Below are 72,089 nucleotides of genomic sequence, written 5' to 3' on the forward strand. Positions count from 1 at the left end.
TTGTTATGCTAGATGATAAATTCTAGAAATGTGCTGTACAACATAGTGCTTATAGTTAGCCAAGTGGTATTGTGCACTTCAAAATGTGTTAGGAGGTTAGATCTTATGTTAATTGTTCTCTACACACACACGCACACGCACACACACACACATACACACAAAGGGACAAAGGAAACTTTGGGATCTGTTAGATATATCTATTACCTTGATTGTGGTGATAATACCACTGGTGTTTGTGTATGTCAAAACTCATCAGATTGTACACCTTACATATTTGCAATTCACTGCATATCAATTTTACCTCAATAAAGCTGTTAAAACTAGTGAGAATGGAGGGAAAAAGGGAATTTGAAGAATTTAAAGATAATGGGAAGCAAAAGCACCTATTTAATTTAATGAAATGTGACTATTTTTGTGTACTTCTGGAGTGTTTACAATTGTTCCTCATACAGGTTCTGTGTATTTCTTGTTAAATTTATGGCTACTAATTTTATGTTTTTGTTAGAATTATGAACAGCTTATTCATTTCATTGTTTCACTCACTTCAAACGTTCATTAAATATTTCATGTTTATTCTACTGGCTATTTTTGCATATATAAAATTCTACTCATATTTAAATTTAAATTATATATCTTGCTATTATCCTATACTCTCTTATATGTTGTACTAGTTTTCCAAATATATATTTATATAAACTGCAACTAAAAATAGATTATCTCTTCCTTTCCAATCTTTTTTAACTGGTTATATTTTCTTGTTTAATTTTATTGTCTGTATCTCCAAACACATGTTTCATAGCAGTGGAGATATGGCCTTCATATTTTCTTTTTAAATATAGTGGAGTACCACAATGTTCACTGCAGCTTTATTTACAATAGCCAGGACATGGAAGCAACCTAAGTGTCCATCAACAGATGAATGGATAAAGAAGATGTGGCACATATATACAATGGAATATTACTCAGCCATAAAAAGAAATGAAATTGAGTTATTTGTAGTGAGGTGGATGGACCTAGAGACTGTCATAGAGAGTGAAGTAAGTCAGAAAGATAAAAACAAATACCATATGCTAACACATATATATGGAATCTAAAAAAAATAAAAAGGTTATGAAGAAGCTAGGGACAGGACAGGAATAATGATGAATGATGCAGATGTAGAGAATGGACTTGAGGACACGGGGAGGGGCAAGGGTAAGCAGGGATGAAGTGAGAGAGTAGCATGGACTACTATATACTACCAAATGTAAATCAGAGAGCTCTTGGGAAGCAGCCGCATAGCACAGGGAGATCAGCTTGGTGCCTTGTGACCACCTAGAGGGGTGGGATAGGGAGGGTGGGAGGGAGATGCAAGAGGGAGGAGATATGAGGATATATGTATATGTATAGCTGATTCACTTTGTTATACAGCAGAAACTAACACACCATTTTAAAGCAGTTATACTCCAATAAAGATGTTTTAAAAGAAAATATTAATTGATTTCTCTTTTATTAAATGCACTCTTCGTAAGTTAGAATTGAGTGCCATATTTCATCAACTGCTTTTTTTCATAGAGAGGTAATTATATAAATTTCTCTTAGTTCTATTAATATATAAATTATATTAATGGATTTCATTTTAGTGAATCATTTCTGCAGCAAACCCCACTTAAGTGTGATGTATTATTTTTACAATGTTTTTGGAATGTATTTCTAACATTTTACTTGAGATATATTTATGAGCAGTTTACGCTTCTGTTATTTATCAGCAACAGATAGATGTCATCTCATTCTGTCAATAAGAACAATATTTGTTGCTGCATTCACAATTCACAGGGCATAAAAAGGACAAAAAGCCTATGCTTTTTAAAAAGCTCCCTTTAATCGTATTATGGTTAAGCACTTGGTCAGCCTCTGTAGTCAGATAGCCTACATTCAAATTGTGGCTGTGTCATTAAATCTCTGAATGACATGAGTAAGTTACATACTTTTCTATGCCTTGGATTTTTCCTCTGAAAATAGAGATAATAACATTACCTTCCTCAAAGGGTTGTAAGAATTAAATGAGTTAAGGTACGTGAAGTACTTAGAATAGCACATGGCATATTGGAAATGCTCAATAGATGTTAACTTACAGAAAATTGAAAATGCAATAAGGGATAAAAACTCGTATAGAAATTACTAAATTGTAAAATTGATCACATGAAAAGAGACTCATTCACGAGGATGTTAAATTTGAGAATCTCTTCAAGGATGTACCCTGTGGTATACTGTTTGCAATATGGACACCATGGACACACTCTCTTTCTCGCTCTAGGCTTGGCCAGATAACTTGTTTGACCTTCAGAACTCTGCAGAAGTAAAACACGGCTTTATAGCATAGGCCTTGAGAAGCACTGCAGGTATTGCCTTCACTCTCTTGGAACAGTACTCTGAAACTGTCATTCCAGTATGCCCTATCTGGCTGGATCCTGGAACCAAACAGTCAACAACCAGAACCAACCACTAGACATACAAGTGAGGCTATCTTACATAATCTAGCTAAAGTGGAGAATATTGGGGTTCTCCAGAGAAACAGAACTAACAGGAAGTATAGATAGATAGATAGATAGATAATAGATAGATAGACAGATATAGAGTTATATGTAGAGAGAAAGATTTACTTTAAGGACTTGGCTCATGCAATTGTGGTAGTTTGGTAGGTACAAAATCTTTAGGGTAGAACAGAAGGCTGGAAAGCCAGGCAGAGTTGTAGTTCAAGTCCAAAGGCAGTCTGTTGGCAGAATTCTTTCTTACTTAGGCAAGATCAGTCTCTGTTCTAATAAGGTTTTCAACTGATTGGATGAGGCCCACACATATTATGGAGGATAATCTGCTTTACTCAAAGTCCACCAGTTTAAATGTTGATCTCATCCAAAATACCCCTTTACAGAAACAACCAGAATAATATTTGATCAAATATGTGGGCACTGTGGCCTAGTCAAGTTGACACATAAAATTAGCCATCACATAGAGTCACTAGATGACCTTAACAGAAGGAGGGATATCTAGTGAGATCAGCAGAACTGCCCAGCACAAATTGCTGACCCACAAAATTGGTAGAAAATAAAATGATTGTCATTTACTACATTTTGGAGTAATGTTTTTCACAGCAATACATAAGTGATACACATAGGAAAACAATAACTCAGGTAAGAAAATGTTCAATACAAGTTTTACAATACTGAGATCCAATCGGAATAAGAAAGCATTTTTTTTTAAATCAAAGTTATCAAAGAAAAATTTTTGAGTTAAAAAGAATACACATATATTGAATGAGTTCATTACTGATGGAAGAAATTTTTACATATTAAAGTATGGAGAAGTCATTCTGGCTTACACATGATTTAACTTGAACTTTAGGCTAATCAAAACAGCCTGTTTGCAACCTGATTAAAAAGTGGACAGAAGAACTGAATAGATATTTTTCCAAAGAGGAAATGCAGATGACCAACAGGCACATGAAAGTATGCTCAACATCACTAATCATCAGAGAAATGCAGATCAAAACCACAATGAGATATCACCTTACACCTGTTAGAATGGCTATCATCAAAAAGAACACAAATAACAAATGTTGGTGAGGATGTGGAGAAAAGGGAACCCTTATACACTGTTGGTGGGGATGTAAATTAGTGCAGCAACTGGGGAAAACAGTATGGAAGTTTCTCAAAAAACTAAAAATAGAACTACCATATAACCCAGCAATTCCACTCCATGGTATACAGCCCAGAAAACAAAAACACTGATTTGAAATGATACATGCACCCCAAAGTTCAAGCAGCATTACTTGCAATGGCCAAGATATGGAAGCAACCTAAGTGTCCATCAACAGAAGAATAGATAACGAAGATGTGGTATATATAGGCAATGGAATACTATTCAGCCATAAAAAATAATGAAGTTTTGCCATTTGCAGCAACATAGATGGACTTGGAAGGCATTATGCTAAGTGAAATAAGTCAGAAAAAGACAAGTACTGTATAATATCATTTATATGTAGAATCTAAAAAATACTACAAACTTGTGAATATAACAAAAAAGAAGTAGACTCACAAATACAGAGAACAAAATAGTGGTTACCAGTGGGGAGAGGAAAGCAGGGAGGGGAATTATAAGGGTAGGGGAGTAAGAGATACAGACTATTAAGTATAAAATAAGCTACAAGGATATATTGTATGACACAGGGAATATAGCCAATATTTTATAATAACTATAAATGAAATATAACTTTAAAAATTGTGAATCGCTATATTATACACCTGTAACTTACTTAATATTGTACAGCAACTATACTTCAAAAAAACCCAAAAAAAACAAAACCAATAAACAACCTGTTTGTACCCAATTAAGCATGCATTGTACATCTGCTTTAACCATTAAAGAAAAGAATGCATTTAAAAAATCAAAATGTTATAAATATGGTTCAGGAATTCAAAATGGAGCTGCATGGCCATTGTGGACATGGGTTCAGACAATGTACCTGTGTCACTGAGAACTTACTTGAATTCTCTGAACTGTATTAGGCTCAAGGACATCACGAGTCATTCTCAAAATAATATCTGCCGGAAGTTGCCAACTGCAACCTTCTAGTCTCAAGGTCTCCCCTTGTAACTATGCAATCATTTCAGACCACAACCAATCTTTGCTTAACAAGCACTCTTCTTGCCAGGTCTGGTTATAATCCTTGACAAACAACTTATGTAATTTTGCACTTTTTACTTTTATAAGACTTCTCCATTTTGTAGTCTGACAGGACACAATTCAAGTCCTTCTTCAATCTGTGTCTCCTAGGCGATAGTACTCAGTTTGGCTCAAATAAAACTCTTTTCTATTCCTATTATGGATTTTTTATTGATTGTTCCCATCAACATTACCTAGACAAATTATGACAAAATAATTTATAGGAATAATGTAACTCAAACACACACACACCAACAACTGCACACACATTGGCATTTTGGCAGAAAAAGTTGTCGACTTCATTGTTGTCTTTTGTAACAAGAGTTGGAAGAGGACAATACAATATGATCTACTAGATATTTAGTGAAAAATGTCAGGGTCAAAGAAATCAGTTATCACCCATGCTGTCATACAGGTGTGAAGGTGAAAAATATATTACTAGATGTGGAAAGATTCAGAAAAGTTTTTACCTATAGACTTATCTTGAAATATTTACTTAGACTTATTTTATTTAGTTGATAGGTAAATTATATTAGCAATTCAAAGATGGAGAATTATTCTATAAAACATGTACAGTACTGATTTTCTTTTATCTAGATTGAACTTGAACTCCACAAATTGAGAAAGAATACCGGCAGTCACGTGTATGCAATCTAAGGGAAGTAAACTTGAAATGCTTTGTGGCACCTCCACTGTTCTCCTTATTTCCCCTCCATTGCCCTCACATAAAATGCATCTCTGTGAGACTAATCCCTATTTACAATCCGTTTGAAATTTATTGCCACATCTGTTTATCAATTACAACAATAAATGGTCCAACAATAAATGGTCATGTTCTATTCCAGTACTTATTTACTAAATGACATATTTGGGACACTGCTAAAAGACATACTCAGTTATTATTTTTTCCCCTTCAAAATGGTTGCACAAAGAATTGTAATTTTCACTCTCAAGGATATTGCATAATGAAAGTGTGCAGCTTTAAAACCCTTATTTAATGGTCTAAATTAGTACCTTTATTAAATATATAAATGCAAAGATAAGTAAAACCACCAGGATTTTCCAGAGATGGTTCTTCATTCTACAGAGCAATTCAGCTCTGCCGTGGTTCCTGTATTTGAATTAACATAAACTATTATCACCATTACAGGACTCAGCAGAAAAGAAGAAAGACACTTCAAATTTAAAAAATTATTCTCTTTATAAATAATAATAATAATTTTATGTTGCATGAACTTGAGAGATATTAATTTTATCTACTTCTTATAATAACCCAATTATTAATCATTACTAGTAATTATTTCAGATACATCCAGAAATACTTGGTTGATGTGGAGGTGGGAGGCCGCAGAGACCGTGATAGCAAAGGCAATATTCAATTCAAATAGTTTCCAGGGAACCAGTACAAGGATACACCTTTAACAAAATGTTAATCTGCTTTATAATGTAATGGGGGGGAATGCAAGGAGTAAAATCTGTATAATCTTTTCTCCACTTAAGATCATATTTCTCATCATTTATACTTACACAACTAGCATTTATCTAAGTTCAACTTCTTCCTGGCGGCAAATGAGCACTATTAAAGTTCTGGCTGGAAACTTCAGGTAAGAAATTTTTAAATCTCATGACAAGCAATACATATGCAATGTGTAATGTACATGTAGACTTTATATTTTCTTCTAAAAGAAATATCAATCATTACAAGTTTGATGGTTAACTTCTGGTTTGTTTCATTGCTTCCCTTTGAAAAAGTTTTCAGGTTTCTGGAAATAACTTGAGGGTCCCTCCCCAACTCCAGTTATACAATTCACAATAATTTTATAGATATTGAGGGAATTGTATTATAGAGCAGTAAATTGAGAGTTTTATCTAAACGTGAGCCCAAAGGCCTCTTTAAAACTTCACTTACCTCAGGTCCAACCAGTGGAAAACATTTCTTCCTGCATTAGCCAACACATAAAGTAACAAGTAAGATTTATACCGATGTATGGTGAAGGCAAAGATGACTCTCACAAGTGACCACTATGGTCTTTATGATAGAACATGTATAAAGATCAAGATGACATCCTTTGATAGGTATTTTATTTTCTTAATATTGTGCAGTGGATTTTTTATAACTACATATTTTAAATATACATATATCTCAAATAAATCTCAAATAAGTTTATGCAAAGTCAAATTTATTTATTAACAAAAGAAAATTTAAAGGTTCTCTAAACAAAATCCTGTTGTGCAACCAATTTTGTTATTGTAAATACTGTGCTTGCTTCCTTTGTGCAATTAGGTAAAGCACATTTTTTATTATCATCATCTATGATAAAAATATTCATATATACTAGCTTCTTTTCAAATATGTTAGCTTTTTCTTTGAATTCAATTGATTTCACAAATATATTAATCATGTTTTTAGCTGTAGTCTCTCAAAAATTTTCTGGAAAGAGTATATTAGCTTTTCAGTGCTCTTAAGGTCAGAATAATTAAAATCACATTTTCAGACCCTCACATTTCAAAAAATCCTTTTTTTACAACCTCTTTAAATGTCTATGGTCAATATAATTTCTTCATTTGGTTTTCTATTAAATTTAAGAACACAAACAAATCTAAAATTTAACCTCAATAGTTTGACAAATTTCTTAACACTTGTCATATTACTAAGATATTTTTTTAAATCAAAAAGTTTATGATATAACTCTGGTTTCTTTTGTGCACATTACTCATCACTAATGTCCAGATACTTCAGACTCCAAGATGAGTGTCATATACCACATCTCTCATAAAGACTCTTGTATCCTTATGCCCCACAAAAAGAAACCTGAAAGCAATCTCTACTCTGTAGAGCTCTGAAACAGTTTTTTTAACCGTGTCATTTCATCTGATGGCACTTAGCATTTTCTCTAATTAAGAGAAGGAGAAGGAATTAAAAGAGAGAGAGAATAGATTTTAAACATGTCTTTTACTCCAGGTACTATACTTGTTGCTTAATCAATATTATTTTATTTATTTAAATATATATTTATCTTATATATTGTATATATAATTACATAATTTATAGTATTTATTGTAAGTTATTCATTTATTATATATTAATAAATATTTTATTATCTATTTTGTTGTATTATTTTATACTCACAGAAGCATCCTAAGTTGTTTTTAATTTTCATTTTCCAGATGAAAAACCTAAGCTTCGTAAATATTAAGCAGCATAATGTTAAGCTAGGACTTCTTGGCCTGATTCTAAAAACTAAATTCTTTTTATAATATCATGCTGACTTATTAATATAATGCTGACATATTAAATATGCTATGCCGATTTTTGTTACATTTATGTATGCAATTTTCTTATCTTCCTCTGATAGACTGTAAGATGAATATTAGTATCTCTTTGATTCATCTTTTGCCTAGTAGGGAGTTCTGTGCCTAGTAGGTACCCAGTCAACACATATAACCTGAATAAAGACTATATTTTAGTTGTTTAAACTGGATCTGATTCCCTGCTAGTAAATAAAATGAATAAAATAGTAGTACACTGTGACCAGTTGTTCATCCTAGTGTATCAACTATTTGAAAGTCTCCTGGCAAGTAACTGTAGACCAGGGTGACACCAGCAGACAGAAGTTTTGTGCATACCATAAAATCCTACTGCACAGAGCCTTGAATTGAAATCCACCCCATGAACGGTCTGATTACTCTGCTAAGCTTTGAATAGTACTTTGTAAAAGGTAGTAACTGTTTTAATGAAGCAGTTAATGTTTCACTACAGGTTATCTTTGGTGATGGGGAGCTCAGAAGAGACATCACTAAAAAAAAAAAAAATAAGATTTCTGATTTCAACAGACATTAAAACAAAAAGATTCATCTCTGCTTACTCATAGACATATGCATGCACATACACAGTTTTCATAGAGATTATGTTACTGGGATGACTTGATCCTACATTATTCAGTGTGACTTACACAAATTTATATTGTGTCTTTTATATTGTCTCAGCATGTTTGGGGCAGTTTATGGTTCATATACATAGGTGTCTTATAGTTGATAAGCGGACATGATATACTCTCATGGGCTAATCTATCCTACTGTTTGACACAGTAGGCTATGGGAGGCAAGGAACCTTAATTCTGTTAATACCAGTTCCTTCTTTATTTTGCTGTATGAACTTGTCAAGTTACTCAACTTCTCTGAGCAATGGTTCTTTCTTTATGTGGGAATAATTAGAGTAACTGCTTCACTGGATCTTTTCTTTAGTGAGAAGTAAATGACATTAATACCTGTAAAACACTTTGCACGATGTCTGACAAATAGTGAACACTTAAATGCTAGTAACAATTTTAAAAATCTGAGTCTAGATGTAAAATAGTTTATTCACATAGGCTTAGCTAGCTTTTGAGCAGCACTTTCAAAAGAAGGATGTTTGAATTAGCAATTCTCTTCAGATAGCTCCTATTCACATGTAACATTACCCATCATCTCTTGTATATATTACTTGCACATAGTTTATTTATTTACTTGTAATTTTTTCTCAGTAATTCATTAACATAAAATATTTTCCTAAACATATTATTAAAGTAGTAATAAATATTGCACTCACTATATTTCTTTGTACTTTGCATTTTGTAAGTATTCTCTTTGCAATAATCTTATCTATTAACAACTAAGAACTACTTACAAAGTTTAATTGTTACTAATGACATTATATAAAATGTATTAAATCTTGGAAAATCTATAGCATTAGCAACTCTACATTTCTGAGTAAGTTCTAGCCCTGTCTAAGGTTTTGGTACCTAGGCCTGAGCGTAGAGTTGAGATACACAGTGGCTTTAAGCAGCTTAGTAGTAATAATTTAACAATTATAAGATGCGAAGGAAGGGTTGAAGGATCAACTTCAAGAAAAGGATCAGAGAGCCAGAATCATCGCCAAAGCTAAAGCAACAGGTTGAGAGACAAGACACATGATACCCCTAAATCTCCAATTATCACAAAACTATGATTGTAGAGCTACCATGACTAATATCATTTTGTAGAGAGAAGGCTCTTAAGAATATCAGTGGTTTGAATCAAAACTTAGAAATAATCTGTCTCTCCTTTTTTGCTTAAAAATCAGAGAAATTCATTTGCACCACACCTCATTGAATCTTCTACATCAAGCGACATTATGTTGAACAAGAACATTCTGCTGTTGGCTCTTCAGATAAGTCTCTTAGGAGCCACTCTTGGTGGGAATGTTTTGATTTGGCCAATAGAAGGTAGTCATTGGCTAAATGTTAAGACAATTATAGATGATCTAATTAAAAAAGAGCATAATGTTACTGTCCTAGTTGCTTCTGGTGCACTTTTCATCACACCGACCTCTAACCCATCTCTGATATTTGAAATATCTAAAGTGCCCTTTGGCAAAGAAAGAATAGAAGGATTGACCAAGGACTTTGTTTTGACATGGATGGAAAATAGACCATCTCCTTTAACCATTTGGAGATTCTATCAGGAGATGGCCAAAGTCATCAAGGACTTCCATATGGTGGCTAGAGAAGTCTGTGATGGTGTTCTCAAAAACCAAAATCTAATGGAAAAGCTGAAGAAAAGCAAATTTGAGGCCTTGGTATCAGATCCAGTATTTCCTTGTGGTGATATAATAGCTTTAAAACTGGGAATTCCATTTATATACTCTTTGAGGTTTTCTCCAGCCTCAATAGTGGAAAAACACTGCGGGAAGGTACCATACCCTCCTTCCTATGTTCCTGCTATTTTATCAGAACTTACTGACCAGATGTCTTTCACCGACAGAATAAGAAATTTCATTTCCTACCATCTACAGGACTGCATGTTTAATATGCTTTGGAAATCATGGGATTCCTACTATAGTAAGGCTTTGGGTATGTTACATTTTTATTATTTAAGTTTGAACAAACAGAGCTTTGTATCACTTCTTCTCTATTTCCCTATGGCTATTCTTCTTCAATCCTACCTATTGATTACTGTCTATTACTATCATTTGACAGCAGGAAAGAACATAAAAGACACTATGCTTTGCAGCTACAGTGTGTTGTTTTCTAATTTTATGGACTTGAAAGTACCAAATAAGTTATTTTACGGATAACATTCTGGTGACAAATACCTAAGTTCAAAAATAGGACTAAATTCTCATTTAGATATTGCACTGAAAATAGAAATTGCCTAGAAACTTCAGTGGGGTATGCGAAAAGCTGGAAGAAATTATGCTTTCTACAAGCCCATTATTATAAACATTTGTGCATGTGTATTTAAAAACATACATGTTTATGGAAAATGTTTGATTATTGCACATAGATTTCCTACTGTTTACTAGGCTTTCCCTTAGATAGAGAGGTTACAACAAAGACTGAGACCAAGTTCTTGGATTCAAGGATTTCACAGTCAAGCAGAAGAGATGTCAGACATGAAAAGGAATACTTACAGTATGAATGAGGTGAGTAATGGAAATATGTATAAAGGACAGAGATAGTATAAAGGAGACGGGCAGTATGTGACGAGAGAGAGTGGTATTCTGAAAAACTTCAGAGTTGAGGTGTTGCACCTCAAAAGGAAATTTTTAAACAGTGAATATAAATTTTCCTGCAAATTAAGTGTGGGGAAGGAAACAGTGTGCCCAATATTGTGGAGTCTTAAAATAGCATGTGTGTGATGTGTATTACTGATGGTTCAGTATTTATGAAGGTCAAATTGATTTGCATTTCTTTGATGATTAGTGTTGTTGAACACCTTTTCATGTATCTGTTGGCCATCTGTATGTCTTTGGAAAAATGTCATTTCAGATCCTCTGCCCATTTTCAGTCATATTGTTTGTATTTTTGCTACTAAGTTGTATAAGTTTTCATATATTTTGGATATTAGCCCCTTATCAGATATATGATTTGCAGATATTTTCTCCCATATGATAGGCTGCCTTTTTATTTTGTTGATAGTTTCCTTTTTTGTGCAGAAGCTTTTAAGTTTGAGGTAGTCCTACTTGTTTATTTTTTCTTTTGTTGCTTTTTCTTTTGGTAGTAAATCTAAAAAACATCATCAAGACCTATGTCAAGGAGCTTAGCTCCTATGTTTTCTTCTAGGAGTTTTGTGGTTTCAGTTCAAACCACAAAAGTCTTTAAACCATTTCAAGTTAACTTTTGTACATGATGTAAGATAGGGGTCCAGTTTCATTGTTTCACATGTGGTTGTGCAGTTTTTACAACATGATTTATTGAAGAGTCTGTCTTCTCCACTGTATATTCTTGGCTCCTTTGTTATAAATTAATTGACAGTATATGAGTGGGTTTATGGGTGAGGAGTATTAAGGGGGATGTAAGTTACAACTGGCCGATCATATTCTCTGGATATATTAAATCGTTGCTCCCAAACTCAAAAACAGATATTTATCTCCTGGAATCCAAACAAAAGTCTACCTGTTCTGATTCTTAGAGAGAATAAGCTCAGTTACTATGACAATCGTGAACTACCCTACTAAGATAAAAGTGAATGGTCAACATCATAGGGCTAAAACTGGACCTTAAAAATTAAGAAAGAGGACAAAGAAATGGCAATTTTATAAGGCAACAAAGCTGTCAAGATTTTGAAAACTCTTTAATCTCCTCATGCATGTAGTAAACTAACAGTGACATCTGAACATGTGCAGAATCTCAGTTAATGAACTAGAGGAATGTACATGGAGAGTTCCTTGGTCACAGTATGTGTCTACATTTTCATCTCATCACTTGTTTTTATCAACTACTTGTTCTCAACTTGAGATAATAATTATCAGGGTTACGATGTTCTTTATTTATGTTGGTGAAATTATCCCTAGATAAACTTTCTCCATGCTGGCAATCTCAAAATCATATGTTTCATTGTATTTTGCTTGTAAGTTAATACTGGTAATAAAACCACACTATTTTCCCATCTTAAGATATTAGAATAATATTTCTTAACAATTTTTTCGTGGGAATGTAATAAAGATTTCTAGAAAGGTTCTTACTCTCTGATTTTGATAATCTCACGTTTCTAATCAAATTACACTCTTCCGACTTAGAATGGCTATTTAAACTTTGTTGTACTAAAACACAATATTCTTATTGATGTCCAGGGACTTGAGCACTCATATTCAAAAGGTCAGGTAAGAAATGAAAGTATTGACATGACAGAGTAATTTATTTTTTTGCAAGACTTTGTACATGTGGAATGATAAATGAAGATGATGAACGGAACTGACTTGGAAAAATAACTTATTTCCAATTTGAATTTACCTTTTAATTTATCTTGACTGCTCTAATCAAAGTCATTGCAACAAATCCATATCTACTCAGTTCTCAAATTGTCACACCTGAGTAAATAAATAGAGGACAACTTTCTTTCTATAACATTATTTTTCTGCAGTGGTATGCTATAAGACCTCAGAGTGAGTCCATCTCTGCTAATAGCTAGGAATTGGATATTATCATGTGAAAATTACTTCTTTTATTTCAGGTAACAGGTATTTGGTTGAAACTCCTGGATATCATTATAGTTAGAGCAGGCAATATTTGTTGATAAGTGCTTCACATGTAATATATACCTTAATCCTTGCAATGAACTTGTGAAGAAAAATCTACTATCACAAATGAGAATATTGAGGCTTAGAAATAGTGAACATGTTAAAATCAAATCATATAGCTATTAGGTTGAGAGAATTTTCAAACAATTCTTTCTGACACCAAAGCGTCTAGAACAATTTTTCTCTCCTTTAAAATCTTCAGGTACAAATTCATCAATTATTCAGAATATTTTAGGTTTAAACTTTCTTGGGTACTTTTCTTCTTCCTTTCAATATATTTAGTTTTTACAATCTACTATTCTATTTCTCACCTATTTAATTTGCTGAATTGAATTTAATTGGGCCATGTTATCACTAGGCACCTTGTTATTCCTTTAGGCATAGCAATTCTGTTGCCTGGGATAATTTGCCTGAGGATAGCTTTATGGTCTTAAGAGAGCTTCACTTTAACTGAAAGTTAGAAACGGCTTCTGCAGATTTCAAATATATTCGTCTAAAGTTGATCCAGGTAAATTTTATTTTTGTTTATATTAACAACAAAAAGGCTGCCACCAAAATTGGGGAAACATTTAGGGAAACGATAATGTAGCATTTTAATGCCAGTAAAAATATTTATAATCCATAAATATTACCTCTTGCTACCAACAGTTTTACCCTGTGGCCACTATAAAAACAAACATTTTTTTGTGAGTAACTTTTACATATTAGATTTATATAAATATACAATGTATTTTTATCTATGAATAATCTCTAAAAACGAATGCCATCTATAATAACAATAGATAATCATGCAAATATATTAAGTTCAATAGGGAAAACAGTAGACCTTCATAAAAGAAAAAACTTGACCACAGTATTCAGATCTTCACATGAACAAGGTACTCACTAAGTATAGGTAATTAATGTAAAATAAAGTGCTAGAAATTAGACATATTTGAGTGTGTGTATCTGCACAGTGCTTGATTTCCAGTTGTCATTTTAAAAGAGAAAAAGTATATTGGAATATACTCTTCTTTTCCCTGAAGAGTAATACATTTTGGTTTGGAACATTCTTTTTCTTTCTTTTATTCTCTTCCTGTCTTTCCTTTGCTTCCCTCTCTCCTTCCTTCCTTTCTTCTTCTATTTCAAAATTTAAGTTAATCTTGATTGGTTAGAATTTTTCAAATCACCACTGGTAGCATTCCCTTTTACACAATTACCCATCAGCCAGATGATAGCCATAGGCGGCATGACAACCAAGATGGAACTTGCTATGGGACATGCACAATTCCCAGAAAGAGCTTTCACTCTTTTTTGCTCCCACTCAATGAAAAGGAATGAAGGTTATAACCTTTGTAGGTATAATCTTGAGCTTTATATCTGTGTATTTCTTAAATCATTTTTGAACTTTGCAACTGAGTATATTGTTAGTGATAGAACATTTGTGATGTGCCTGGAGATTGAGCATGACTGACACTTGTGGAGAAAATTGCAAGTGTTTGGGAACATCTGCACTGAAGCTCAGGTGCCCCAGGGGGCCATTGTCTGAGTAGTGGAAGAGTGGAGGTGGGTCTAAGTGATGAGATCCAGGTGATCTGATCTGGTTAAATTGATCATTTTAAAGTCAGATTCTCTCCCTACAATATCAAATATAGCTAACATTTATTGAGTGCAAATGCTATTCTGAATAATTTACATGCATTGCTTCGTTTAGTCCTCATAACTACAGAAAATAGGCACCATCATTCTGCCCTAGTTTGTAATGAGGCTGAGTAACTTGCCTGAGGTTACAATCAAGGAAGTGGTGAAGGATTTAATGCCAGACCCAGGGCTAAAAAGAAAGCTTTAGACAATATTCAGTGCATACAGGGTAAAACAAAGGGAAAAAAGGAAAGTTCACCTAAGTTTAAAATTTCAAATTAGGTTTCTGTGCATTAATTTTATATCTGGCTACTTTACCAAATTCATTGATTAGCTCTAGTAGTTTTCTGGTAGAATTAATGCACAGAAATCTTTTGCATTCCTATACACTACAGCTGAAAAATATGAAAGAGAAATTAAGGAAACACTCCCATTTACCATTGCAACAAAAATAACAAAATACCTAGGAATAAACATACCTCAGGAGACAAAAGACCTGTATGCAGAAAATTATAAGACACTGATAAAAGAAATTAAAGATGATACAAACAGAGGGAGAGATATAACATGTTCTTGGATTGGAAGAATCAGCATTGTGAAAATGATTATACTACTCAAAGCCATCTACAGATTCAATGCAATCTCTACCAAACTTCCAATGGCACTTTTCACAGAACTAGAACAAAAAATTTCACAATTTGTATGGAAACACAAAAGACCTCGAATAGCCAAAGCAAAATTGAAAAAGAAAAATGGAGCTGGAGGAATCAGGCTCCCTGACTTCAGACTATACTACAAAGCTACAGTAATCAAGACAGTATGGTACTGGCCAAAAAAAAGAAATATAAATCAATGGAACAGAATAGAAAGCCCAGAGATAAACCCATGCACATATGGTCACCTTATCTTTGATAAAAGAGGCAATAATATACAATGGAGAAACGATAGCCTCTTCAATAAGTGGTACTGGGAAAACTGGACAGCTACATGTAAAATAATGAAATTACAACACTCCCTAACACCATACACAAAAATAAACTCAAAATGGATTTAAGACCTAAATATAAGGCCAGACACTATAAAACTCTTAGAGGAAAACATAGGCAGAACACTCTATGACATAAATCACAGCAAGATCCTTTTTGACCCACCTCCTAGAGAAATGGAAATAAAAACAAAAAAAACAAATGGGACCTAATGAAACTTAAAAACTTTTGCAGCAAAAGAAACCATAAACAAGACCAAAGGACAACCCTCAGAATGGGAGAAAATATTTGCAAATGAAGCAACTGACAAAGGATTAATCTCAAAATTTACAAGCAGCCCATGCAGCTCAATATCAAAACAACAAAGAGCCCAATCCAAAAATGGGCAGAAGACCTGAATAGACATTTCTCCAAAGAAGATGTACAGATTGCCAGCAAACACATGAAAGAATGCTCAACATCTCTAATCACTAGAGAAATGCAAGTTAAAGCTACAGTGAGGTATCACCTCACCCTGTCCATCCTCAAAAAATCTACAAACAATAAATTCTGGAAAGGGTGTGGAGAAAAGGGAACACTCTTGCATTGTTGGTGGGAATGTAAATTGATACAGCCACTATGGAGAACACTATGGAGGTTCCTTAAAAAACTAAAAATAGAACTGCCATACAACCCATCAATCCCACTATGGGGCATATAACCTGAAAAAGTGATAATTCAAAAAGAGTCATGTGCCACAATGGTCATTGAAGCTCTATTTACAATAGCCAGGACATGGAAGCAATCTAAGTGTCCATCGACAGATGAATGGATAAAGAAGATGTGGCACATATATACAATGGACTATTACTCAGCCATAAAAAGAAACAAAACTGTGTTATTTCTAGTGAGGTGGATGGACCTAGAGTCTGTCATACAGAGTGAAGGAAGTCAGAAAGAGAAAAGCAAATACTGTATGCTAACACATATATATGGAATCTAAAAATATTTAAAATGGTTCTGAAGAACCTAGGGGAAGGACAGGAATGAAGGGCAGACATAAAGAATGGACTTGAGGACATGGGGAGGGGGAAGGGTAAGCTGGGACAAAGTGAGAGAGTGGCATGGACATATATACACTACCAAATGTAAAATAGGTAGCTAGTGGGAAGGAGCTGCATAGCACAGGTAGATCAGTTCGGTGCTTTGTGTCCACCTAGAGGGGTGGGATAGGGAGAGTGGGAGGGAGACACAAGAGGGAGGAGATATGGGGATATTTGTATATGTATAGCTGATTCACTTTGTTATACAGCAGAAACTAACACACCATTATAAAGCAATTATACTCCAAAAAAGTTGTTAAAAAAAAAAGAGAGAATCCATCATATTAAAAATGTATAAATGAAGAAAATAAAAACAAATACAATTTCAAATGAATTAACTAAATGCCAATCAAGGAACTCAAATAAAATTGAAGTACTAATGTAAGGCTAAAACTTTAAAGTTACTAAAGAGTTGATTACTCAGGTTCCTAAAACAGTGTGAAGACAGGTTTGTAGGCTTTTGTGGCCTCTGGAGCCACCTCCAAATCTGAGTGACAATGAGAAATGATCAGCACAATTAAATCCTAGCATCCAGAGCAATGCACAGAAAGAGGAAAGCTTCAAGGCAGGGCATGTGTTTGGGGAAAAAATTTGTAAGAAAAGCTCCTGTACAAAAGTGTTGTTGTAAACATTCTCAATTCAAATTAATAGCATTATACATTTTAAGATACTTTAACTCTAATTTAGTTTTATACAGATGACTAACATTCTCCAACAAAACCTCATTAAATCTTATTCTGAAAAATTTATGTCTGTTTTATTATCCTTAGGAGTCCTCTCTTTCAAAATAGAGAATGAAAAGGAACAATTGATTCTGAGGGGAACAAAATCTTCCACCCTAAAATGTGTCTCTTTGGCTTGAGGATTATCTGAGGCTGATTGCTTTTAAGAGACAAAGACTCATGAAGTCTTTCTTTTTACCTTCCCTTTAACTGCTTAAAAGAATTTAGATACGAGGCCCTGTCCAGGAAGAGCCCTCTCACCAGAGAAATCTACAGAGAACAACACCTACTGTGGTAGGGAAACTCAACAGGGCCTGGAGACCAAAGTCCAATCTGTGTCCCATTGTCTCTATGGCACAGCAAATATTCATTTACCAAATATTTGTTTCTCCATCTCTATGTGAATTGCCTTCCTCCACGCTAAAGCCCCAAACCCTTACCCCATTCTCCTTCCCTCAGGTGGCATATAGGCCTCAGTTGCCTAACTTGTTCTTGGGCCTCATAGTCTTGAGGAGACCCTGCATGTCACTAAATTTGGTTTTTCTCCTGTTCATCTGTGTCACATCGATTTAATTTTTAGATGAGCCAAAATAACCTAGAAAAGGTAGAGGGAAAGTTTTTTTCCTCTCCAACAATTCAAAGTACAAGAACAATATCATAATTGGTGCAAATTTTCTATGACTAATCTATTTTTCACTCATGGTACTTATGTATTGTTTCACAGGCATATGTTTTTTAAATTATTTTCTGAGCTCTTTAGTTATGTTTAAGATGTCATCATCAAATATTCACCATTGTGAAATGTAATATTTTCTAATTTTTACTGTTATAAAATATATCTCAACTATTCAATTTAAAAAGTAGATTATAGAAGAAGGAACATTGGACTGGGAACCAGAATACTTATACATTTCCAGCATTGTGACTTTCAGATTATTTAAACCTCTCTTAGTCTATTTTCTTACATACAAAATGATGGAGATGGGCAAACTGGACTTATGTTGTCTATAGAATGACAATCCCACATGCTATTACTGAAACCGTATTCAGAAGAGCTATAAGTGAACTCATAAAGCAAACAAATATGTGACTGTTTTAAATTACAGAACTTCATTATTTCATGAAATTATGCATATTTAGCATATTATTTTTTCACTGATGGAAATTTAAATCTAAGCTTATACTGCATATGTCCCCAAACATAATTTATTTTTTAATCTCTTCATCATTTTTGAATTTGCAAATTATGAAGCATTTCAGGTATACAGGAAACCATAGAATAAATGGAGCAGAACTCTACATTGATGGTAGTGAGATTAAACATTTTAACATCCAAGAATAATTTTAAAACAAAAATAATATATATACATATATCAGCTACTAATTAATTCTATTATCTCTTATTGTCTTTATTAAATTATATAATTTTATTATTGTCCTGAAAAGACCACCTAACAGTGGAAAGTTAACTCCTTGAACGCTTGAATTTTTTTTTAAATGCAGGGTAATTTAGGGTTGCCTACCTGCATTTGATTCTTGGGTATATTTTGATAAGCTTTTAAATGTTATCATAGCTGTTGCTAGTGAGTAATGGCTAATTAATTATTATACTTACAAGGACTTCAATAACTGAACAAATCTCAGTATTTTATAAATAAACTTTCAGTTATCCTTTATATGTTGTTGTGTTTTGTCTCCTTTTTATAATAAGGTCATGACAGCAACAGATTTCTTTATGAAGCTATTTTAAATTCTCTTCATTAGGCCATTTTAATGGCCATCAAGATTAGTCATACTCTTCTCCTGCTGTTTTCTTTCAAAATGTAATTAATTTTAAAATTACTGCCCCTATAACCAAATTGAGGCTAGCTCTTGAAAGGACACAAATACAATCATTCTAAAAGCGTAACTTCTCTCTCTCCTCTTTCCCTTTCTCTGCCTTCCTGGTCCTTTTGTTCCTTAAGGTCCTGAAATGACAATCCAAGGGCAAAAGATTATAAAGAGAAAACCCAGCACTTAATTTCCAATCTCAGCTCCCGGTTTCTGTCCTTTTAATCACTTTATTTGTTCTTATTTTCTCTTTTTAATGGCATCCTTCAAAGATTTTAACTTTTAAAATAGCACCAGTATATAGTTGCCCTTGTTCAGTTTGGCATTCACTAAGAACCTCAACTAACATGTATCATTACATCCATGTCTAGCCAATAATTCTGTAGCTAACCCACTGATTTACTGGTCAATCTTTAGGCAAATTTATTAAACTGCTAACTTTACTAAACTCTTGCTCTGAACCAAGCAGTCTGCAAAGCAGCTTTGCAGATATTATTGCTAATTTACAACTTAATATAACAAATTAGCATCATCTCTCATTTACACGTGAGAAAACTAAGGCTGAGAGGGTCTAGGTAATTCATCAGGGTCACAAATCTTGTTAAAGGTCAGTTTTTGAATCCAGGGCTGTTGAAATCTAGAGTTCACCTAATTTAAGCTACTAAACGGCTCTGAGTAAAAAGCGTATGGTTTCTCACGGTGCTGGTTGCTATCTCCTTGATTGTGTATAAAGATATCATAGGGAAGAAAATTAAAATTTCCCTGTAACAAGGAGACAGTGATCAATTTGCTTTATCAGAGAAGAAAACAGTCCTCTATCAAATGTGTAGTAATTAACTCTATTACCCAATTAATCTAAAACTTCTTGAAGTGTTTGAGCAAACATCCTCTAAGGGAAGCTTGTTTTTAATATTTTCCTAAATATGAGCCATGGGGAAATGATAATAATGCTGGTCACTGGGCATTGCCAAAGTTCCTGAAACTTAACAAAGATGAGACATGACATTGTAAAAAGCCAGAAATGAGTGAAATAGTGTTATGATTGTTGTCCCAATTGTACTACTCTGTCAAATATGCTTCTGGATATGCAATTCAACATTAGTTTCATTATCCATGAAATGGAGTAAATCACTTCTGCTAAACAAGATTATGAAAAGGATTGAGTCAGACAATGCATGTAGAAATGGCTTATAATAAAGATATCCAGCTTGAAAGTTCTGCAAGTTTTGGCAAAGTGACTTTGGCAGTGAGAAGTATTATTTTTTATTTAACAATTTGGGGAAAGGTATACTAAATTGAAGGCACATTTTATAAATTATGGTTATTTTCACAGAGAACACAGATATCAGGCTTATAACCTGCCTGCTTCTTTTTCTTTAAAATAGGGCCAGATTTCATTTCTTTTGTTGGACTAATCATATTAATATATTCAAGAATTTGAGTTATATTGTTTTCCTTTTAATCTATAGATCAATTGACTTATGAATGAGTGTAGCCATCGCATTAAATATTATTTTGTTTGAAAAAATAATCTACCTAAATATACTTTGAAAGTTTCTTTTCGTCTTAAAAGATCTGTAGTAGGATGGTTTCCATAATGGATATCACCATGCCTAAGAAGTTTTCCTATCTTCTGATTTTTAATTTGACTCCAATTGAAATTTTTCTAAGTGGGAATGTGCTAATTTAGCCAACGGATGGTAGCCATCAGTTAAACATTAAGATCATTTTAGAAGAGTTGAATCAAAGAAATCACAATATGACTGTACAGGCTTCATCAGCGACTCTATTCGTCAACTCCAGTGATGATTCTTTTGTGAATTTTGAGGTGATATCTGTTTCCTACAAGAAAAGCAACATCGACTTCTTAATTGAACATCTGATAATGCTGTGGATAGAACTAGGAAAACTCCTACATACTTTTTTTCAGATTAATATACAAATCTGTGATTGAGTATTAAAGAACCCCAAGTTAATGGCAAGACTTCAGAAAGGAGGCTTTGATGTGCTGCTAGCCGACCCAGTAACAATCTGTGGAGATCTGGTTGCTCTGAAATCAGGAATTCCATTTATGTTCACGTTGAAGTTCTCTCCAGCCTCAGCAGTGGAGAGACACTGTGGAAAAATCCCAGCACCTGCCTCCTATGTACCTGCAGCACTTTCAGAGCTCACTTACCAGATGACCTTTGGCGAAGGGGTTAAAAATACCATATCTTATCCACTGCAAGATTATATATTTCAGTCCTACTGGGGACAATGGAATTCATACTATAGCAAAATCCTAGGTAAGTCTCTAAAATATTATCTTACTATTGATTCTAGATATCTTATTTATTCTTATTGTTAATACAGCAGAAGGTTTCCATACCACTGCCTATGCCAAGCTGAAGTAAATACACTTATTATACCTTTGTACACATCCTTGAACATTATTTCTGGATAAATTCCTAGAAAATAGAGTGGTGGTATTAATACGTATGTTGTTGTCTCAAAGCAAATAATGTTGTGCTTATTTAGGTAATAGCTTTTCAATCTGTAAATCAATCTTCAAATATAAATGAAAATACCTTTACTAGGATAAATTATGACACTGCTAAAAAATACCTTGACACACATTTTGAAGTGATACCTGATTTACTTTCCCTCTTCATTCTTCATTTTTTCTTTGTCTGAGGAAGCTTTAAAAAGCCTAGGGTTAGGCATTGGAAACTTGAATTTATACTCTTCTCTGCCTCTCACTATCTCTCCATCCTTAGCTTCCCCTGGGTGCTTGCGCCAGCACTGCCTCCAACTTAATTGCTCAGGGACCTTTGGCAAACCTCAAGGTTCCTTGTCTCACAGATTCCTTTATGAGCATCAAACAATATAAAACAAACTGTCAAGGCCAGTTCTGGTTCATTGTATATATTATTTCTTTTTCTCATCTTCATGAGTCTTCCTTTCTTTATTTTTCTGTTTCCTTTTCTAATTAATGCTTTTTTCTCTAGGTCTATTAGTAGTAGCAGGGATATTAATTAAAAGCAAAAATTAATAGTTGATGCTACCAATGGTACTTTCTTATAAAGGTAATATGCAAAATACTATTCTTTCACTCACCTTTTGGCTTTCCTCTATCCCTCCCTTTATTTCTTTTCTTCCTTCTTCCATCTCTCCCTATCTCCCTTCATTTATTTTACTTTCTTCCTTCCCTCTTCCTTCCTTCCCTCCTCTTTCCCTCCCTCCTTCCTTCCTTCCTTCCATCCATCTCGCTTTCTTTGTGTAGAAAAGTTACCAAATACCAGCCCAGTACCTACCTCTTTTCTAGGTACTGGGAATACAACAGTTAGCAAAACAGATCAAAATCTCTACTCTACCCTTATGGAGCTCACACTAGTAAAAGGAGACAGTCAACAAATAAAATGAATCTATAAAATATACAGGGTGTTAGACTGTGATATATGCTATGTAGTAAAACACGAAGACTAGACAGTTCTGCAAGTAGTGTTATACTTTTAAATAGGGTGGCAAAGGAAGGTCTGAAATGAAAAGATGACATTCAGACAAAGACCTCAGAGCAGTGAGAATGAGAACCAGTAGGATCCCTGGAGAAAAAGCATTTCAGGCATAGGTAAAAACAAGTGCAAAAACCCATGGCAGTCCATAGATGCAGGACTTACATAAGGATTTACAATAAAGATTTAATGTATCTTGACCTTAAATCTTACCTTTCACAAGTAGAATCTGTAAAATTTTTCTCTTTCCTTGATTTTGGAATACTCTATCCTGTTTTCCATCACTTTTAAACTTCTTTGTGGAATTAGTCTAGAAGAAAGATATTGAACATATCATACACATATAAATAAAACATATGCAAGGTAATTAAATTTTGCATATACTTTTGTAGATATGGTAGAATTTTGAAAGTAAAATTCTGTGTTTTTATATCTTTTATAATGTAACATAACTATATTTTCTTTTTTTCTGGGTTCCAAATTTCATATGTTTCAGAAACATTTCACTTTAAATTTAGATGTTATTCACATGATTATTTCTCAAGACATTTGAAATGTGTGCTGTAATAGTTATCACTGCGCATATATGTATCACATACCAACAACTACTGTGGGTTTTGAATAAGGTAACTGTCTATAAATAAGGAGATGTAAAAAGTAAAATGGTGAAGGGCCTTGCAAAGCACAGGAGATTCTGGGTTCAAGTTCCATTTGCTAAATGTGTGATCTCAGGCAGGTAAACTCGAGTCACAGCACATCCTTCTCTTTAAAATGGGGAAATTATTTCACAGTACTCTTTAGGATGATCATATGACACTTTATGGATGGAAATGTTATGTCAATTATGAAGGTTTATACTTATGCTGAATATTATTTACACCAAACTACACAAGAACTCTGTAATGACAATGCCCTAATTATACTATCATGGGGCTATGTACATAGAAAGTAGTCAGTAAATATTTGTAGAAAATAAACGGCCTCTGGGATATACTAAATCTCCCTTCTCAAAGGAAACCATGACAAATTATATAACGTGTGAAAAAGCCTTTGTGAAACAGAATGTTCCCAACTTCTCATTTGCACAGTATACTAATCTAGCTTCAGAAATCCCACATATTAAGAAATTAAATATTTTATTTACTTAAATCCTTTACGCTCCTCATGTTACTAAATGTAGTTGAACAACAAATAACTACCTTGAATATTTTATTTCAAATCAAGCTATATTTCCAAGAAGAACTGGTAAAATCTAATTTGTCTTTTGTTTTCAATTACATTCTTAAAGTATTAGAGACACCTGTTAACTGTAAACTGACACTGAAATAGGGCAGGTACCTTATATTTGATATTATCTTTGAACACGAGATTTCATAATGTCAAATTTCTGAGAAGTTTCCATTTCAATGACTGTTCTTCAGTTCTGTGAGAAAAATAGACTAGAAAAATAGCATGCTTAAATGTGGTTAGAAAACAAACAAAAACCCTCAAAAATCTATTTTGAAAGAAATAGAAGTAACAAGGAAATATCTAACTGCATTGGTTAAAAATCCTGTTTTATTTATCAGTGAAGAAATCTTTTGTGAATGAAGTAAATTAAAATGATCATCAATTCAATTTTGAATATGCTTCTAACACCTAATGGAACAGGCATATCTGGGAATATGCCGATATTGTTATTCATATTAAGGAGTGAATCTATTAATAAATCTTGCCCTGGCTAATTGTTCTGCAAGGCATCATCCAATTGCACTGAGCCTGATCTCTCCCCCAACCTCAGAGAGATTTGTTGTACATATAGTACATAGGTAGTTCTCATGTGGGAAGGATTTGAGACTAGCCTTTGCTACAGCTATAGGAAGGCCAAGGACTTGAATGTTGTAATGAAAATAGTTAAACCGGTAAAGAAACTGAATAGTCCCATTTTGCCTGTGTCTTTTGGTTTCCTGATCTGTCTCCATTTTTCCCAGCACACTGCAGACAGGAGAGAGGAAATCTCAGTACTAATCTATGTAACACTCAACCAGTGTAGCCTGCTTTTACCTCTAAGTACCATGTGGGTTCCATGTTGGTCCCTCTTTCCCTGCTGCTAAATTTTAGATGGATTCCCTAGAACTAACCCCACCTTTTCCCAGACGATTAAAATAAATTAATTAATTAATTAAATAAGCCTCATAACATTTCCCATCTACCCCGCTTGACTGAAACTGGGCTAGGTTACTCACTACATTTTTTACATTTGATTTCTGGCTCCCTTTCTGGGCCCAATATTTTTAATTTGTTTTTCTGTAACTCACTCCCATTCTAATCCTCATTGCCAACATCTCATCCTTTCCCTGGTGGATCTCTGTTAATCTGCTCTCACGTAGGCTTTTATTTATTTATTTTGCGGTACTCACTGCAAGCGAGCTTCTCACTGTTGTGGCCTCTCCCATTGCGGAGCACAGGCTCCGGACACGCAGGCTCAGCGGCCATGGCTCACGGGCCCAGGCGCTCCGCGGCATGTGGAATCTTCCCGGACCGGGGCACGAACCCGTGTCCCCTGCATCAGCAGGCGGACTCTCAACCACTGCGCCACCAGGGAAGCCCTCACGTTGGCTTTTAATTCCTTCTCACATACGGTTTTCCTGTGGCCAGTGCTGTGAGATTTTTAAAATTCTCTGTAACTTTTCTTTGGAGGTAAAACATAAATCATAAATTGTACAGCCCATTGCAGTTTTGCAATATAAAGCCACCGATGCAACCAGCACCCAAGCCAGTACGCAAAACATTATTATACCCATAACGTCTTATCCCTCCTCACATCAGTCCCTACAACTCCCATCTAAGGGTAACGACTTTCTTGACCTCGAACACCACAGATTAAATTTGCCTGATTTTAAACTGTATAACTGAACCACACATTATGGCTCTTTTGTATTTTGCTCCTTTTATTTAACATCATGTTTTTTGTTTTTTTGTTTCTTTGTCCAAGTCGTTGTACGTACAGTATGTTCATTCTCAAATCTGTCTAGTGAATTAATATACATTTTGCTTATCTATTCTACTGTTGATGGTCATGTAGGCTATCTTGGTTTTGGCTATGTATGATAAACATTGCTATGAACATTCGTGAACATGTCTTTTGGTGAATACATGTATGTCATAGTATGGGGTATATACATAAGAGTGGAATTGCTAAGTCATAGGTTATGCATCTGTTTAGGTTTAGAAGATACTGCTAAAGTCTAGATTCTCAAGCACTTGTACGGATTGATAATCTCATCAGCCATTTACTAGGATTCCGATTGTTCTCCTTTTTTTTTTTTTCTTTTCATTTTCATCTCACTGGGCATTTTCTTTTTTTCTTTTATTTTAATTGTAACCATATTGTTGATGTGCTCATTATTATTTTTTATTAATGGTTAATTTGCATGTTGTTTTTCAAAAAGTACATAAAGCATACAGTGCTTTATTTTATCAGATGTATATACCTTTGTAACCAACACGTCAATCTCTAAGATCCCTTTCTAACATGGCAGCTCTCCAGAACTTTTTAGACACTTATCAGACTGAATAACTCCTACCATTTAGTTCAGTTTTCTTATTTACTTCCATTTTTCTTTTTTTATTGAACTATAACTGATTTACTTTACAATATTATAACATATTTGTTTCAGGTGTATGACATAGTGATTCAATATTTTTATAGATGATACCCCATTTAAAGTTGTAAAACACTGGCTATATTCTCTGTGCTGTACAATATATCCTTATTGCTTATTTATTTTACATATAGTAGTTTGTATCTCTTAATCACTTCCACCTCCCCACTGGTAACCAGTGGTTTGTTCTCTATATCTGTGAGTCTGTTTCTGATTTGTTATGTACATTCATTTGTTTTATTTTTTAGATTTCAAATATAAGTGATAACAGAGCATTTGTCTTTCTCTGTCCAACTTATTTTACTAAGCATAATATCCTCTAGGTCCATCCACATTGTTGCAAATGGCAGATTTCACTCTTTTTTATGGCTCAGTAATATTCCATTGTGTGTATTATGTATATATATATATATATATATATATATACACACACATCACATCTTCTTTATCCATTCTTCTGTTGGTGAACACTTAGATTACTTCCATAACTTGACTATTGTAAATAATGCTGCTATGAACATTGGGGTGCATATATCTTTTTGAATTAGTGTTTTTGTTTTCTTTGGACTTCCATTTTTCTTTTTTGAGCTTTTCAATACACCCTATAATCATTTTAACTGTAAAAGTAACATCATTACATTGTCACTCATTTTCAATTTGTGATCCATCAAGCATCTCTGGTCTAATTTTCTATTCAGTGATTTGGCAGCTAATGCCCTTCCTAGATGTACCAAGTGTACATCTAAATATGAGTGGACTAGAATACCTAGAGAAAGTGTAACCAAGGGAACAGCAGAGGTGATGCTTGTAATCCCAGCAACTCAGCCCCAGAGAACATGGTTACAGCAGCGAAGGCAGTGCACACGACTCAGGCCTCCTGGCTGCAATGGTGCTCGCAGCCACAGGTAACCGGGCAGCAGTGGGAGCAATGTCTATGACTCTGTCCTTCTAACCATGGAGACACCCACAACTCCAGGCCCTTGCCCTTGCCTCCAGTGGTAGTGCCTGTGAACCCAATAACTCCGAACACAGCAGAGGAACCTGTGACCCCCACTTCCCTCCATCTTTCCCCACCCCCTGTGGAGAACAAGCCTATGCGTGACTCAGGAGATGGCAGACAGAGCAGAAGCACCCACTATCCTGGAGCCTCAGGCAGCAATGCCAGTGACATCAGCAGCAGCAAGGCACCAAGGACTCCAAAGTAGTGACAATGCCAGCACTAGGCAACACCCATGACAGAGTTAGCAGAGGGTGGAAAGTGCCTACTCTCAAATATAACCAGTCAGCACAGGTAAGAGAAACGAAAAACCTTTGCTATAGTGCCACGTACTGGAAAACAATAGAAAGACATTCACTACTTCGAATGTGCCAGCAGAGGAACAACTCATCAAGCTCCATGAAGATCCACAGTAACATTGTACCACAAAAAGAAAATGACAGTTGTCCAGAAACCAATCTTAAAATCACTGAATATCACAATCTGATAGAGAATTCAAAATAGCTATCATGAAGAAACCCCAACAAGCTACAAGAGAACTCCGAAAGTCAATTCAATGAGCTCAGGAATAAAATTAATGAATTAGTTAACAGAAAGAATAATTTACCAAGGAAATTTAAACTCTTAAAAGAATCAAACAGAAATTCTGGAGCTGAAGAACTCAATACACTGGAGGTACCACACTCCCTGATTTCAAACTATACAAAGCTATAATAATCAAGACAGCATGGAATTGACTGAAAAACAGATACATAAATCAACAGAACAGAATTGAGAGGCCAGAAATAAACCCACACATATATGGAAAATTAATTTACGACAAAGGAGCAAAGAACATACAATCTAGAAAGGATTCTCTCTTCAATAAATGGGTACAGGAAAAACATTTTACACAGAAACTTACATTGCAATATTGAATTACACTTTGTTTTATTGAATTATCATAATGTTTTATTATTCTTACTGTTTTTTTAATTCCAAACTTATCAATATTATATATATGTGTGTGTGTCTATTTGATATTGATGTTGTAGATATTGTTTAAAGTTGAACATATGCATCTATCTATATAAAGTGGTATTATATATTATATAATATTATATATAGTGTATATTATAAGAGATATCAACTTTTTTTCAGTTTATCAAAGCATTTTTATTTTTTTTACTTTTAAAAAAATTTATTGAGGTATAGTTAATTTACAATATTATATAGGTTTCAAGTGTACAACATAGCAATTCACAATTTTTAAAGCTTATACTCAATTTATAGTTATTATAAAATATTAGCTATATTTTCTGTGCTGTACAATATATCCTTGTAGCTTAGTTATTTTATACATAGTAGATTGTATCTCTTAATCCCCTACCCCTATCTTGCCACTCCTCCCTTCCCTCTCCCTAAAAAGAATTTTATTTTTAACAGTCTGCACTGACTCCCTGAGCATTAATATGGAAGTTGGCTTATCAAATGATGAACTCAATCTTCCCATTCAATGTAGGAACCGCTCATATTTAAACAATAAGTGGACCAGGTTTTTGTGGCCCTGTTAAAGCTAAACGTTATACCCGAAGGACCAGGAGATTGGTAATTCTTTGCATAGGGAGTCAAAGTTGAGCTAATTCTTTTTTTTTTTTTCATAAGATGACGTTTGTTACTGTCAGTAAAATATAACACTAAAGACACTAAGTACAAAATAGGTTAAATATGTCACCTCCCCACCCAATTAAGAGCTGACCCACAAGATCCAAGTGGACGATAGCTCTGAGGAAGCAGAAGGGCCATTCATTCTGCAAGAACCAAACTAGACATATCAACTTAAAATCATTACATATGTATAATATATATGTTTGTATATGCAATATTATACTATGGATATGTTCAAGTTTGTAAAACATTACATATGCAGAACATCTCTCTATACATTATATATAATATCAAATATATATATATATATATATATATATATATATATATATATGTATAAGTTGAAAGTTTGTCTCCCCAGGTGCAGAGCTGTAACTTGGCAGTGGCTATATGTTTCTTTGAATTTCAATATAGATAACTATAGCATTTGAAAGTTATGGCAGTTTTATTTTCTTTTTTTTTCCCCTAGTGCATCCTTTTTTAAATATAATTTTTAAAAGTTACTTCCCATTTGCAGTTATTACAAAATATTGGCTACATTCCCCATGTTGTTAGTGAGTATTAGTATGTGCAAGTATATTTACTAGCTTTGTATTCTGAATAAGACTAAAAACCCCAGTAGCACTAAACACACCTAACATATCTTGATTTTTAAGTGCCATTCTCTAATGAAATGAACCAGCATTCATCGAAGAAATGGTTGATTTTAAGGTTGGGGCTGTGAAAATAGCAGAAGTTCCTGAAACATTTTGTGGTATCAGAAAGAAAAGAGTGCTTGAAAATGATGGGGTCATATCAAAAGGACATAGGAACTAATATATGAAAAAGTTTCCAAAATCTGTGACAATTTGAGCAATAAAATGAATAATGATAATAAATTAAATAGAATCTATAAAAATAACTTTTTGAGTTATAGTGATATAAGTAACTAAATAATTGAGTAAGTAGGAAATTCTTTAAATTCTAACTAATAAATATAGAAGGGACAATTAAATTTTTTAATTGACTGGGTTTTTAACATTACATTTACACAACCATAATAAAGTTATCAAAATTAGGAATTCTTATTAAAACATTGTCAATTATCCTGATGATACCCTTTTTTCTTTCCAATATACAATCCAGGTTTCCCCCTTATGTTTACTTGTCCAGTCTCCCTACTCTTCAATTTGTGACAGTTCCCACAGTCTTTCTTTGTTTTTTCCTTTATGAAGAGTACTGGCTAGTTATTTTTCAGAATATCCCTCAATTTTTTTTTCTGGTATTCTCTTGTGATTAGGGTGAGATGATGCATTTGCGGTAAGAATACTACCGAAGCAATCTTGTGTCCTCCACAGTGTGACATAGCAGAGGTACATCATAGAGATAGGTTATTACTAGTGACCATATTTTGATCACTTAGTTAAGATGGTGTCTGCCAGGATTCTCCCTATTTCACCCTTTGTAATTAATAAGTATCTTGAAGAGAGATACTGTGAGACTATGCAAGTCATGCTATTCATATGTTTGCACATATTTTTACAATCCTTTACAGTAAATTTCCAATTAATAGTTACAGAAGGAGTAATGGAAATAGAAAATCACTATTAGGCAAACACATAGTAATAACTACTGCAGGGTATACAGAAATCTCTATACTTAATTTGAAACTTTTTATGTCTAAAATGATTATTTATTTAAAAAGTTAAAGTAATTGGAAGATTTGGTTAAAGGAACATTAATGTAGGGCTTAGTTGTGCAGACTGGTTGCATGAAAAATGCACAAGCTTTAAAGAGTGAAAAAAGACTTGAGAGAGGAGGTACCAAGTAGGCAAAACCACTAACTAGATTCAAGTCTTAAGTCTATTCTCTATGCCTCTTCACCATTCTATCATATTTCCTATTTCATTTTTTTAAATTCGGAACTTAATTCTACATAACATCTTCTGATTTCTCTTTTGGGTCACTGTTCATTTGTACAGTTGCATTTAATCTGCTCTTCAGTCAAAATTGACTTTTAAATTTTATTTGTTGAATTCTTAATTTCCAGAAATTCACTTTATTTCTTTAGCAAATTTTCACAATTATTCTTTTTAATCTCTTGTTTTTTCCTTGCCCATATTTTCAGACTTCACTTTCATAGCCTTAAATCTATTGTACAAAATAATTTTATTTTTCATTCAAACAATAATAATACTTCAAATCATTGCGCTAATATTTCTGGTCTCTGTTGCTTTTTCTGGTTCTCAGTCCTAAAGCCTTGTTTCCTTGTGAAAAGGAGCTGTTTATTTCCCTTGAAATTTTATCTGTGGGAACCTTTGAAGCTGGGGTCAGTTTCTTCAAAGAGCCTTTTCTAGTTTGAGCTGGAAATCCATACAAAAGCTGACTGTGTTAATTCTAAGGGAAGATTTTTTTCATCCATACAATGCCAAGTCAAAAATAGCAATTTTCCTTGCTGTAAACTTCTGTGTAAAGGAATTATTCATAAAAGTGAGGCCATATCTCGAGAATCTAACATTACATGAACATACGCAGGGTGTGGGGTCTTAGGCAAACCTTCAGACTTTCCTTCTCCCTGCTCCTGCCCTATACTGTGTATTCTTCAAAGAAATGACAAGCTTGAACATCAGAATTCCTGCTTTGACTTTGTTTAGAGATTCTGCTGCCTTTTTACTTTCTTGCCAAATCAAAAATGAATTTTAATGGGGCAATTTTATATTTTATCTAGAATTTTAAATGTTTCAGTTTGACATAAGTGAAAAAAGGCCTATACTTTTAAATTTATGCAAATAAATCCTTCAAAATCTGAGTTCTACCTTAGTTTTCTCATATAATAAAAGAACTTAGAAATATTTCTCTACCAAATTATACATGTATGTTGTAGTCAACTTCTGAACTGTATTATATATCTCTGCTCTCTCTTTGACTTTGTTTAAGCTGTTTACAGCATATGAATTTTGTCATAGTGAGTAGATAAATTTATGTCTTTTTTTTCAAATCACTTCTGGGTTACTTATCCTGTATAAAAGGACCTTCCTCAAGATTATAATGTTATCTCAATTTTTCTTTTCGTGGATTTATGGTTCTGTCCTATCTTCTTGTTTTCTGACTCTCTTTTGGATTCTACTTTTTACCAATTACTACCAGAACTTAGCCTAACTATGCAACACAGCACAACCCTCAATCCTTGGTCCTGGATTTATCTTGGTATCTTCTAAGCAAACCTACTCTGTGTTTTCATTTTAGCAAAACAGATAAGCTCTCAACGGATTTGAAATTTCAATATATCTCTTTCAAATTATTGAAATCAGTATAATTTTGTAACTGAATATAACCCTTGATATAACTATGCCACACGTCTTAGAACACAGATACATTAATATTATCTTTTACTTCTAAGTGATACATTTCAACCTGCTAAATAGACTCTTAAAGACTTAGCTAACTCATAATTCCATCATTCCCTTCCTCCACTAAGCAACCTCCTTCATGGGCTTTGCCCTTCCTCAATTCATCTCTACCTTATATGATCCATCTCCCTTATACTTGCAGAATAAGTATTAGTTAACTGGTTAACTTAGTTTCTCCAATAATCTGAGAGATCATTTTGAATTAGAACTGTATCTTACTTGTCTCTTTATGCCCTGCAAATAATATAGAATCTGGTATATAATAAGTGCTAAAAATTGCTTGTTGAAGGTATGAAATATCAAGAATTTGGAGAAGAATTGGAATTGGATTGAAATATGGATGGATGACTGGACATAAAATCTGTACTTCTAAATTTTACCCCTCTCTTGGATCCACAGACATGTCCAGTCTTTAACTTACACACTGCAGGTCAAAAATTCTTCTGATAGCTACTCTTCCTTTAGTGTTTCATGATTTTGCTAGTGTCATTATCACACTCTGGTTGCTCAAAGTATAAACCAAGCAATTCCTTGTTAACTACTGGTCACCTTTCACTTCCCATCAGTCATTAAGACTTTCATTCTATGCTCTCCATTCACAAATCAATATTATATTCTCCCTGATACTCTCATCAAATCTTGCTTTCCTAATATTTAATTTTTAACCACTTACATATCCTTTTTTCTCTACAACTCAAATCCTATTTAGAGGCCAGAATAGTTTTATTAAAGGATATATATGATCATTTTCTGAACCTGATTCGAAAATTTGAGTAGACATATTTTTATGGAGATTAAAACTGAACCCAGGGGCTTCCCTGGTGGCGCAGTAGTTGAGAGTCCACCTGCCAATGCAGGGGACACGGGCTTGTGCCCCGGTCCGGGAGAATCCCACATGCCACGGAGCGGCTGGGTCCGTGGGCCGTGTCCACTGAGCCTGCGCGTCCGGAGCCTGTGCTCCACAACGGGAGAAGCCACAACGGTGAAAGGCCCGCGTACTGCAAAAAAAAAAAAAAAAACTGAACCCAGAGTATAGCATTCAAGGCTCTCCAAAGTGTCTTATTTTAACTAATATTTTCCTTTTCTGCACAGTTCTTTTGTGATAGCCTCTACTCCATACATACTGAACTAATAACTGTATACTTAAATGACCATGACTTACATATTCATCTTTTTCTCCCGCTCTTCTACTCACCTTCAGAACCCTTCTCTTGTAATCTTTGCTTCTGGGCTCAGCTGAAATGTCCCCTCCATCTTGAAGCTTTGTCTGATTTTCTTCACATTACAGTGACAGCATTTTCTGAGGCCCTGAAACTCTGTACCTTTGAACAGTATTTAGTATATTCCTTCTATATTATGTGATGTATGTGTTTTATCCACATACTAGCATGTGACCAACCTTATGACAAGACCTACATTTTATGTTTACCCAAATTATTAATCATCATGTTCCAAAAGATACACCATATTATTTACTAGACTTACTTAAATGGCTTCTTCTATCACGTTTAAAATTTTTCATTTAAAAATATCTTTTCTATTTTAACATATTTAATACAAACTCCTAGAATGTGGCAATCATTTCCTCCAAAATATATAAATATTTCATACAGCCTCCTGAACAAATTTCATATAGTACTGTGCACAGTTAAAAAACACTGGCAAAGTTCTCTGCATGTAAGTGCCATTTCCTAACTCTAGAAATTAATTTTTAACTTGATCTATGTCTAAATTGCCACTTCATTTCTGTGCCCAGCAAATATTCAACCTCTGTAGAGCAGTGAGTGAGGCAGCTGCTGTCATGGTGTCTGAGAAATGGGTTTCAGCAATTCTACTGCTGCAGCTCAGCTTCACTGGCTGTGGATTCTGTGAGAAGGTCCTGGTGTGGCCCTGTGACATGAGTCATTGGCTTAATCTAAAGGTTATTTTGGAGAAACTCACAAAAAGGTGCTACGAAGTAACTGTGTTGGTGTCTCCACAAAATCTCATCACTGATCACAACAAGCCTTCCACACTGAACTTTGAGGTGGTCCCTGTGCCACAGGACAGAGAGACTGCTGAAAATACACTAAATGACTTTTCAGACCTGTCTGTTAACGTCATGCCATCATTGTCACCCTAACAATCAGTAAAACAACTGCAAGAATTTTTTCTTCAAATAAGTGGACACTTAACACTTCTGCGTGAGAGTGTTGTCTACAACCAGTCAATCATGAAGAAACTCCAGGAAACCAACTATAATATTATGATTATAGACTCTGTGATGCCCTGTGGAGAGCTGATTGCTGAGTTTCTGGGAGTCCCTTCTGTGTACACGCTAAGGCTCTCCTTGGGTAGCACAAGGGAGGAATACTGTGAGAAACTTCCAGCTCCGCCTTCCTATGTGCCTGTTGCCATGGTAGGACTAACAGACAAAATGACATTTCCAGAAAGGGTAAAAAAATTAATGCTTTCCATTTTCTTTGACTTCTGGTTCCAACAATATGACTGACACTCAGCTTTGGGACCAGTTTTACAGTAAAGTATTAGGTAAGAGACTCTGCTTTTCATTCTAAAGTAGTTATCAGAAGAAGCTAAGGAGGTTTAAGAAAAGTCTAGGAAGATGAAAGGAATATATTTTTAAAACTTTCACTTCCACATAAAATTCCACAACTGATAGCAATGAACTGTTGTTCAATAAATAATTGGGAAGGGGAGGCAAGAAATATCTTGCTATAGTTACTCTTTCTTTCCAGTCATCTATTTTGTAGGATACTTCAATACTTAAAAGTTATCAAAACAAAATGAAATATAAAACATGCTATTAAATGTCAATCCAGTGGAAGATGTATTTTTGTCAGATGCAGTATATCACAAATAGGTCTAGTACACTGAGTTTTCATAAAGGAGGACGTTTGACTTCTTATTGGTAAAGAGAGTGTAATGTTTGTTGAAAGAGGAAGATAATCTTCTTGCCTGGTTCCAGTAATAAACTGAAACCTAAGCTATACTAACAATGGGATTAAATTTGTTATTTAACTTTCTTTGAATTTTGCTCTACAAATTTAGAAAATCATAGATTATTAGATTTAAAATTTATACCATTCTCCTGTTGGACCAGAGTACCTTCTATTCCTATCTCTCTCATAAATCTGGGATGAAACTTCAGTAAGTCCTATGTGAACTGCTTCATCATAGCTGGTCATACTGAAAAGTTTCCTAGTATGTTTTATGTTTTTTGGGGGAGCATAATACAGAAACCTGGAAAATTAAATAGAAACTTAAAAGAGTTTACTGCTTGAGGTGTTAAAAACAGCATATTTTTCACTTCACTAGTTACATACATTCTATTTTTAATCACTTGCCTTTTCTAATAAAGAATGGTTTTGCTTTACAATTTTCACATATCTAGCTCTTATCTGATCCCATCAGCTGAGGCTGGCTTTCACTTCAAATATTTTTTTTTTTTACTGAAGTATAGTTGATTTACAATGTTGTGTTAATTTCTGCTGTATAGCAAAGTTATTCAGTTATATATATGTATACATTCTTTTTTATATTCTTTTTCCATTATGGTTTATTTCAGGATATTGAATATAGTTCTTGCGCTATACAGTAGGACCTTGTTGTTTATGCATTCTATATATAATAGTGCATCTGTTAACCCAGAATTCCCACTCTATCCCTTCCCCCACCTCCCTCCCCCTTGGCAACCACAAGTCTGTTCTCTATATCTGTGAATCTGTTTCTGTCTCATAGATAGGCTCATATGTGTCATATTTTAGATTCCACATATAAGTGATATCATATGGTACTTGTCTTTCTCTTTCTGACTTACTTAGGATGATAATCTCTAGTTCCAGCCATGTTGCTGCAAATGGCATTATTTCATTCCTTTTTATGGCTGAGTAATATTCCATTGTATATATATACTACATCTTCTTTATCCATTCATCTGTCGATGGACATTTAGGTTGTTTCCATGTCTTGGCTTTTGTGAATAGTGCTGCTATGAACATTGGGATTCATGTATCTTTTTGAATTATGGTTTTCTCTGGATATATGCCTGGGAGTGGGATTTCTGGACCATATGGTTCTAATTTTCATTTTTTGAGGAACCTTCATACTGTTTTCCATAGTGGCTACATCAACTTACATTGCCACCAACAGTGTAGGAGGGTTCCCTTTTCTCCACACCCTCTCCAGCATGTGCTATCACTCCAAATATTTTTGAGAGTCATGAAGAAATATGAACTAACAAACAAAAGATCATACTGGGTATTAGAAATATTAACTAATTTAACTTCCTTAATGTAGTAGTTTTCTAGGGATGCTATAACTAAATCTAAAAGACTAGATGGCATAAAAAAACAGAAGTCTATTTTCTCACAGTTCTGGAAGCTAGAAGTCCAAGACCAAGGTGTTGTCAAGGCTGGTTTCCCTTGAGGCCTATCTCTCTGGCTTGTAGATGGTCACCTTCTTGCTATGTCCTCTCATGGTCTTTTCTCTGTATATGTAAATTCATAGTGTCTCTTCCTCTTCTTGTAAGGTGATCTGTCATGTTAGATTAGGGCCCCACTCATATAACCTCATTTAATTTTAATTACCTCTTTAAAGTACCTATCTTCAAATACAGTCAGATTTCAATATATTAATGTTAGAGGAACATAGTTCAGTCCATAACACTGATTTTTAATAGACACATTGTTTCACAGAACTAATAGTCAAAATAACCCACTTTAAAAATCCTTAGATTTACACATGATTTTGAATTTACACTGAACTGATTTCACAGTAAATAATTTAGCAACTGATAAGAACTTCCTGGGTATAGGCAGTGTGTGGATTTGAGGTAAATAAGACTAGGGCCTTGGCCTCAATTCTTCCCTCACAAATAAACACAAAACACAGAATTAGAAATATACTCTGATTATTAGAGATGCTGCCCTAGTTCTAATCAATAACTTTCTAGGACATTTGTCATATTATACATAAATAGAGGAAAGGTATAGGATTCTGTATGTATACATATTATGAAACAAATATAGTCCTTAGGATCAATGGCAAATTTTTAACTCTAACATCTTTAATACGTTTTTCTTTTACCATAAGTACTGTCATTGATTTTCATTGCTGTACTCTCATGTTCTTTTTAAGCAATTCTGAATGCACTATGAGTATAATTTCATTCCTGATGTCATGATAAAAATAACTAATACAAATTGCTAAAAAATTTGAATGGAACAAAAGTATATATAATGAATGATAATTAGCTTCATGTTTCTCCTACATAAGCACTATTAACTTTTCTTGTTTTTACATCAAGATATTGTCTATGTATTATTAAACATAAATATACATTTTTTTCTTTCTTTTACCAGTAGGAATAATGAGTAAATATTCATGTTTACCTATTTTTTCACTTAATATATATTTGACATCTTTCCACACAACATTTTAAAATCTACATTATCCTTTATATTGATTTAGTAATATTCATATGAATGGGTATAACAAATCATTGAACTGGTCTAGTGTGAAAGCTATACTTCGATTGTTCCAGCTCTGGTGTTACAAAAAAAAAAAAAAATATATATATATATATATATATATATACATATATATTGCCCTAAACTTTTGTACTTATAACTCTGCCACAATGTCCTCTAAAATTTTTGAAACATTTAACCTTTATCTTCAGACCTTTTCTTAGGTGGCCAGCAATTATTCCATTTTCTTATGGGCTGTTTATTCTATTGATCTCTAACTGGTCTGGAATTTTAGGGAATCTAAAGCCTTTCTTTCTATGATATGCATTACAAACATCTTTTTAAGCTCATCAATTGACTTAGGAATTTTAAACTAATTTACATCAACATAAAAATATTTTTATATAGTTTAAAAGATTACATATGAAGTTTTAGATTTTAGAAAATATCATACCAATAAAAAGTGAAAAATGTAAGTATACAGTTGATGTAAATAATAAAATAAACTTCTGTGTGCCCTACAAGCAAGCTAAGAAATAGATAGTCATCAGCTTCTTAGAAACATGCTTTTTCCAGTAAAAACCACAAGTCTAACTTTGGTGAACATTTTCTTGGAAATTTGATGTCTACCATTATATGTGATTTCCTCAACACTCTATTGTTTAGTTTATTTAAATATTATACAAATACAAGCATAGATGTGCTACTTATGCTCAATACTCTTAAAGATGCAATCATGTTTTTTTTTAAGCTCTATAGATAGTGTTCTGTTGTGTGACTACATCATGACATTCTGTGGATGGACAACTATCTATTTACAATTTTTTTATATAATGCTGCTATTATGAACATTTTTGTATATGTCCTCTGTTGTAATAACAGAGCAATAGTATCAATAGGATGTAAATTGTATATATATATATAATATATTTCCCCTACTAGGTAATTTCAGACTTTTCTCAAAAAATTATACTCCAACCAAGACTATACAAAATTTTACCTTAACCAACACAGCATTTTAGTCCTCACAGTACCACATCCTTACTTAGCATATGATTGAATGACTTTTATTAACAGTCATCAGCAACTGTCTCCATGTTCTAATTTTATAATTCCTCAAAATAATGATTTTCTTTTAAGTTTGGTCAATATGGTAGGTCTGAAATTGCATCTTAGGTTTTATTTAGATTGCTATTACTAAGATTAAGTAACTTTTCATATTTTATGGGCCATTTTTATTTCTTTTTCAGTGAATATCTTTCTCATGTCTTTTGCCCATTTTTTCTAATGGGTTTGCTTGTGCTTTCATTATGGATTCAATAAATTCCTTGTATACTCTATATAAGCCTTTGTTAGTTTCATGTATTGCAAACATCTTCTTGGCAGTTTATAATGTGCTTCTCATTGTCCTAAATATCATATGAAGACCTTCAGGTTTTAAACTTAATGGCGTCAAATTAATTAACCATTTTCTTTATGCACTTGAGGAAATCCTTTCTTAGTCTGAAAGCATAAAGATTGCCTTCTGTATTGTCCCCAAAGAAGCTATGGTCTTGCTTTGCTTTTGAAGATTTTAATCTACTTACTAATTTATTTTTGTGTATTTTGTAGGTTGGACTCAATTTCTTTTCTTTTCACCTTCCTTCCTTTGCTGTTCCTCCTTCTTCCTTCTTTCATGCCTCCTTCCCTCTCTTCTTCTCTCCTCTCCTTTCTTTCTTCTTACCCTTGCCCAGGGATAAGGAGTTGTACCATTACTATTTATTCAAGGCTTCTTCTTTTCCCTAGTTAACTACAATATTTGCTTTATCATTCAGAAATTTCACTACTTAAGTGGTTTTTCTTCTATTCATTATCTTTCTTTCTCGTACTTGTTCTTTTTTCTAGCTTTATTAAGACATAATTGACGTATAACATTGTGTAAGTTTAAAGCGCACAACATGATGACTTGATACACACAGAAGTATAGCAAAATGTTTACCACAGTAATGTTAGTTAGCACATCCATCACCCCACCTATTTACTATTTTTGTGGTGAGAACATTTAACGTCTACTCTCTTAGCAGCTTTCAAGTATATAGTACAGTATTGTTAACCATAGTCATCATACTGAATATTAGATCCCCAGAACTTATGCATCTTATAACTGAAAGTTCGTACCCTTTGACCAACATCTCCCTAAGCCTCCCCCACCCATCCCTGACAATCACCAATCCACTCCCCATTTCTTTGAATTTGGCCTTTTTTTTTAAGATTCCACATTTCAGTGAGATCATATAGTATTTGTTTTTCTCTGTCTGACTTATTTCACTTAGAATGTTTCATTCATTTTGTCACAAGTGTCAAGATTTTCTTCTTTTTCATGGCTGAATAATATTCCTGTGTGTGTGTGTGTGTGTGTGTGTGTGTGTGTGTGTTTACCACATCCTCTACCCACCCATCAAAAATTAGACTTATGGACTGTGGCTGGGAGGAGCTGGAACTAAGTGTATGGCCTTTTCAGTATCTCTGAGAGCACAGACAGGAGTGTCTCCTACTGGGTCCCTGTGTGGCAGATCTGCTAATGGACTGTAGCTGTGATGGAGTTGCAGCTTAGTAGGGAAGTCTTTGGGATCTCTGGGGACACAGCCTTGAGTGTATTTTGCTGGGTCTGTAAGTTAGCAGGATTTTTCACAGACTGTGGCTAGAAGGGGCTAGAGCCAAGTTAGGGCCCTTTCAGAATCTCCAGGTTGTAGGTCAAAGTGTCTCCTTCTGGGACCCTGAACCCTCAGGACAGCAGGCAGACTGTGGCTGTGAGCAGGCTGGAGTTAAGTATAGGAGCATTTCAGGATCTCCTGGGGTGCAGACAGGAGTGCCTCCTGTCTAGTTGCTGTGCCAGCAAGGCTACTTGAGGACTGTGACTGGGAGGGGCTGCAGCCCAGTTACAGGGTCTTTTCAGAATCTACAGTCTGACCAAGTTTAGCAAACTTGCTTCCAGGGATCCCATAGGTGCTCGAGCCAGTTCATGGGCCACTTCAGGGCCCACAGCTGAGACTGAGGTTTGTGTGTTTATTACTCGACATGCAGGTGGGCATGACTCTTCTTGGGTTCCTTGGCATATGGTGTTGGTGACAGAACCAAAGAGAAACAGGCTGTAGCTGAGTTCTCAGGGGTACAGAGCGTTTTTCCATGTCTGCAACCAGGATCACACTCTATGGGTCAGTCATCTGATTGCAAACTTGCCTTCTCAAAAGGTCTTTTTCTGTCTTGTACTGCACCCGGATTTCACAATCTCCTATCTGTATCCTGAATCTCCAACAAAGGCACATTTGTCTGTGGATAAATGCCAAATCATTGTTGTTGAGGGGTAGGGGGATACATGAGAGACATCTTATTTGGTCGTCGTGCTCAAAATACCTAGAAGGGTAATACCCTCTCCCCTTGTATCTCTTCTAGAGCACCTTGGTTATCCTTAGCTCTTTGCTCTTCTATTGTAGATTTTTTAAATTAAATGTAAAATTCTACAAAAATTATCAAGTTTCATGAACCTTGGGATTTTGAGATTTTAATAAGAATTACAAGGAATCTGTAGATTGTTTTGGAGAGAATGGGCATCTTTATGAATTTTGATTTTCCTATCAATGCACATGACAGCTCTATTTATTTTTCTACAATTTTTTTATTGGAGTATAATTGCTTTACAATGGTGTGTTAGTTTCTGCTTTATAACAAAGTGAATCAGTTATACATATACATATGTCCCCATATCTCTTCCCTCTTGCATCTCCCTCCCTCCCACCCTCCCTATCCCACCCCTCCAGGAGGTCACAAAGCACCGAGCTGATCTCCCTGTGCTATGAGGCTGCTTCCCACTAGCTATCTACCTTATGTTTGGTAGTGTATATATGTCCATGCCTCTCTCTCGCTTTGTCACAGCTTACCCTTCCCCCTCCCCATATCCTCAAGTCCATTCTTTAGCAGATCTGTGTCTTTATTCCTGTCTTACCCCTAGGTTCTTCATGACATACAATGGGTTTTAATAAGACTTTACAATTCTAATCAGACATAGTTTACACAACTCTTATACAATTATTCAACAATTAGAAGTTGAAGTATATATTTTACTTATATTTTCTTTTATTCATACACACAAATTTCAGTTGCCATTTCACAATATTTTGTATCCACTGAAATTATCAAACTCTATTCTAATAATGTATCTGTATATTCTTTTGGAATATACAGAGAGTTTCAGCTTATCTGAACACTCAAGAGCAGAGACTCAGGATTGGAAATCACCACAGGAACCAGTCCCTGGGTAGGAACACCTAAACTATAATTGGTGAATTGCTGGAGGTTCAGTGTGGACAAATCTGAGGGTTAAAAAATCCAGTGGGACTTAGTCATAAGGGAGTCCCCACAATATTGTGAGATTTACTTCCAGGAGCTCAACCAATTTTCCATAGTAAATATCAAAGAAATATCCCTTACTTCCAGTTAGGGGAGGGGAAAAGGAATCACTTTGAAAGAAGCTAGAGCACTCTGTTCTTCCTGAAAAGGTCTGTCCTCAGGGTAAACTAGTAAACCAGTACACAATGTGTTGGGGTATTATCAGAGCCTAACTGACCTGCAGAAGAAAAATACCCAACTCCAGGTCCCACTAGACTACCACATGGAAAAGGGATATACCCAACTCTAGACCATCCTGCCCCAAGTAAAGTGGGAGAAAAAATTGAGAAAGAGTTGTGACGAGTCCAGAGGCATAGACTCAGTAAAATACTGAGAACAATCTTAGGGCTGTAGACTGCCTCTCTCCCCACAATTCATGACCACATTTAAAAGGCCTATTTACAATAGTTTCTTTTACCCAGTACATCATGACTGGCTATGAAGAAAAAATTACAAGGCATACCAAAAGGCAAAAACACATTTCGAGTAGTCAGAACAATCATCACCAGAGATGGCAAGAATGTTGTAATTTTCAAAACAAGGACCTGAAACAATTCTGATTAATATGCTAAAGGCTCTAAATGGATAAAGTGGACAACATGTTAAAAACAGATGAACTGTGTAAGCAGTGAGATGCAAATCCTAAGAAAAACCAAAAAAAGAGAGATAAAAAAATTGTAACAAAAATGAATTCAAAGATGAAATTATACTAATTCTTTATAGTCATTTTTAGAGGATAAAAGCTGAGGGAATAAGTTCTAACTCATTTTATGAGGATAGCATTACCTAAATGTCAAAACCAGACAAAGACATTACAAGGCAAAAAGCCACAGATCAATATTTCTCATAGAGTCAGAAGTCCTCAACAAAATGTTAGAAAATTCTGCTCTGTGAAATACAATGTCAAGAGAATGAAAAGACAAGGCACAGACTGGGAGACAATATTTGCAAAAGACAGGTCTGATAAAGAACTGTTATCCAAAATGTTTTTTAAAAACACTTAAAACTCCACAAGAAGAAATCATGAAACCTGATTAAAAAGTAGACCAAAGACCATAACAGATACTGCACAAAGGAGATATATAGTTGGCAAATAAGCATATAAAAAGATGCTCCATGTCATTTGTTTTGAGGGAAATGCAAATTAAAATAATAATGAGATACCACTTCACATCTATTAAAATGGCCAAAATGCAAAACACTGACAACACCAAAAGCTGGAAAGTTGTGGAACAGGAACTCTCCTTATTGCTAGTGGGAATGTAAAGTGGTACAGCCACTTGGGAAACACTTAGGTGGTTTCTTATAAAAGTAAACATACTCTTACCATGCTACCACACTCCTTGATATTTAACTAAAGGAGTTAAAAACATGTTTACACAAAAATGTGCACGTGGATATTTATAGAAGTTTTATTCATATTTGGCAAAACTTGGAAGCAATCACATTGCCCTTCAGTTGGTGAATGGATAAACTTGGAAGCAACCAAGTTGCAGATCCAAACAAAGGAATATTATTCAGCTCTAAAAAATGAGTTATTGAGCCACAAAGAGACATGGAACAATGGAAGAACCTTAAGTCCCTATTATTAAGGAAAAAATCCAATCTGAAAAGTTTACCTACTGTACGATTCAAACTCTGACATTCTGGGAAAGGTAAAACTGTGGAGACCATAAAAAAAAAATCAATGGTTGCTAGGGGGTTAGATGGGGATGGGGGATTTATAGGCAGAGCACGAAAGAATTTTGGGGTAGTGAAAATACTCTGTATGATACCATAATGATTGATCATGTCTTTATTATTTGTCCAAAACCACAGAATTTATAATACTAGGAGTTAATTATAATGTAAACAACAGACTTTGGATGATTATAATGTTTCAGTGTGGGTTCATCAATTGCAACAAACGTACGATTCTCTTGGGGGATGTTGATACTGAAGGAGTCTATGCATGTGTGAAGACAAGGGTACATGGGAGATATCTCCACTTTCCCCTCAGTTTTGCTGTGATCCAAATATTGCTCTAAAAAAGTAAAGTATTAATTTTTTAAAAGTGATACAGAAATTATGCATATTAGTTTTCTCACATGCCTTTGAAAGGAATGAATAAGCTAAAGAACCTAGAAAAGTTATTTCTAGGTTGATATCTGCGGCTTGCCTGAATTACCACCGAGAGATTGGTAACTGTCCTCTGCTCAATTCCCTCCATCCAACTCACCTACATTAAGGCTTTTGCCATACATTCAGGCTACCTCTAAGAAGTCTTTGAAATTGAAAGGCATCTCAGTAAACTCACCATGTAGGATTACAGTAATAGATTCAAACAATAACAATATTTACATGGTAATTCAAATTTAATGGCCATTTATCAATTATTTATATAATTTTCCACTGTGTTCATAACTCATTTTGTGTAATAAATATAACTATAGGAAAAAGACTGGTGGTAAAGTTTAATTCCATATTTTTGTTTTGCAAGTCCTCAGCATAACATTTAGAATGTCTTATGAAAGTATTTAACAACTTTTACATACTTTTGCTCAGTTTTGTTCTCACGTTTGATTGGCTTTGTATTTCATACTGCGCATAACTGTTTCAAAAATAGAAGCTTAGTGAATACTTTAAGCTAGGTCTTTCTTAAAATGTGGTCTACAGGTTTACACAATAATTTCACCTAAGTACTTAGTAGTCAAGACAGGATGTCACACGCATGGAACAAGACATCTAAAGAACAATAACATATTGGTGGGAAACTGTGAGGCAGTGTTCTCATCCAGTCTCTGGCAATTTCAAGCTGAGTGTCCTTGGAAATTGCTTCTTTATTATCAAATTAAATCATTGCCTATATAACTTCAGACATATATCCAAGCACTACAAAGTAGTAATGATTCTAAAAAGAGGCTATCCAACCTGCAGTATACATGATCACCAATTCTGAATAGAATCCTTAAGAAAGGAATATTCTCATCTGAGTTTTTCTTTACTTGGATGCAAAACACGTTTTCTTTGTATACAAATGATTGACTTGGTAATTTGCAAATACTCGTTCTTTTCCACAGTGTCAATAACAGAGCTATGCTGCTGGATGTCTTCAGTTTGCTACACCAAATCTATTTTCAAAATCATAGGGGTCTTTCGTGAATGATTTTTTTTTTTTTACTTTACTTTGATATTTAAGCAGAGAATGAAGTCTGCCATGTGACATGTTAAAAATATCATTGTGTCCATAGTATAGATATTGGATTGAAGAACAGGAAGCTAGAGCCTTGGAAATCATTAAGAAGACTGCTGTAGTCTTCCTAACAAGCATGATAGAGTTATGAATAGGGACATTTACTATGATCATTTGAGTGATAAAGATGCTTTCGTGAGTCTTGGGCAGACTCTTACTGACAGGCTTTGGTCAGTAAGAAGAAGTTAAGTGTTGATGGAAGACATGGAATCAGACAGGGCCTCTTGGAGAGCAATGAGATTTACTGAGCCAGGAAAGTTAGTTGAAAAAGCTTTTTTGAGATAGCAATGATGAGTTCCATTTCAAATTCACTTTAAGAAGTCTAAAGAGTTTTCAGGTGGAGATTTCTAGAAGTCATCTGTTAATACAAGGTTTCAGTCTCAGCAGAGAGCATTAGAAATAAATTGGGAGTCATCAACATAAAGTAGAAATCATAAAACTGAGAAACCCAAACGCTGAATTGGTTCTTTATGACCATGATATCAGGGTTTTTTTTGGAGTAAAAGAGAAAATCATATTCCAATGTTATCAAAGAATAAATATGGACTGCCAGAAATATTAGAAGCAAACAATATTGAGAAACAAAGGAAAATAATAGGTAAATACAGTAAGAATATTGTATTTAACTATCTTTATCAATAGGCAGTGAAGAGACAGATATTCATTTGCTTGGGTTGTGGGTAAACAAACATAATCTCTGTAGAAGATAGCAGGTTAAATGGTGTTCCCAGGTGAGTTCTTGATTTCTGTTTAGGGTAAGATGGATATTGAAGTTTAAAACTTTACTTCAGGATTCTGAATATGCTTTTCACACCAACTAAGGTATAGCTGAAGACAAGCTCTATTGAGTGTTATTACTGGAGGTAGTAAACCAATATCTAAAATAAATAAAGGTACAGAAAGAGATAAGACATATCCCATGGCTCATTAGGTAATACCTTGCCACACTATTATGTTTATCCTTCCAACCCCACTTTTCACATGCAGACAATTTCACAAAAATGACTCAGACATGTTTCACAAGGTAGAAAAATTATTCCATCCCAAACCCAATTATTAATATAGATATTTGGGCAATACCAATCTTGGCTTATATCTCTGATGAAAGAATTATGCCAGTCACTGGATACACAGAATAGAAAAGAAATGAGAGTTAAATCAAGAATCCAAATCAAACAAGTAAGTGTGTAAATCTTAATATACCTGTGTGTATATGTGCCTGCATATGTGTTTGTGTGTGTGTAATGTTTCTTTATTCAATCACTATCTGTTTAGGGAATTGAATCAAAATGGTAAAATACCAATTCCTGGGACATCAGATATTCTCTTAGCATTAACTAAGTAAAAATAGCAGTCTAATTTCATTTATGGCATTGTCCTTCCCGTTGTAATTTTACTAGCCTTAAACTGAGAAACATAGTTATTGCAGGGTGACCACATATAGTTACAAAGAGATGACATATCTCTAGAGGGTGACATTTACATAGATTATGTGAAACACCCCAATCCCAGACTTTGCTATGCCTAGTTTGCACAACTGTAAGTGATGATCAAGAGAATTTTATTTGCAGAGAATCTGTGCTAAGGCTCAAATTTTGGGCACGCAGTTAGTGTCACACTCTTGTGGGAAGGCAGAGAAACACTGTCTCATAATTGTTATCATGATTGTAGCAGGAATTTAACTGCATTATCATCTTTTCAAATGTATTACTATATATACCATTTCTTAAAAAATATTTTTAGCCCTATTAATCAGGGAAATAATAAACATGAGAAAAATATTCTGAACGCCTAACAGGAAGTTAGATCAAGTTATTCATAATTTATTGGATGTAAACTGGCATGCTAAAAATTTTCAAAGCCTCATTCAGAACCCTTCTTTGGGCTTCCTTCCAAGGAATATTTTTACAAGTTTGCAAACAGCTCTGTTGCTTCATAAAATTAAGCCTTGGGAGTAATAGTTCCATGTACCACGAAAACATCGGCCTCTTATCCCCTATTCATTTTGTATAATGGTTTGGTTCCATGGCTTTATGTGTAATCACTCATTATATATTTAAGCCATAGTTTTCAGAAATACATTTCCTCTTAAAGAGACTAGATGGTCTATGTGGCAGAAGACAGAATCAGTCTAACAATGTCCCTGACACTTCTCTTGAGTCTGCCTATTTAGAAATGTAGGAGAGCCTTTTTCCCCCTGTGATCCTGCACTTGTGTAAGAGAGAGAATTTTATCTCTGAAGGAAATGGAAGAATTTGTCCAAAGTTCAGGCGAAGATGGTATTGTGGTGTTTTCTCTGGGGTCAATGGTCAAAAACCTCACAGAAGAAAAAGCCAATCTCATTGCCTCAGCCCTTGCCCAGACTCCACAGAAGGTTAGTACAAACTCCAGTCATGGGGGGCAGCCACTCTGCCAACTGGAGAGAGTGTGTGGCTAATAGTACTCTTTCTAGGTGAAAGTTGTAACTCATCACACACTGAGCAGAACTGGCACCACCTTTAAGTAAATATGTCTCAAAACATTAAAATGTATTTGGGGCACATTTTACCATTTGCCTACTGAGACTTCGCATTACTATGAAAATACATCTTTTTATGAAGTCACTTATTTTCAATGAAATAGAGATGAAAATGTTAAGATTCTAATAATTTTTACTCTTTGAAACCTTATGACTTGCACTGACTCTTCCCAAAAGTTCTAAAGTGTGTTAGCTTCAAGGTCCAGGAAAAGAGAGATTACACATAGAGTAGAGTAGAATCATGTTCAAGAATATACTTTCTATTGCTAGGCTTTATTAGGATTCAATTAAAGTATAGTTGGTTTAGAAATAGAAGCCTAATCTTCCTAAGATAAATTTTCTACAGTTAAAACAATTAAAGATCCTAGTGTTTTTGTCAAACAGTATATATTTTCTAATTTATGACATTCAATTAACTTTAATTTTGTTAATTCTAGATTTCTACTCTTTATATACTTCCATTCACAAAACATCCTGTCTCTTTATATTTTTATATTAAAGTAAATAAAACTCTATAATTGTAAGTGTACTATTTAGGCCTGTTAAAACTCTGGATTTTTATTTTTAAACTTTTCTGTTAAAGAGTTTGCCACCTATTAGTATTTAATCTGAAAATCGTAATACAGAAAAGAAAAAAAAAAGAAAAAATTATGTAACAAAAGATTAGCATCCTAACAAGATACTTCATTAAATAATAGAGTATAAACAAATCCTCTATCTCATTCCCCCTCAAAAACAAAAAAGGGAAAAAGAGAGAAAAAGAGAGAGAGAAAGGAAGGAAGGCAGGCAGGAAGGCAGGAAGAAAGAAAGAAAGAAAAACAAAGGGAGGAAGGAAGGGAGGGAGGGCAGAAAGGCAACAAATCATCCAAAAAGCAGCCAAAAAAATTTTAAAGCTAATTATATTTTTGGAAAACATTACATTTGAAACTTAAGAACTAGGATGGTCTCATGACAAGTAGTTACGTAGTATTCATGTTCGTTTTAATGCTTTTTAACCCTCATATTCTGCCTAAACTAGTCCTATTTATTTTCTATTTCTTCACTCACAATCTCACTTCCAAAAGCTTTTAAGTGATAATACTATATTTAATAGACTATTAGTATAAGCCCTTTCAAAAAAGGTAAAGGCAAACAGTTTTACCTTATCTCTCAATGTTTGCAAACTACCTCTTTTGTATGTTCCTCTCAGCTATCACATAAAGGAGGATGGGCTAAGAAAGGGCGGGTTTGTGCACCACCTGCCGGCCATTGAGGGCAGAACAGGATGCTTAGAACTCAGAATTTAGAGGACATGTGCACCCCTCACACCTGCCTGGCTGGGATGTTAAGTCATTCAATATGTCAATGTCCCAGACTCTTTGCTGATGACACTGGTGATGCTCTGCTCCAGTCATGCCTGGTTTCCTGCCTGGGACGTGCCTCACTCCTTGGAGCCATAGCCTGGGGAACAAGAGAGTCAGCCTTTTATGCTACCTGAAAAAAAAAAACCCTCTCTCCTGTCCCTAGAAAAGAGCTTCTGGTTTCCACCATCAGATTCTCCTCTGGATCTTCAGCCTTTTAGGCACAGAGGACTGCAGCTCTGCTTAGAATAAAATCTTCCTTGATAAACTACTATGCAACCTGGATCAGTTTCACAAATAACTGAAACAGAAGATGAAAGTGAAAAGTGTTTGGACTTGTCTCCATTTCGGAATTAAGGCCCAGAGTTGATTCCAAGAAAGCAGGAGCTATTTGAAGCATGTGGAATACAACTGTCATGCCTTGGAGCTTGTCAGGGAGGGAAGCAAACTGCACTTTTCTCTCATTTATCAATTCCTCTCAAAATACAAAGAAATAAGGAAGAACATTATGCTCATGACCCTCTCTATTCAATTATATTTTTATGCAAGAAAAGTAATCTGCACTCATACCAGCTATAAAATATCTGAAAACAAAATAATGGTTATAGATTTAAACATGATATATTATATCTTGAATATCCAACAAATTATTTAGAACACAATCTATGTTTCTTAAATTAATAAAACTTACAAATTATAATTTTTATCCTTTCAGAACATCAAGTGGTATTTGCTGTTTTCAGATTTTAGTATACTTTTTCTTGAAAAACTTTCTTCGCAATATTCTTTTGTTTATGACTTAAAGTTAACTGCTGTAACAGATATACATGAACATCAGTTGTTTGAACTTTTTATGAACTTCTGTATACTTCATGTAGTACCTCAACACAGACTTTCAAATAGTCAAAAAAAAAAAAAACTAAGATGGGCTATATGATTTATAAATAACTCTATGGTCTTAAAATGCCTTAATTTTGTGTTTTTACTTACAAAATTAAAGCACTGTCTTCCACAGGTTTTATGGAGATACAAAGGAAAGAAACCGGCCACGTTAGGAGCCAATACTCGGCTCTATGATTGGATACCACAGAATGATCTTCTTGGTAAGACCAAGAAAAAAAAGCTGTACAGTTGGATGATGGGCAAGTAACTGCTTAACAGCAAGTAAATTCAATAAACATTTTAAATATTTAAATTTCCACATTTTACTTGCAGTTTTAAAGCAGATATAATTAAAGAACGGGCCATTAATTTTATAGATTGATGCTTACTCTGGCTCATAAAAGAGAATCTTCAGTTAAGACTCTCACCACTCTCCAAGTTTCAATTTCAGTTCTGATATGGCCTCCTCAGTAAGTCTTTCTAGACAATGCAGAGGAAGTTAATTCCACCTTTTTCGGGGATCACGATTATCTGAGATAGCAATTCTCCATGTTCTTGGCTTTTGTAGAAAACACTGCCTTCTTCATTGAGTTATCCAATAGTTTTTTCCCCATCTCTCTCTGAAATTCTATTAATGTATTATGTATCATGAAATCCTCACCTGCTTCTCTTCCAATCCCCAAACTAGGTCATCCCAAAGCAAAAGGTTTTATCACTCATGGTGGAACCAATGGGATCTATGAAACTATCTATCATGGGGTGCCTATGGTGGGAGTTCCCATGTTTGCTGATCAGCCTGACAACATTGCTCACATGAAGGCCAAAGGAGCAGCTGTGGAGGTGAACATAAACACAATGACAAGTGCAGATTTACTCAATGCCTTGAGAACAGTCATTAATGAACCTTTGTAAGTACTACTACTTTTAAAGGCTTGTCATTAATTATGCTACCCATCATACTCAAAAATGTCCAATGTTTCATGCATTTCTAACTAGTGTATTTTCAAATAACAACTATAACATGACCATTTAAAAACCATTTTATTATTTCATTTCCCAAATTACTGAAGTGATTGTCTGAGATGATAAAACAAACTAAGATTTCAAATATTATATTAATGTTTTTTCAAAATAAATAATGTTGGTGATTACATAAATTCTTAGATAATTTTCTGGATAATCTGCTTTTTTTATAAACAAATATATATGTTTATTTAAATATTATAACCATTCAGTAAGTACAAAAATGGAAGTGATAATTCACCCAATATTGATCATTCAAAAATAATCATTGTTAACACTTGGTGTATATCATTAATCAGTATATGCATATATACAGGGAGGAGTAGTTAGAGTAGTTAATAATTTTATAAATATCAATTGATACTATATATGTATTTTTAAACAAAATTCTAAATTTTATCTGATTTAGCTAAAGATAAAATAAATTTGTAAACTACATTTATAAACTATATGAACTTTAGATACAGATGATTATATCTTAATATTTTTCTCTGAAAGGTCTCACCAAGGTTAAGAATTAATATATGTATACATAGTGTTTATTTATAACAATGTGTTTTAATTTTAGCCACTAATAGTTGAAATTGGAAGTTATTTCATCTCTAATATATATTCTTAAATTTTTAATTTGTCAATATTTATGGCACTTATTTTCCTCACAGTAATTTAATCTTTTCACATATTTTAAGAGAATCAATATTCACCATTGAATCAGAGATTCTACAAAATATTTTGAATTCATTCTTAACTGAATGCTTCATATGGAATTTTCTTTCATCAAAGAGTCATGGACTCCCTGAAATCACAGTTAACAATATTTGCTCATTGACTTGATGGGAGAATGACACCTATCTGAATATAACATACTTAGATCTCACTTTCTTTCCTTTTGAACTGTGCAGGGTTACTTATGATCTTCTGGCTTAAAATGCTGCTGTAGGGTTTTGAGGACTTTCTGATCAGTATTACTTTTTAAGAGTTTCTTGTTCGGCCTGGAAATAGATAGTATTTTTTAAATTCAGAAACTTAAACATGGCATATCCTTATCATTTGTTTTCTACATTTTCCTGGGATTATAGTGTATTCTTTTACCACTGTTAATCTAGGATGAAAATTATTCAATTTTTCTTTTCAGAAATTAATTTTTTTTGTTTATTAAAATGTCTTTTAGTTCCATTTTTTATCTCTTTCAGGGACATCAGATTTTAATATTCCCTATGTTAAAATATTTGAGTTTGTTTTCTTTCTCTATTATTTTCTAATTGTTCTAATCATTTTTTGCTTTCTTAATTTACTGAGATTCCTTCAAATAGTCCATAAATTAGTAAATTCACTTTTTCATGAACATTGCTTACTGTTTGTAATTTTCTTATTAATCCTTTAAAGTGCTATTTTTAACAACTAATTTCAATAGCTCACCTTGTCTTTTGTTACCTCCTCTTGTTTCATAATCTGATCCTCGAGCTTTTGTTCATAACTCTCACAGTCTTACTCTACTCAAACTTTCCTCTTCTTTTGAATTATGTATTATGCCTAATTACATTCTAAGTCTGTCATTTTTATGTTTTTTCCCCAATATTGTGTAAGTTGCTGTCATGTGTCTCATCTTGCTTTCACTATTTGCTCCACATTTGTATAGATACCTTATTTTAAAATTTGTTTCCAGTTTATCTCAGACTCAATTATTTTTATTCAGAGGCAAAACTTGAAGGATAGTTGTAATATTCCATTCACATTACTGAAACCTGCAATTTAGGAGTTAGGAGAGAAGGTCAACATAAATGGAATTTTTTGCAGCTTTTTTTAGTGGAACTAGTCTATGAAAAACCATCTGTTAAAGCCCTAGCAGCAAGGTTTTCTAGACAAAGTGGTCAATGTATTCATTTCCAAAAGGGAAGACACTCAATATCTGCCTTGAACTCATCCTAAAAAGTCAGCCCTGGTGGTCCATTTTCCCCTCCCACTCACATTGCAGTCAAAAGATTTTTGTTAAGATACATAATCAAATCATATATTTCAGAATATTATATATATCATCAGGATCTGGAAAGGGAGGTTAGGAGTTTCAGCAAGGCTTATTATGATCTTTTGTTTCTCATAAATGATGATCTTGATGTCTAATCTATTAGGCTATTACCAAGTTGTTAATTGCTGATAATTTGGTTCATTTTACTAAATATCAGAGTAGGTAAATTCTGTAATTTTTAAAAATTCTACTTCATTTTATAGAAGGCTTACTAAATTTTCCTGTTGATTTGAAAACTATTGATGTGAAAAAATTATACTCTTAGAATTTCCCAGGAAAATACCTGAAATTATTTATTTTAAAAATACTTTAACTGGGCTTCCCTGGTGGCACAGTGGTTGAGGGTCCGCCTGCCGATGCAGGGGACGTGGGTTCGTGCCCCGGTCTGGGAGGATCCCACGTGCCGCGGAGCGGCTGGGCCTGTGAGCCATGGCCGCTGAGCCTGCGCGTCTGGAGCCTGTGCTCCGCAACAGGAGAGGCCACAACAGTGAGAGGCTCGTGTACTGAAAAAGAAAAAAAACAAAAAAAAGAAACAAAAAAAACAAACAAAAAAATACCTTAACTTTAACCTAAACTTAATTCTAAGTCTGAAATTATCTGGGAACAAAAGTGTTTAGTGTAGAGTATATATATAATGTATTTGTATTCCATTTTCTTATTCCTTAAAGGAATTAAGGAGCACGAAGTTTACATTTAAATACATAAACCATAGCAATTTCATAATATTTTAACATAACTGTCATAAAACAGTGTACAACAAATATTAAGTAATCATCTTAATGAGCATAGATTATCCTATCTCATTTGTAGGAAGGCTTACTGTATTTTTATTTGTATTCACATGTACAAGTGTATCTGTCAAGTATATGCATATTTCAAATTTTAAATCTCTATCTATAAATGGAGAAAACCTTGAATAAAAATATGATTTGAACAGATAGTCTCTTATCACCACTGTAGTTTGCCTAAAATGTATTAGGATGAAACTTGTGTAACTACTCTTCTAGTCCTACCTATATTTCAATCTGGTTGAAAGAGAGTATGAAAACAACAACAAAAAACAAAACAAACAAAACAACAAAACAAAAAGAGAGAGTATGACTATTCTTTCTCACTGTGCACAAAAAAAAGAACACAAGTAAATTACCTCTTGCTGCTGGATGTTGTGTATCATGTTCACTGGTGAATGATGATTACATTTCTTCTCTGATCCCAACAATGTCCAGCTTGCACCAGGACATCTCTTCACATCTCTACCTCCTGTCATCTTCATGTCTGCAGGCTGGAACTTTTATCTCTAACACAAAACCAAAGGTAAACATACTAATTCTTGGCTCAGCCACCAAGAAATCTCCAGTGAATTCAGAACATGCCTTTTGAAGACATACCTATAACCATTGGTGTTTGAGAGACTATTAGAGTTGTTAACTATTGCTCTTGTGATGCCACATTGATTATGGGCTTTATGCTAGTGAGACATTTCTATTTACCTTAAAAACTCAAAACCCATGTCCTTGCCATTTCTAAAATTACCTTAGTATCTTCATCCAATCTTGACACTGCCGATATATAGACACTGTGTTTTGCATCACAAAGGCACAGGTGTGTGCAATGGAGGCATTATCACAGTGTCGAGCTCAGGCATTGCAAAAATGTCTCACTACTGTTGACTATCAGTTTCTATGTCTGTCATCATTAATTAGTCTGATATTAGAGGCCATGCTTATGGACTCTCTAATGGGTATTTTCTCTCAAAATAGGGTTATTCAGAGTCTTGGTCTGGAACAGTCCTGGAAACTATAGTTCACACAATACCAAAATTCCTTCTTGGAAAAATGAGGCTATACATTTACAACTGATTTATTCCATCTTTTTTATATGTTTGCATTTTACCACACTCCATTAAGAATATATTTCTTCCACACCCCTCTTTCACAACTCTTAACATGCTATGTGACCAGCAAAGTTCATGTCACAGCAAGAATTAAAATGTTTTTCTCAACACAGCTATGGATTTTGGCTTGCATAACACATATCATGTATTGTATGCTTACTTTTAATGAAAACAAAAGCTCTATAATTTCTATGTTTTTGTTTGTTTTTGCCTACCAGTTATAAAGAGAATGCTATGAGGTTATCACGGCTTCACCATGATCAGCCTGTAAAGCCCCTGGACCGAGCAGTCTTCTGGATCGAGTTTGTCATGCACCACAAAGGAGCCAAGCACCTGCGGCCAGCTGCCCACAACCTCACCTGGTTCCAGTACCACTCTTTGGATGTGATTGGGTTCTTGCTGGCCTGTGTGGCAACTGCTGTATTCTTGGTCACAAAATGTTGTTTGTTTTCTTGTCTAAAATTTGTTAAAACAGGAAAGAAGAAAAAGAGAGAATAGATCTTTCTAAGTTTGGTAAAGACTTGTATGGGCAATTCTGTTCATTCTAGCCACAATGGCCTTAATGAAAACATAACATCTTCATCCTGCTTTCAAAATTCCCATTCCTCTCTGCCTTAAGCTAGAGATAAAGTCTAGAATTCAACAATAGCATTAACTGGTGGGCATGTCCCCTTCTTCTTTTGTCTTTTCCCAGGTGGCTTTACCCTCTTCCTCAAACATTCCTGACAAAGGTTCACTAATAATTTTACGTTTATTCTATTAATAATATCAATTTTTCCTTTACTTTTAACCTTAAGTGATATGCTGACTGACAATATGCTGAATCCTGGGGAACACACAAAATGTAAGCCAAAGTTGATAGATGCAGGGACCACAGAGAAAAAAAATTCACAAGCTCCTCTAGAACATACAAATTAGGAAACCATCACAGGAGACTAGTATATCATAAGAGTAATGATTTCATTTGTCATAAAAATAAGTCTTTCTGCTTGCCCAGTGTTACTGGGGTCAGAGCACGAATTGATAATAATTGTGATGGCACATCACACCAGGGAAGGTCTACAAATTTCCATTAAACACATAGATAATCATACCCACATTTCTGCCTTTAGTCAGCAAGTATTCTTGTGTGCCCTTTAGTGCAAGAGACTGAGCACTGCCTTCAAACAAGAGATCGATTGAATCATTGATTTTTTTGTCAGGGACAGAGAATGTAAGCAATATTTTAAGGGGGAACAGATAATTTTTAGAAAAAAATAACAAATATAGGAAAATTTTAAAATAATTTTATGAAAATTTTAATTTACAGTACAATTGATAACCTTAAAGTTAAATGTCAATTCATTATATTTAAAAATCATTAAAGCTCATAATCTACAATTGCTATTTATAATCAAAGGTGTAGTTTTCTGTCAAAAACAAATATTTACCTGAAAGACACGATTATTATGCTATTTTTCAGTCTCTGTCTCCTACAAATTTAAATCCATCAATAATTGTTATGCCAAGGATATAAGATGTTAGCAGACCTGTTTGACCAAAGATATGTTGTAGTAAACATGCATCAATGCAAAGCACTAAAGAGAAATGTTCATATTGGATTCAGCTTTGCATTAATTTAACAAATAGATTTAAGATTTTACTTTTTTTACCCATCATAAACTTAATGACATGTCTAATTAAAGTTTTAATTTCAGTATTTGATATATAATTGAAGAAATAAATGACATCTATCAGCTTACTGAATTTTTTGAAATTCTTATTTATTTCAATATGGTATATCGAAAATTACTTCCAATTTAAAAATAATTGTATCACTAGAACGTACAGGTATTTCCTCTAGAATATGTACATTACTGAAAATGCAAATAAATTATAAAAATTTTTTTGTGAAGGCTGAAAATGTGTTTGTTAAATGTTTTCTTTCTAAAAGAGTGATTCATATGGATACGTTTTGACTTTTACAATTATGTTTCGAGAAGAGCTGCTTGTGTTTGTTCTATGCTCAATTTATTTTTGGTAATTAAAATGTAGCAAATAGCTGAGATCTAATGAGAGGTGGGTTGGCCATCCCTGGCCCTGAACACTGCCCAAGTGCAGGCACCCATTTGGTTTGACTTACTTCAGCTCCATAGCTGCTGCTCACCTGATTTATCCCTTTCTGCCCTCTGGTAATCTACAAGTTTCTTCCTTTGCCTGAGAATCATCAGAAGTCATCTGGCAAAAATTCCTGGGTGATACTAACTGCATTAGCTAGAATAACTGCAGCATATATTTGGATTTTTTTTTAAAAAAAGGTTAAGAACAGACTTTCCTTAGCAGTCATTCATAAAACTGTTCATTCTAGGATAATAAAGCAGAAACCAAGTCCCATCAGCCAGGTACTTTTACATAAATCTTACTTTCTCAGACCTTAGTTATGACCAAGAGACTGAACTTAATATTTTTACTTACTTTGTTCATAAACATTCCACATGCTGTTTATCCTCTGGTCAGGGTTCTTTACCTGGTAGGATGATCCAAATCTTTCTACACTCCAAATCAATGTGAAAATATATCTTGTCTTACTGGTTTGCCACAGCTTTCCACTGACATTTTACTATTGGACATCAGAGTATTGAGATGGATACTAGGCATAATTTTGCCTACACTTATCATGTGTCAGCAACCTAGTTTATCTTTGGTATTTTGGATAAATTACCACAGCCAGGAGAGTAAGCCCTTCTCTAAGTGAATTCTGATGCAGAGGAGCTCAAAATAATTAAGAGGTATGCATGCTTCCAATCTAAGTATATTATGTCCATATGCCTGGTTGGAATCACTGCTCTCTTGAGAAATGCAACCTCTAAACTGCCTGTCTGCAAGTTGTAGTAATGAAAAACAAACTTGTCTAAGGGAAATAGGGAAGCATACTTGTTAGAAGATCCATTCCCACTTTCAACCCCTTGATATCGTAACCCATGTATTCAAACTGAAATACAGAATATATCGTATATCAGGCCATAATTTAAAGCATACACTGCCTTCTTTAAGACAGAACCTAAAATATACAGGGTATTAGCCCCCAGCTAAAACCCTGAAAAGCTTTCATTACCTAATGGGGAACCTGGTAAAATCAGCAAATTTCATGGATATTACACTTTGTGGAATTTCCTCAGCTGTAAATATGTTTCCTGCCCAGACACAATGCTGATATCATTACCATGATTTTTTTTTTAAGATGTTGGGGGTAGGAGTTTATTAATTTATTTATTTATTCTTGCTGTGTTGGGTCTTCGTTTCTGTGCAAGGGCTTTCTCTAGTTGTGGCAAGTGGGAGCCACGCTTCATCGCAGTGAGCGGGCCTCTCACTATCGTGGCCTCTCTTGTTGCGGAGCACAGGCTCCGGACGTGCAGGCTCAGTAGTTGTGGCTCATGGGCCTAGTTGCTCCACGGAATGTGGGATCCTCCCATACCAGAGCTCGAACCCGTGTCCCCTGCATTAGCAGGCAGATTCTCAACCACTGTGTCACCAGGGAAGCCCATGATTTTTATTAAGACTATGTCCCTGGTTTGTGATGCTGGCAGAAATACTATAGAAAGGTTTTAAAAGCATTGGTAGGTTCCACAAAAGTCTAAGCCACCTGCAGAGACAATTTACTTGTTTCTCAGGAACTGCTTTGGCCTGTTCTCATATATACTATATCTATTTAATTGTAGAATGTTGCTGCTAATGTTCAGTTATATTTTTGTTATTGCAAAATAATAGTCATCATAAGTAACATAGTCACTTGGTACCCATGATCAGGTATTCATTCTCAACCAGAGCTCAATAACAAGCCAGGGACTGTTTCTTCTAATGGAGAAGAGACATCAGAAAAATAGGTCATAGTAGTGCTCCAGAATCTTAGGACTTCTATTTTTCTGACGCTTATCAAATATTTATTTAACACTCTGCTATCTGCTACAAACACAGCAGGTACACTTGGATATTCTTTCTTATTTTTTTTAATTGTGGTAAAAAAAGATATCTACCTTCTTAGATTTTTACATGTACAATACAGTATTGTTAGCTCTATGCACAATGTTGTACGACAGATCTCTAAAACTTGTGCGTCTTGCAGAACTGAAACTCATACTTCTTGAATAGCTACTCCCATTGTCCCTTGCCTCCAGTTGCTGGCATCCACCACTCTATTTTCTTCTTCTATGAGTTTGATTATTTAAGATACCTCATATAAATGGAATTACGCAGTATTGTATTCTTCTATGACTGGCCTATTTCACTTAGCATAATGTCCTCAAGTTTCTTCCCTGTTGTAGCATGTGACAGGATTTCCTTCATTTTTGATGTTGAATAATAGTCCATTGTATGTATATACCACATTTTCCTTATCCATTCATCTGTGGGTTTACATTTAGTTTGCTTCTATATCTTAGTTATTGTGAATAATGCTGCAATGAACACATAAGTGCAGATATCTCTTTGAGATAGTGATTTCAATTATTTTGGATAAATACCCAGAAGAGAAATTGCTGCATCATATGGTAATTCAATTTTTACTGTTTGGGGGAATCCCCTTACTGTTTCTAATAGTGGACACACCATTTTACATTCTCACCAACAGTGCATAAAGATTCCAACTTCTGCAGATCCCTGCCAATACTTGTTATTTTTTGTTTGTTTGCTTTATAATTGCCATCCTAACAGGTATAAGGTGATATCAAACTGGTTTTTATTTGCATTTTCCTAATTGTTAGTGATGTTGAACATCTTTTCATGTATACATACATGTTCACCATTTGTATATTATCTTTGCAGAAATATTTATTCAAGTCTTTTGCCTATTTTGTAATTAAGTTTTGTGGGGATTTTTGCTATTGAGTTGTAGGAGTTCCTTATATATTTTGGATATTAACCCCTTATCAGATATGTGATTTGCAAATCTTTTTTCCATTTCATTAAGTTACCTTTTAAATCTTCTAATGGTTTCCTTTGTTTTGCAGAAGTTTTTAGTGAGATGTAATCTTACTTGTCTATTTTTGCCTTTTGTTTACTGTGCTTTTTGTGTTGTATCCAATAAATCATGGTCAATACCAAAGCCATGAAACTTTTCCTCTGTTTTCCTCTTGGGGATTTGCAATTTCAGGCCTTACATTTAAGTCTTTAGTGCATTCTGAGTTAATCTTTGTGCATGATGTAAGATAAGAGTCCGATCTCATTTTTTTGCATGTGGATATCCAGTTTTCACAACACTATTTTTTAAAGACACTATCCTTTCCCCACCATGTATTCTTGGTGCCTTGCCAAAAATCAGTTGACCATATATGTGTGGGTTTATTTTTGGACTCTTTATTCTGTTTCATTGGTCTATATATCTGTCTTTAAGTCAGAACCATACTATTTGCAATATGTTTGAAATCAGGTAGTGTGATGCCTCCAGCTTTGTTATTCTTTCTTGAAATTGTTTTGGATATTTGGGGCCTTTTGTGGTTCCAAATCAATTTTAGATTTTTTTTTCTATTTCTGTAAAAATTTGCATTTGGATTTTGACAAGGATTTCATTGAATCTGTAGATCGTTTAGGGTAGCATGGACATTTAATAATGTTAGTACTTCCAATGCATGAGCACAGGATGTCTTTCCACTTATTTGTGTCCTCTTTAATTTCCTTTATCAATGTTTTGTAGTTTTAACTATCCAAGTCTTTCACCTCTTTGGCTAAGTTTATGCCTAAGTATATTTGGCTAAGTATATTCCTTTTAATGTTGTTATAAATGGGACTGTTTTTTAAATTTTCTTTTCAGATAGTTCATTGTTAGTGTGTAGGAAACAATTTTTTTTTTAATAAATTTATTTTTGGCTGCGTTGGGTCTTCGTTGCTACGTGTGGGCTTTTCTCTAGTTGCGGCGAGCAGGGGCTACTCTTTGTTGTGGTGCATGGCCTTCTCACTGCGGTGGCTTCCCTTGCTGCAGAGCATGGGGTCTAGGCACGCAGGCTTCAGCAGTTGTGGCACGCGGACTCAGTAGTTGTGGCTCAAGGGCTCTAGAGCGCAGGCTCAGTAGCTGTGGTGCATGGGTTAGTTGCTCCGTGGCATGTGGGATCTTCCCGTGTCCCCTGCATTGGCAGGCGGATTCTTAACCACTGTGCCACCAGGGAAGTCCAGGGAACAAATTTTATATTGATATTGTAATCTGCAAACTTACTGAATCAGTTGATTTTTTCTAACAGTTTTTTGTGAAATCTTCAGCGTTTTCCACATAGAAGATCATGCCTTCTATGAATAGATTTTATTTCTTCCTCTTCAATTTGAATGGATTTTATATCTGTTTCTTTCCTGATTGCTCTGGCTAGAACATCCAGTACTGTATTGAATATATGCGGTAAAAGTAAGCATCATTGCCTTGTTCCTGATCTTTAGAGGAAAAATTTTCATGTTTTCACCATTGAGTATGACATTAGCTGTGGGCTTTTCATATGTGACCTTTGTTATGTTGGGTAATTTCCTTCCATTCCTAGTTTGTTGTATGTTTTTATCACAAAAAGGTGTAGGATTTTTCAATTCTTTTTCTGCATATTGAGATGATTATGTGATTTTTTTATCCTTCATTTTGTAATGTGGTGTATCATATTGATTGCTTTTCTTATGTTGAAACATCCTAAGAATAGAGCCCACTTGGTAAGAGTGTGTGATCTTTTTTAACATGCCGCTGAGTTTTCTTTGATAGTATTTTGTTGAGGATTTTGCATCTATATTCATCAGAGATATTGGCCTGTAGTTTTCTTTTAAGTGTCCTTATCTGGCTTTGGTACCAAGATAATGCTGGCCACATGAAATGAATTTGGGAGTGTTTTCTTCTCTTCAAATTTTTGGAAGAGTTGTGAAGGATTGACATTAATTCTTCTTTAAATGTTGGTAGAGGGCTTCCCTGGTGGCGCAGTGGTTGAGAGTCTGCCTGCCGATGCAAGGGACGCGGGTTCGTGCCCCGGTCCGGGAAGATTCCACATGCCGCGGAGCGGCTGGGCCCGTGAGCCATGGCCGCTGAGCCTGCGCGTCCGGAGCCTGTGCTCCGCAACGGGAGAGGCCACAGCAGTGAGAGGCCCATGTACCGCAAAAAAAAAAAAAGTTGGTAGAATTCATCAGTGAAGTCACCTGTTCCTGGGCTTTGCTTTGTTGGGAGACTTTTGATTACTGATTCAATGCCCTTACTACTTATAGATCTGCTCAGATTTTCAATTTCTTCATGATTCAGTCTTGGTAAGTTGTATGTTTCTAGAAATTTATTCATTTCTTTTAAGTTCACCAATTTGTTGTCATATAATTGTTCATAATAGTCTCAATATTCTTTTTATTTCTGTGGCATAATTTTCAGTGTCTCCTTTTTCATTTCTGATTTTGAGTTTTCTCTTTATTTATTTTAGTCTAGCTAAAATTTTGTTGAGTTTGTTGATCTTTTCGAAAACAACTCAGGTTTATTGATTTTTAATAGTTCTTCTATTCTCTAGTTCATTTATTTCTGCTCTAATTTTTATTATTTTCTTCTTTCTACTAATTTTGGGCATAGTTTGTTCTTCTTTTTCTACTTCCTTGAGGTGTAAAGTTAGGTTTTATTTGAGATCTTTCTTCTTTTTTAATGTAGGTGTTGATCATTAAAAACTTTCCTCTTGGAACAGCTTTTCCTGCATCTCACAAGTTTTGGTATCTTGTATTTTCATACTTGTTTATCTTAAGATATTTTCTAATTTCACTTTTAATTTCTTCTTTGATCCATTGATTTTTCAAGAGTGTGTTGTTTCATTTCCACATATTTGAATATTTTCCAGTGTTCCTTCTACTATTAATTCCTAGTTTCATTCCATTGTAATAGAAAAGGATACTTGGTATGTTTTCAATCTTCTTAAATTTGTTAGGACTTGTGTTTGACCTAATATGTGATCTATTGTGAAGAACATTCTGTTCCTCTTAAGAAGAATATGTATTCTACTGCTGTTGGGTGCTATGTTTTATATATGTCTGCTAGGTCCATATGGTCTATTGTTTCATTTGAGTATGCTACTTCTTTATTGATCTTCTCTCTAGATTTCTATCTATTATTGATAGTGGGATATTGAATACTATTATTGTATTGCTGTCTATTTCTCTCTTCAGTTCTGTCAATGTTTGCTTCACATATTTGGGTGTTCTGATACTGGGTGTGTATATACTTACAATTTTTTATTTTCCTGGTGTATTGATACTTTTATCATTATCTAGTGTCCTTCTTTGTCTTTTCAGCAGTTTTTTATTTAAAATCTATTTTGTCTATGTTGTCTAATATCATTACAACTGCTCTCTTTATTTTAGTGTTTGATCTTTTAAAAAAAATTATTGAAATATAGTTGATTTATAATATTGTTAGTTTCAAGTGTACAGCAAAGTGAGTCAGTCATATATATATATATATATATTCTGTTTTTAAGATTCTTTTCCATTATAGGTTATTGTAAGATACTGAATATAGTTCCCTGTACTATACAGTAGGTCCTTGTTATATATATATATATATATATATATATATATATATACTAGTGTGTGTATTTTAATCCCTAACTCTTAATTTATCCCTCCCTTCCCCCTTTGATAACTATAAATTTATTTTCTATGTCTGTGAGTCTGTTTCTGTTTTGTAGATAAGTTCATCTGTATCATTTTTTTTAGATTGTACATATAAGCAATATATGATACTTGTCTTTGTTTGACTTACTTCACTTAGTATGATCATCTCTAGGTCCATCCATGTTGTTGCAAATGGCATTATTTCATTCTTTTTATGGCTGAGTAATATTCCATTGTGTATATGTACCGCATCTTCTTTATTCATTTATCTGTCAATGGACACAGGTTGCTTCCATTTCTTGGCTATTGTAAATAGTGTTACTATGAACATTGGGGTATGTGTATCTTTTCAAATGAAAGATAAAACTATAATGACTGTTCTTTTTTGGTACCATTTGCATGGAATAACATTTTTCATCCCGTCACTTTCAGTCTGTGTGTCCATATAGCTGAAGTGAGTCTCCTGTAGACAGCATATAGTTAAGTGTTTTTTAAAAAAATAATCATTCTGTGAAGTCATTTGCTGGCTCTAAGAATTAGCTAGACCTGGGAGGAGCAGCTCCGGGATCCCTCCAGGATCAAGGTCCCAAATACCAGAGCATCAAGTACACAGAAAATAAGGAAACATAGTCAATACAAACACATAAAGAGAAAGAACACTATGTGAACAAGAAGATACCCATCTAAATGCCAAGAAGAGAGATCCCAGAGAAAGCAACTCTGGAAACACCTTGATTTCAGACTTCTAGACTTTAGAACTCAGAAAAAAAATTTACTATCTAAACCATACAACCTGTGGTACTTTTTTATGGCAGCCCTAGAAACCTAATCCAATGAGCATTGTAATTTACCACCACTATTAGATTTGGGGACTGATAGTCATGATTTCAATTCAGCTACATCATATAAGGTATTATTTTACAACTTCCATACAGGATTTTGTTTCTTCATCCATGAGTTATGAGTTCAAGGTCTTAACCTAATCTGTTCTGTTTTTGTGTTTTTCAGTTTAGTCAGAAGCACTCATCTCCAACTGAAACTTCCATTAAAATCACAGTGGGCAATTTGAACTCACAAATCTTACTCACTACAAACATTTCAACACATTTCAAATTATAACACATTTCAAACCAAGGTTATTTGAAGAGTCATGATACAACTTTATATAGACTGAATTGTGTCCCTTCCCAAATTTCATATGTTGAAGCCTTAACCAGCTTTGTGACAGTGTTTAGAGACAGGACCTATAAGAATGTAATTAAGGTTAAGTGAGGTCATAAATGTGGAGCCCTAATCCAATGGATTAGTGTCCTTTTAGGAAGAGACTATAGAGCTTGCTCTCTCTCTCTCTTTCTCTCTCTCTCTCTACACCATGCAAGGACACAAGAAAAAAGCAGCTGTCTGCAATCCAGAAAGAGAGCCCTCAGCTCTCACCAAAACCAGAATCAGCCAGCACCTTGATTTTCAATATCCCAGCTTCCAGAACTGTGAAAAAATAAAATTCCTGTTGTTCAAGCCACCTTGTCTGTGGTATTTTGTTATGGCAACCTGAGAAGAATAATACACCACTATATGAAAACATTACAATGTTTTAGCTTCTTCTGTCAAGGAAAGTATCCATATATTAATCAAATATGATAACAACCTCAGATTCTAGCTATATAGTCTCTTTCCTGAGGCCATGACTGTTACCAAATCAGAATCACTGAGTTTCCATGCAGATAAAAATTTCACCTCAGACATTTCAAATTGGGATACTTTAATGAAAAGAGTACTTAACAAATATCTGGACAATGTGAAGGGAACTGAAAGGAATAGTGAGGCACTCAAAGACTAGCAAAAGTAGAAGCCATTAATATCCCATTAGGCTAAACCATAAAGGAAAGCAGTAACGTTCCAAGAAATTAGTGAGAATTGGAACATGGAGGAAGAAACAGATGGCAAAAAATGTAGTAATGGAAGGATAAAGAGATTGCTGAAGACACTGTCCCAATCCAGGAATAGAACAGTGACGAAATACAATTACCCTTCCCCCATTGTCAAAATCCAGCCAGAAGCCACATAGCAGAGGAATTTAGTAGATATAGTGCACAAAGCTGAGCATCCTGAGATCCAAAATTAGAAAATAAAATTGAGGATAATAGATCTGGAGAGATAAATGAAGAATAATTAAAGCATTCCAGGGTCACCATTGAGAGCAGAGACAGAGGAACAGGAGCTATGAAGTGAGAATAAGAAAGAGTGGCTAGTTATTAGGAGCAAAACTGGGGGTTCTGTTGTTAGGGAAGCAGGAGAGGAAGATTCAAGAATAAAGGAATTAACAATTGTGAAATAATTTAAGTATTCTAATTGATACATGGTATAAAACCAAGGAAATTTGTGCCTTCCTTGACGTGAACTTGAACATGAAAAAAAATCAATAACAAGCACACTGCCATACAATAGCTATATCTGAGAAGTAGCTGAGCTGAACTTTGAATCATAGGCTAAACCACAAAATACTTATATAAACTAATTTTTGCAACAGCTCCCTTTAGAGCCATTGAAACAAAAACACTTAAAATATATTTGGATATTTTCTCATAAAACTGATTTAAATTTTAAAAATCATTTCCTTTAGTAAATGCTGTCTGGATGTATTAATTTTCTATTTCAAAGATAGAGTATAAGATTTTTTCACATTTCCTTCAAGTTCTACAGGCACTCAAGTGTTTTAAACTCAAGCTAGGCACTGCTTATGCTCTTCCATATACTGAGAAACACTCTCTTCATCTTACCTACCATCAAATTACAGCTGGCAGCACTTCAGAAACCTTCCAGCACTCCTGGTGAACTCTGTGTCCTTTGCCAGCTCTAGACAGTGACCTCTGCTCCTGTTCTACTGGGAGTGTGTCCAGGATTTATGAACCACTTCATACTCCCCTGTCTCCATGTGAGGGAGGTCCCACTTCTCTTTCTCCATATTCCGCCATCCTCATGTAGTAGTAAGAGAGGCTTGTGTCAATTGCAGTCACCACTCATAGTAAATGAGTAGGGGCTCCACAAAATAGAATTATTTTTGATTTCCAGCTCCAGTGATAAGGACCAACACTTATCAAAGTAAAAAAAATAAGTTCTTTTCATATAATCTTATCTCTTTCCCATCATTTCCCTAAAATGTCAATGTAATCTCATATCTAATTCAGTGATAATCCTCGGGACTTTTGTTAGAAGTTAACACTACCTTTTTAAAACTCTTTCACTAGCGCTTCAATTGTCCGGCTTCCTAAGTGCTGTCAGTCCTGTTTGTTTCCTTGTATATAACTGCTGGTCCTACCCATTAGCTTTTTGGAAAAGCAAACAAAGTGCTTGCACAGGCCACAGAATGACAAATACCACTACAGGCCACAGAATGACAAATACCACTACAACGGAAACTGTGAAGTGGAAATCTTTATATCTTGCTTTGGCGTTACTCATTTGGAATTAATAAAATATCAGAGATGTGACCCTTTCATTATCTCTGACTAATGAGGCAAAGTCTGTGTGGCTGTACAACTGTATGAATAAAGCAGTTTGATTACAAAATATCCCATGTTTAACTTTCTTGATATGTTTTCTGATTTACAGACTTTTTTTGCAATAACTGTAGCTTGTTCGTTTTCACCATTGTAATATCCCATTACATCAATATCCCACAATTATTTACCCAAATTTGTGTGTATAACTGTATTGTAAATCCAAAAAAGATTTCAATACCACATTTTCTTTATCACAACACTGTAGATATAATCAAAATATCCACCTCAAGTTTTCACTTAATTTTACACTTTTCATGTACTTCTATCAAAGTTTCCCTTATAGTTAAGGTGATGTTATTAGTTGCACTCACATAGAATTATTATAGTTTCCCAGTGAACTGAAAATTTTAATATTTTTTTCTCAGTGACTTTTGTTTTTGATAATGCGTTTTTAGTCTAAGTAAATTATTTTCTAATATCAATATAACAATATCTGCATTTTTTAGTCAAGTATATATGTGATATATTTTTCATATATTTACTTTAAATGTGTAAATGTTGTGATGCTTTAGCTGTTGTCTTTTTATCTAAAATATAATAGATTTTTTTTTTCTCGGTACGCGGGCCTCTCACTGTTGTAATCTCCTCCAGATGCGCAGGCTCAGCGGCCATGGCTCACGGGCCCAGCCGCTCCACGGCATGTGGGATCTTCCCAGACCGGGGCACGAACCCGTGTCCCCTGCATCAGCAGGCAGACTCTCAACCACTGCGCCACCAGGGAAGCCCATATAATTAGATATTTTTTAATCTACTGTTTATGAGTATTTTCTAAACACAAAATTTTAATCTGCATTTATTTATTTGGAAACTACTATATTTCATTGTCATTATCTTTTCATGGGTTTTCTGGATTTCAGATTATATTTTCCCATTTTTCTTTTGTTTTCAGAATTGGATGCTTTTTGTTTTGCTGTGCTTTTCTTTTTTTAATTTTTTTCTACTTATTTGGAAGTTACACACTATACTAATATCTAGGTATACCTTTTACCCAGTGCATAACTGAATTTTTATAACCTATGTAAGCTTTACATCTTTTACTTGGAAATTTTTATCCAGTGATATATTCTAGTGAAACTGACATATTTTACTTTTATAATCATTTTATATATTTCTATTTCTCTGATTTTTAAAAATTATTTTTCTTTTTGGCTTTTTATTATGTTCTTATGGACTAGAAGTTTTATTATATCTTTTATTAAAGTATAAATGAATTACAAAATTATATTTGTTTAAGGTGTACAACAAAATGATTCAACATTTTTATGCATTACTAAACGATCATTAGTATAAGTCTAGTTACAACATGTCACCGTACAAAGATTCTACGATATTATTGACTATATTCCCTATGTTGTACATTACATCACTTTGACTTATTTATTTTATAACTGGAAGTTTGTACCTTTTAATCTCCTTCACCTATTTCACTCATTCCCCCAGCCCTCTCCCCTCTGGAAACCACCTGTTTGTTTTCTATATCTATCTATGAGTCTGTTTCTGTTTTCTCACGTTTGTTTGCTTTATTTTTAGATTTCACATATAAGGGAATTAAATGATATTTGTCTTTCTCTGTCTGACTTATTTCACCAAGCATAATACCTTCTAGGTCTATCCATGTTGTCACAAATGGCAAGAATTCTTTCTTTTATATGACTAATATTCCATTGTGTTTATGTATATATACGTAAATGTGTATATATATATATATATATATATACACACACACACATATATATACATGCACACGCATATACCACACTTCCTTATCCAGTCGTCTATTGCTAGGCATTTAAGTTGCTTTCATACTTTGGCTACTAAAAATAATGCTGCAATGAAAATAAGGGTACATATATCTTTCTGAAATAGAGTTTTAATTTTCTTTGGATAAATACCCAGAAGTGGAATTGTTGGATCGTGAGGTAGCTCTACTCTTAATTTTTTGAGTAAACTATATACTATTTTCCATAAAGGCTACACCAATTTACATTCCCAAAAAAAGTGCATGTGGGTCAAATAAATAGTTACACAGAAAGTGGAAATACTCTTGCTATATTATCTAGTTTAAATTCCACTAAAACTTTAAAAATAAGCACTTCTTTAAAGTTGGTGTGTATACCACCTAGCTTGTTTTTATTCCTTAATTATTTAATTCTCTATATTTCTGCATTCTCTCCTAATTACTCACCAACTCTGAACTCTGATATTTATTTTAGCAAAAAAAATTATCCTAATCTTAACCACCTGTCTCTACAATCTCAAATGTACAACTTTTTGTTCTTATTATTGAGAAACTAATATATTTATTAACTTGAAGTTAATGATTATTACTACTATAACTTTATGAAAGCTAAACAAAAATCTTAGACGCAACTATTCAATATACAAATGATTTCCCAGAAGATAAACATGGAGCATGACAGGTCTTTCTTCAAATGATGAGTTTGTTAAATATATCTGACTTGTTATATATGTATCATCTTCCAAATGATGCAAAATCCTCCTTTCATGCCTTGATACAAACCCAACACTTTGAAAATTCATTTCAAAACACATCAACACTCAAGATTCAAATTTGTTCCTATATACCACTGTACAAGTTTGCTAGAGCCAATGCTGCAAAGTAGTATAAGCTGGGTGGCTTAAACAATAAAAATTTATTTTCTCACAATATGTGAAGGCTTGAAGTCTAAAGTCAAGGTGTTAGCAAGGTTGGTTTCCTCTAAGATCTCTCTCCTTGGTTTACATATGGTCATCTTCCTCTGATGGCTTCACATGGTCTTCTAACAAGTCTTCCATATAAGGTGGGCCCTATATGACCTTCTTTTACCTTAATTCCTCTTTCAAAGTCCTATCTCCAAATAAACTCACATTCTGAGGCACTTGGGGTTAGTACTTTTTGGAGGGACACAATATAGCCCATAACAAACACCATTTAAAATTTCAAAATAAATTCTATATTTTGACCAAAACATCAGTGGTAAATTAGAGTATGATTCTTCAAAGTATACCCCTATCATCACTCCAATATTAAGAAAATACAACAGTGAGAGAAAATATTTTACTCAAATAAATATTTTTTTTCAGATTTGAAAAAGCGTGATACTCACATTGATTAAAATAACTCTAAAAATGATTGTAGCATTGAAACAGTACTAAGTATACAAAAAATGTCATATATATACATATGTATGTATATATATTGGGTGGGCCAAAAAGTGCCTTCGGTTTTTTAAGTAAAAATAAAAGACACATTTTTCATTTTCATCAAGCACTTTATTGAACAATGTAGTCAACCTTTTGTTCCACTACCTTCTGCCATTTTTCAGGCAACTTCATAATTCCATCTTCCCAAAACTCTTTATCTTTTTGAGCAAAGAACAGTTCCAGGTGACATTTACAGTCTTCCAGGGAATTGAAATTTTTTCCATTAAGAGAATTTTGTAAAGACCGAAATAAATGGAAATCTGAAGGTGCAATGTCTGGTGAATACAGCAGATGAATCAGAACGTCCCAGCCAAGCTGAAACAGTTTTTGCCTGGTCATCAAACAAACATGCGGTCTTGAGTTATCCTGATGGAAGATTATGCGTTTTCTGTTGACTAATTCTGGACACTTTTCGTTGAGTGCCATTTTCAGTTGGTCTAATTGGGAGCAGTACTTGTTGGAATTAATTGTTTGGCTTTCCAGGAGAAGCTCATAATAGGGGACTCCCTTCCAATCCCACCATACACACAATGTCACCTCCTTTGGGTGAAGACTGGTCTTTGGTGTAGTTGGTGGTGGTTCATTTCTCTTGCTCCATGATCTCTTCTGTTCCACATTTTTGTACAGTATCCACTTTTCATCACCCATCACAATTTGTTTTAAAAAGGGAATGTTTTCATTACATTTCAGTAGAGAATCGTATGAGGAAATATGGTCAAGAAGGTTTTTTCAGCTTAACTTATGAGGAACCCAAACATGAAAGCAATTCATATAACCAAGCTGGTGCAAATTATTTTCAACGCCTGATTTGGATATTGAGTATGTTGGCTATCTCCCTCATGGTATAACGTTGATTTTTCTCAGTTATTGTTTCAATATGATCGGTATCAATTTCAACTGGTCTACCTACCCTGCAGCATTGTCCAGTGAGAAATCTCCAGCACGAAACATCGCAAACCACTTTTGACACATTCGATCAGTCACAGCACCTTCTCCACATGCTACACAAATCTTTTTTCACGTTTCAGTTATGTTTTTACTTTTCTTGAAATAATAAACATAATATGCCAAAAATGTTGCTTCTTTTCTTCCCTTTTCAATATTACAATGGCTACACAAAAATTCACCAATTTTGATGTCTTTTCTTAAATGCACGGTGATATGACAGCTGTCACATGCAATCTAACAAAATTGTTTTGAATGAAGTTAAAGGCAACTAAGTGCTACTGGAGCCATCTTACAGAAAATACTGAACGAATTTTTTGGCCCACCATATATATATATATATATATATA

General features: G+C 34.3%; 1 protein-coding gene across 1 annotated transcript; it reads left to right on the forward strand.

Moving 5' to 3' along the window:
• Positions 1-21,065: 21,065 nt before the first annotated feature.
• On the forward strand, positions 21,066-55,954 carry LOC114902385 (UDP-glucuronosyltransferase 2A3-like). Its single transcript, XM_029234696.1, is given in 9 exon segments — positions 21,066-21,765; positions 27,612-27,816; positions 31,489-31,567; positions 34,405-35,133; positions 35,135-35,177; positions 47,996-48,147; positions 50,647-50,734; positions 51,202-51,421; positions 55,675-55,954. Coding segments are annotated over 9 exon segments (2,496 nt in total).
• The last annotated feature ends 16,135 nt before the right edge of the window (positions 55,955-72,089 follow it).

Source organism: Monodon monoceros, unplaced genomic scaffold (genome assembly GCF_005190385.1).
Source record: "Monodon monoceros isolate NGI ecotype Baffin Bay Population unplaced genomic scaffold, NGI_Narwhal_1 Super_Scaffold_20, whole genome shotgun sequence".
In the NCBI taxonomy this organism is placed as follows: domain Eukaryota; kingdom Metazoa; phylum Chordata; class Mammalia; order Artiodactyla; family Monodontidae; genus Monodon; species Monodon monoceros.